The sequence below is a fragment of the Nannobrachium achirus genome (assembly GCF_963921795.1).
Source record: "Nannobrachium achirus genome assembly, chromosome: 11".
NCBI lineage: Eukaryota > Metazoa > Chordata > Actinopteri > Myctophiformes > Myctophidae > Nannobrachium > Nannobrachium achirus.
The window spans coordinates 40,733,969-40,806,057 of record NC_137820.1 but is presented as its reverse complement, the minus strand read 5'-3'; the positions used below and the strand labels follow the sequence as shown (position 1 = coordinate 40,806,057).

At 43.1% G+C, this 72,089-nt stretch overlaps 2 protein-coding genes across 2 annotated transcripts; both read left to right on the top strand.

Moving 5' to 3' along the window:
* The first annotated feature begins 29,913 nt into the window (after positions 1 to 29,913).
* Positions 29,914 to 37,661, top strand: ftsj1 (FtsJ RNA 2'-O-methyltransferase 1). The gene is made up of 11 exons (XM_080736509.1): positions 29,914 to 29,960; positions 31,283 to 31,462; positions 31,902 to 31,971; positions 32,133 to 32,265; positions 32,921 to 32,999; positions 33,218 to 33,270; positions 33,380 to 33,433; positions 34,170 to 34,272; positions 35,067 to 35,150; positions 35,291 to 35,394; positions 36,510 to 37,661. Exons 2-11 carry the CDS (start codon positions 31,342 to 31,344, stop codon positions 36,702 to 36,704), a joined length of 996 nt encoding a protein of 331 aa, XP_080592635.1. The 5' UTR covers positions 29,914 to 29,960; positions 31,283 to 31,341; the 3' UTR covers positions 36,705 to 37,661.
* A 2,750-nt stretch (positions 37,662 to 40,411) lies between these two features.
* LOC308294339 (bromodomain-containing protein 1-like) lies at positions 40,412 to 61,275 on the top strand. The gene is made up of 14 exons (XM_080737068.1): positions 40,412 to 40,678; positions 41,973 to 42,328; positions 42,719 to 43,823; positions 44,371 to 44,533; positions 45,251 to 45,409; positions 47,391 to 47,519; positions 48,465 to 48,777; positions 49,784 to 50,101; positions 50,776 to 51,387; positions 51,565 to 51,688; positions 52,367 to 52,497; positions 56,653 to 56,768; positions 57,218 to 57,384; positions 59,293 to 61,275. The coding sequence occupies exons 2-14, from the start codon at positions 41,995 to 41,997 to the stop codon at positions 59,459 to 59,461; spliced, it is 3,840 nt and encodes a 1,279-aa protein (XP_080593194.1). The 5' UTR covers positions 40,412 to 40,678; positions 41,973 to 41,994; the 3' UTR covers positions 59,462 to 61,275.
* The last annotated feature ends 10,814 nt before the right edge of the window (positions 61,276 to 72,089 follow it).

The following is a 72,089-nucleotide window of genomic DNA, read 5'->3' as shown; positions in this document are numbered from 1 at the left end:
CGACTCTGTTATGGACCTGCATGTTCACATGTTTGCTGTCAGCGGTGGAACGAAACTAAGTACACTAGTCCTGTGCCCGGGGGTGTGCACCGTATATGAGTGCACATAGTATATCGTCACTGTCGGTTTCAAATTTGTACGTTTTTCCACGAAGTAAAGCCCTGCTTCATCAGACAAGGCTGTCGCACAAAGTAGTGAAAACAGCCGATCTACAAGCACACAACACCTCGCGGTGCGAGGCGTTGTGTGCTTGTAGATCGGATGAGGGATTGAATGTCCCTGAGGAGTCTCAGAAGTAATGTTGGAGAACCCAGACCATTGCCCATACATTATATGGAGATCTCATCTCTGTCTGGCTCTCTGTTATGCCCATATACTGTATGTTGTTCTGTGTCCAGGCCAGTCTGTGATGTCATCTCCAAATTTGGGCATATATTGTAGTGATATCAGTGTTAAATAAATTAATTAAGTTAAATAAATATGGAATATGGATAAAATCCATAACCAAAATAAGAAGAGACGAGCCAAAGGACGTATATCTTAGATTGCTGTATTTGAAGAGAGTCAGACAAGGAAGACAGACAGTGAGCGTACCATAGTGGTAGCTTGCTAATTCTCTCTCTCCATTCAGTATATAAAGAGTACAGTTATGACAGTAAGAATCGTGGGACTCATTCATTCGTTCCCAGATCATAACAGACAGTGACACGTAGTGTTGGTAATTTTCCACTAGTGACATACAGTATAAACCAAAACATGATTATATCATGGCAACCAAAGTTACTATGACCTGTAATCTATAAGCCTGAGCTTACAGTATCCGACCAAAATATGGTCTCCTATACTGTAAGTTCAGTTCATAATATATCCTTATATGGTCATATGAGCCTCAAACACAAATCATAGAATTATGTATCATAATTCTACCCTATCAGTCAGTCAGTCATGTCAGTCATCTCCACTGTTTAATGTCATCAGTGATGTCAGCATGCACACCCGTTTATATGCCTATATAATATATGGTGTTCCGTGATGCGAGTCAGTGATGTCAGTCTGTGATGTCAGGCATTGTTTCAGCATGCGGCTGTTACCATGGCGGTGACACTGTTTAGTATCAGTGATGTCAGCATGCGGACAGATTGCGGACGGCGGACAGACATTCCGTAAATTAATAGTTAGATGTACTGTACTTATAAGTACAATTTTGAGGTATTTAGTTTACTTGAATATATGTCCATTTTTCAATACTTTATGCTTGTACTCCACTTCAGAAGCAAATATTATACATTTTACACCACCACAATAATTTGAAAGCTTTAGTTACAAGTTACTTTGCAGATTTAGATCATTAAAATAATATACATTAACCAACTAAAGTCTAAGATCCACAAGCTCACGGCAAGCCTGTAGAGTAGTACTGAGCATGATGTTAATGCTGTAAAACAAGTCTACAAAGCTATCTATGAGAAGAGTTTAAAATGCAATACAATTTTATACAATATGTGGTGCTTCATCTCTTTCCCAGCTTGGAGGTCCTTGGCCTGAAAGGCTATGAAGACCATGCTGTCTTTAACCAATAAGTCCAATTATTCAGAGCTGTAATACTGAAATAATAAGAAACCAGGAAGTCTGGACTATTATTAGCATAATATATCATCGTTGTCGGGTGGAAACCTTTTGTCCAAAACCGTTTGTTTTGTATTTATCATTTTAAAAATGATTTAAACTAGTGAAAACAGCCCATCTACAAGCACACAGTGTGCAACACCTTTGTGCAACAGCCTTGTATGGTAAAGCAGGGCTTTGAGATACGAGGTTTCTGCCCAACAGTGACGATGCGGAATCTTCTTGGCTGTATTTATTGAACAAGCATGCCCTTCAGATTGCTATAGCCATGCTGTGCCCCAGTGGCAGATGACTGATTAAATGTGATTAGTTCTCTCATGTGTTGTGCCAGTGGCCAGAACAGTGCGTGCCCGCCCGGGGAAAGTCGCCAACTCGCCATGAAGGAACAAGAAGGAATTGGAACTTTTTTCTCCTTGAGTGACTTACACCAGTTGTTGTTGTCATTGTTGTTGTTGTTCCAGGGGTATTTGACAAGCACATTTTGTAACAGCCTGCCTCATTCCTCATTCATTGGGAGCCCATGGCTCTGACAGGTAGATACTTACAACTGTCATAGCACAATGGTGTGAAGACACTTTATTACGGCACGGTTCGCCACGGAAAATCGCCATCAGAGCTGCAAAGGCCACAGATAGAATGCAAGAGAAGAGGTGGGAAGGGGTGTGTCGTTGTAAAGTGAATCTTTTCACTGCGTTGAAAATTCGCTGATGCACCATGCACTCTACAATGTGTTCCCAATTGGCCAGATCATATTCTATGTCTTTCCCCTAGCTCAGAGGTCTTCAACAAGGGGTCCGGGACACCTAGGGGTCCTCAGAGTTACTACAGGGGGTCCTCCAAATCTTTGTGTGATAGAAACTTGTTTTTCCCCCTTTTTATATTAACCACGTGAACCCTAGCATCCATATTCTGAGAACTTTAGCCAAAAATAGCAAATCTACAAGCTCACAACGCCCCACAGCGCTTTGGAGGGGGAAAAAAAGTACAGTGGAAAGTCAAGTTTATTAAGTATTGACAGCTCAAGTTGTTATATATCTGAAACCCCACATTAACATGAATCCAAAATGCACTGATGATCGTGCTGTCAAACAATGAAACTATATGGAATATATGATAAGGTTGTGGGGGTCCCTGCTTCATCTCTCTCCACTAAGGGGTCCCTTGGCCGGAAAACATTGAAGACCCCTGCCCTAGCTGCTCCGTGTTTGCATGTCTCTTTTCTGTCTAGATCTGTCTATCTGGATAAAGCATTAAAAAAATGCCAAAAATAAGAAAAAAGAATACCTGCTTTACTGTAATTTTTCAGGATCCAAATTCAAAACAGAAGCAGCAGATCTACTGTAAATGCCTGATGAAGGTCTGAGCGACCGAAACGTGGCATCAATAAAGGTTATGGAAGTGAAGACTCCTTTATTCTACTATTCAATCTCACCCCATCCTCCCCCCTGTCAGATACAAATCAAAATACCAAGAAGGAAGCAGCTGCTGCACCTTGTATTGAGCTGACAACAAACACTTCATTAAGATATAGGACAATGTTTCGACCCCCTACCCTTCAGGGATGATGGGTGGGCTTGGGGGTCTTCTCTGTTCCACAGTGTCAAACCCCTCTCTCACTCACAGGTGTTGTTGGGGTCCAAAAAAAAGAAGAAGAAAACGTTACGATTCTTTGGGCCATTGGGGATATAGCTATAAGATCCCTATCAAGTTAACAATTTGTATTGTGTGGAGTTAAATATTAAGAGTCCGGTGCGATATGCTGTAACTCTAAACCTCCCCCCCCCCCCCCCCCCCCCCCCCCCGCATATATACAATCTATAACCAAACCCATTGCTCATCAATCCAATTACTGTCTTCTGTGAAAAAGAGAATTCCATCTGAACAGCTATATGCCTTTTACGGCACCTAGATTTAAATGCACTCACATTTAAATGGGTCAGGACTGTGTGTGTGTGTGTGTGTGTGTGTGTGTGTGTGTGTGTGTGTGTGTGTGTGTGTGTGTGTGTGTGTGTGTGTGTGTGTGTGTGTGTGTGGAATGTATAGTATGTATGTTAATGTTTGCTGGAGGCACCTCCATGGTCTTAAGTCATTTACATATATAGATATATAGCTAAGACAAAAGGAAAGAAAGCCCTTCCAGGCACAGACACAATGCAAACACGATCTTCTAGAAGCAGGTGCCGATACCGTAAACGTAACATATGGGTGGCAATTAGCACATTCATGCAGGTTGGGGTTGACTCAAAGTGCAAAGTTGAGTGGAAAAGGTTAATGAGATTTTAGGATTTGGAATGATCCTGCTTTAATGTCACATCTGCTGCAGCTTTACTGTAAAGAGCCATGTAGAATTATACATTATAATGTTACAATGTTCTTCACCTTTTGCCTTATGATAATGTGCTCTGACATTTTTTTGTGCATATTTTAAGAGTCAAGAAGCCATGGCACATGCATGCCTGCTGGTATCTTCTGCTTTTGGGTACAGCTTGGTCATTTTTGGTGCAAACATATCATCTCTTATCGTGAGCATAACTATTGTCTGATCCCTTCCTGTCTATTAGGGCAGTGGTTCTCAACCAAATTATTTTGGGGGGTCCCCAGATGATTAACTTAATGTGCAACATTGTTTTCTCACTCAACAGTAAACACACCAACATGACGTTTAAGTGTTTAGAGGGTATCTGCACATTTCTATAGTGACAATTTCAAGACTTTGTAATACCTCTAAAATGCCAAATTACACATTGGCTAAATTGTCAAATATTAGGGGCAGAAATTGTGAAAATAGTCGATCGTTGCGAGGCATTGTGAGCAAGCATGTAGATCTGCTATTTTCACAATTGAACCGTGTTATACAAAATGCATGAAGAAAGCCGTCCTGGCCGCTACACGTGGGTTATGATCCCACGTTTCAACTAGCCTACTTCTATTATGAACCAGCCAGTTCAATAAAGGCTTTTTAAACTTTGTTCATCAGAAGAGTAGCAGTTGGGCTGATGCACTTCTCCACTTTTTAATCCATTTCTGTCAACTATCGCGTTAATTAAGTAATCAATCGATCAATTTATTGGACAACCACAACCACCAATGAATAAGGGTCTCCGACCCCTCTTTTGTCATCAATTACAGTAGGCTACTGATTGATCCAGAATTCCTTGACAAAGGAGGTTTTGTAACGAGTACTCTGTCTGATATAGTTTGACTTAAGAAGGGCTTATAGTAGTTAATTGACCACTTCACCCATTTTCAACCTTATCTTCAAATAATTGGTCGTCACTAATGCTCAATATAAGATGGCACCATTTCTGTCTCACTGTGTGTCTCAGAGGAGGGCTGTGGACACTTCAGAAACCTGTCTAGTGGCTACCAGTGCTCGGTAGGCAGGTTTGGTCATTTCGAACATGATTTACAACTTTTTTCATTTATTTTTGAGCGGCGGTCACACCGTCTCCTTAGCGTGACTGTGTGTGTAGGTTACTGTGCATCTATGCGTGTGTGTCTGTATGTAGCCTGAGCATCAACTGCAATACTGATGGGTGACCAGTGGCGGCGGCCACACACACACACACACACACACACACACACACACACACACACACCCCACCACACCCCCCACACACACCCCCACAGGCCCACACCACTCACACCCACCACCGCTCATACTTCAAACAAACATGGGTTTGATTTTTAATTAATGCAAGAGCAATGACTTCTATTATATCATCTTTCCAGGAAGAGAAAGGCAGTAGTATCTCTATTAGATTGCCATTATAGGCCTAGCCTGGGTGCCAGTGGATTTGTTTTGTCACTTGAGAAGCAAAGTGACAAAACCAAATCTACAGAACATAGTGTAGCAGGCTGGCAGCCAGGCTAATTATAGGCAGGTTTCTGAACTTCTGAGTCTGACAGAAATTGTGCCATATAATAGTATTAGTGAGGACCTATTATAAAGGCTTAAAATGGATGCAGTGCTCCCTTAGAATCAAGACGGTTTTATTTGTCACTAACTTATGCAAGTACAAGTTGTATTTGTCAGCAAGTAAAGTAATAGTAATGCATAAGGACCGCAGGTCTACACTAGAAACGGAGGGGGAGAGAGATTTCTTCCGCTTGGTCTGTTTGATATCCGTTCTTTCTGCCTGTCCGTAATTGTCCGTATGATTATGGTCCGTACACGGACCGTTACGTACACCTCCCAACTGAACGTACTGGATTTGTCCGTAGCAAGAAGTACCCGCAGCCACCGTTTATCAACCGTTGGGGCAGTAGTGAGGAAAATAACTGTTTCCTCTGCAAAAAGAGTGAAAAGATGTCGCTCTTATACCTCTATGATTATATGGAAAGCTCTGTGGCTTGAACGCCATTCTCATCAAGAGCCCATAGTAAAGTGAAACGGCAGTGATCCTTGATGGACATGGAAAGCTAGTCTAGCCTAATATGCTGAAAGAGACCCCATCTAAGTGTCCTTTTTATGTAGACATTGTCCTTTTTAATAAGACGGAAAATATTAAATCCTGTTGATTAATCACCAGATTCGAGAGATGGAGGCTACTCGAGGTGAGCGTGGTTCATTCAGCCAAAATCCGTTTCACTTGCGTTTTTATCAGTAGGCTATATCCTTTGACTGGCTGGCGATATAACATTAACTGACACAAAGTATTTATAAAGACATGTGGATGACAGAGCTATTAGAGTGAAAACTAACTATACACGGCCCTTTAAAGTAAGCATTGCCGAGCCATGAGGCCGCCCAAAGGGCCTATCTCCTGGATCCTCCTGGATCCTCAGCGTGAGGCAGCTTGATGTACAAGTAGTCTACACCCACCTGGACATGACGCTAGTATGTCACAGGGACCACCAACCCAACTTGTGATGCTCAGTGCCAAGCAGGGAGGCATTGGTCCCATTTTCATACTGTTTGGTATGACCCGGTCAGCACGTTTCAAGCTTGCGGATCTGCTACTTTTCATGCTTTTGTGTGACGCCGTAGGACGATCAAGTAGAGTGTTCAACAAAGTTAATATGGAGATTCTGAGTTTCTGTGATCCTAGTTTACTGTGGCTCTACACTGTCTCTCTGCGGTCTTTCTTTAGAACATCCTCTCTCTACAATAGAGCCATCAGAGAGAACACTCTGTCTCATATGCGGGGTTTGTGTTAATGTTCGACACATATAATGTCATAATATCAGAATGCATATAGCGATCACTTTGTGAGTTGAGTTCACACTCGAGAGTTACATTTGTTACAGATTCCAGTTAATTTAAAAATGGAATGCTTTCTTCTAGGCGGGGATGCATTCCTACATTGACAATAGGCTTCATACAGTACAGCCTGTACACGGATGAAGCAGTGTCCCTTGCCTTGTAGGCTACACACTGTGAGAGTGAGTCAGTGACAACCAGGGGCGTCACAAGGGGTAGGAAAGTGGGACTGAGTTATTGGGGCCCAAGGTGGAGGCCAGGGGCCCTAATAACTTTATCTATTGAAAAATAGCAGATATACAAGCTCACAGCGCGGCACCGAGTGCCGCGCTGCGAGCTTGTAGATCTGCTATTTTTGAAAAGTTGTGAAAATCTTTGAATATATGTATTTTTTAGCAAACATTTCTAACTCAAATTTTGCTTCTGGGGGTCCCTGGAACTAATTATTTTGAGATCGGGGTCCGTGGCCAAATACATATCATCTTGGGGGTCCTTGACATGGGTTTCTTGCACACATTTTCACGATTTTTCAAAAATAGCAGATCTACAAGCTCACAGCGCGGCACTCGGTGCCGCGCTGTGAGCTTGTATATCTGCTATTTTTCAATAGTTAACATGACAACATGCCCCTGCAGGGCAACCACAGTATAGCACTTGTCAGACTTTATTTCCTTCCATCTTTCCAGATAAACCTTTATTTTGCCACGCTACTCCTCCCACAGTTTTGGTGTCAAATTGACCGCCTTCATCGGGACACATATGGGTGCATTTTGCATTTTAACATTAATTGATTCATTAATTGATATATATACATTTATTTGTGAATTAATTTTCTCCATTGAATAAAACCTTTCCCAAATATGGAGATGACTGACATCATAGATGCCTGACGTCATAGACCACATGAGACTGACACAATATGTCCATATATGGGCATTCCAAGATATGGGCTTAATATTGATGACATCAGGGATCTCCATATATGGGCATAAAAGGGACAAGGACTGACACAGAGATCTCCATAATATGGCCATTAATTTATTAGTGAATGAATTTTCGCCATTTTGACTTGAATGGGGAAAATTAAAATGGTAAGACGGAATTCATTTGCAAGTGTGACTCGTGTCACGGAAAACACATTTGCAATTTCCAGTTGCATCTTTATTTTATTGTTTTAATTTCCTGAAAACATATGTGTTGCCCAATAGGGCCTATATGCAAGAGAATACATTTTCTTTTTGAAAAGATCCCCAATCAAAGATGAATATGTAATTGAAGCAATGGAGATTGTGCACCTACGGTATAAAGTCAAATCTGGATGTTAACACTTCATTGTGTCAAAAAGTGAGGTGAGGAATTAACTGCTGTAAATGTTTTCATAGTTACTCCCATTATGTACACAGGGACAAAATGTCCTCTTGGGTTAAATGTCTTAGAGACATACAGTAGGCTATATTGCAAGGCGGGCCACAGCAGATGAACCGGTGAGCGGTGGCCTTCTGAAGTTCTGATTACCAGAAAGCTTCTTTACCCGCCCCTCAAAAAGGAAAGAAGAATTTTCTCATTGTCTGCTGAATGTTTGACAACTGATGCAGCCTGAAGGGCAGATTTCAAGAGAATGAATGTCTGACGTCAAACAAACCACTAGTGGCTGGCATTCCATAATTATACTCAACAAGAGGCAATGAAAACTAGATCATCATTGTGATCCAGTTATGTCAAAAAACCCCAAGATAATTATTTCTGTAGAAAATATATAGCCTGGTCTGAGCACATTTTGTTTGCTGTAAGAATCTGATCTCATTGAGCATTGAACCTTGACCTTTGGTTGCTGTAAGCAGTCAGTGAGTCAGTCCCAGGCAGAAATACGGTAACGAATCCCTTTTTATTCCCTATTAAAAGGATGATTGCTGTAACTGGAAGTGAGCTGCAGAAAGACTGACAACAACCCTCCTCCATGTAATTGATTCTCCTCATCAATACGATTACGGGATGAAAGCGAGATGATGATGATGATGGTGGTGCTGCTGCTGATCTGTGCTCCCCTAAGCTCATCAGCGCACGGGGGAGTGTGTGTCTGTGTGTGTGTGTGTGTGTGTATGTGTGCATGCGTGCGCGCGTGTGTGTGAGTCACCCTGTCTCAGTATGTGGTTCATCCACTGACAACGCTACTCATGGTGTTCGTGGAATGCACCTGCCCAAAGGGCTCCATTTGTAAATAGAAAAAGAAAAATGAAAACAGAGTTGAGAGGGGGGGGGGGGGGGGGGGGAGCTTGTAGATCTGCTACTTTTGCTGTTTTTGAATTTGAATCCTGAATGGCAACAGTTTTGGACATGATGTGAGGTTTCCACCCGCCAGAGACGATATGCACATTTCCCTGTACGGTCAGGTACGCACACACGGTCAGGTATGCATGCTTGTAGATCTGCTATTTTCACTAGTTTTGTGCAATAATCTCGTATGATGAAGCAGGGCTTTACTTTACAATAAAACCTACAAATTAAAAACTTGGAGATACAAGGTTTCTGTCCGACAGTGAAGATATATATTTTTATTATATTATGTTTCTTCCCATACTCAATATATTTAATGTTTAGGAGACTGCACTTATGTTTTTGTTTTATTGTTCCAAAAACGTTTCACTCACTGCTTGTTCTTACTTAGTGTAGCGTGCAGTACAGTGGCCTTGTGGTTCGATCCCCCGATAAATGCCTCCCTGCTTGGCACTCAGCATCAAGGATGGATCGGGGGGTAAGTCCCTGTGACACACTAGCGCCATGTTTGACCAGGGGATGTCCTTGAGAACAAATGACCACGGTAACTATATCTGCATGGTCGTCATAACTAGGTCAAGGACCACGGGGATAATAAGATGGAGTCTGAAGAGACATACCAGTGGTGGAAAAAAAAGTACTCACATTTTTTATTTAAGTAAAAGTATCAATACTGCAATATAGAAATACTCTGTTACTAGTAAAAGTCTGGAATTCAAAATGTACTTGAATAAAAGTATGAAAATATTGGCATCAAAAAGTACTTAAAGTAAAAAATGTTTGAAAATAGCAGATATACAAGCTCATAACGCATTGCGATGCAACGCGTTGTGAGCTTGTAGATCGCCCTATTTTCAATTAGCCTTTGCATAAAATAGGTCTTAAGTGGTTAATGTATTTTATAATATTATAATTTGTATCTGCAAAGTAACTTGTAGCTAAAGTTTTCAAACAAATGTTGTGGAGTAAAAGTACAATATTTGGATCCGAGATGTAGCTTTAGCTTATATTGGAAATACTCAAGGAAAGTACTAATACCTCAAAATATTACTTAGGTACAGTAGTACTAGAGTATACTTTTTGGGGGGTTTGTTTCTAAAGTGTAGTTGCTTATTTGGGCTAGATTCCTAAATGTTATTTATACCAGTGGTTCATTTCTTTCATGTCAAGGACCCCCAGATTAGGCTACTTGTCCACGGAACCCCATCTGAAAATACTTTGTGCCAGGGAACTCCCTATACAAGATTTGTCTTTCAAACATATCACAAATATTTAGATCTGTTACAATTTTCAAATACCGGATGTAAAGTGGTCAAACGTGGCCTAGTGGGCGTCATTTTGGGCTTTGTTCTCATAGACCATGGCTGTTTGTTTCTCTTGCTAAATCTGGCATATATTGCTCCTCAGTGGGCAGCATTAAGCATGTAGAAATACCCTGTTACAAGTTAGTAAAAGCAAAGGGTCTACCAACATCATACACCCTGGCCCAGGTGACCCAGCCGGGGAAAGTCCTGTTCTGGCGAAGCCCGAACTGGCGAAGTGGGGATTTGTCTCCTACCGTAGCGATCTGGCGAATCGATTGTCCACGACACTGCAAGCGGCGCGAAGGCCAGCGGACCTTGGTCCTGCTCTTCGCCCCCGAGCGCCGCAGGCGCGAGTGGCCGCGAAGAGCGGGCCAGGGCCGCGCGGCCGGCGGAGCGCCGCGCGAGTTACGAAGCCGTGGTGAATGCAATCATTCTATTTATGCCCAGGCCGTAAGGCCTGGGCAAGCGCACGATAAACGCCCTGTCCAGAAGACGTTCGCCAGATCGCTACGGTATCGGACATTTCCCCACTTCGCCAGTTCGGGCTTCGCCTAAAAGGTACGTGCCCCCCAGCCGGGGTGATCAAGTCCCGACTTATGTCCCAGTAGCTATCCACGATCAGTCCTATTAGGGGAATACGGTCACTCAATCCACTGCACCGGAACTACTCTGCCAGGACTGGGGGATGAACCACTCTGGCGAGTGGAAGAACTATAGGTTCTATGGGTTGACTGACTCCAGATCCTCTCCTGCTCTCACCAGGTCCAGGACCTGATATGCGTTGCACCAGACTCCCGATCCAAACATTTCATTCTGCTGCTGCAGGTGGTTGGGCTGCAAGGGGCTGTAGAGGTTAATGTACGATTTGTAAAAAGAAAAAGAAGAAAGAAACCAAATCCATGTTTTCAAATAATTGTGGTGGATTAACAGTATAATAGGACTATTTGCCTCTGAGATGGAGGCCAGTAGTAAAGTAAAAATACCTCAAATGTGCAGTAGACCTACTTGAGTAAATGTTCTCAGTTACTTTACACCACTGGTTGAGGCAGACGCACGTTTTTGTTGTTATCATAATTGCCATCGTCATCCTTCTTCTGGGAAAGGAAGAGAGAGAGAGAGAGAGAGAGAGAGAGAGAGAGAGAGAGAGAGAGAAAGAGAGAGTGCTGTGTCACTGTGCGTGCAGACAGAGAGCAAAGTGCTTGGTCATTGTTGTGAGTGCATGATGCGTCCCCCTCCAGTCTAGTCCTGTCCAATCCTGTCCTGCACGTGTGCGTCACTGCTGTCACACACCGCTTCCTGTGTGTCACATGGTGCCACACACACACACACACGCACACGCACGCACGCACATACGCACACATACACTGCACCTTGACTCCTGCCGATCAGAGGCATCATCACATCGAGGCAGGGGCGCAGGAGGCATTTTAAAAGTGAAGGGGACATATCTGGGAGGTATGTGCGCGCGCATAGCGCGCACGAAATTTTTTGGGGTATCCCCCCCACTTTTGGTGATATCCCCCCCACTTTTGCCCCGAGGAGGGGGGGACATATCCCCTCCACTTGAGCTGAATTACACAGTTGTTTTACGCAGATTTCAAGGCAGGCAGGCCACTGCCTGCCTGCTTGTCACTATCGCGTCGCATTAATTAAACTCATTCAGAACAGCTGAGCTGAGCTGCCGACTGCACTGCACTGGTGGGACTGTGCCTCTAGAGGGCAGTAATACGCCTTGAAATGAGAACTACTCAGTGTGTACAGTATAATCGATCATATTTGCGGCTTTTTCTTGGACCTGAACACTGGGGGCAGGGGCGTCACTAGCAATACTGGGCCTCTAGGCCAGAAATCTGTATGGGCCCCCCCATGCAAGCGGAGAACCGGCCAACCGGGAACACTTTGTTACTGTTTGAATGACATGTCTCACAATGATACGGTAGCTGTGATCGCCTCAGCAATCATGTTCACCTTATTTGTCAAATTGTAACACCATTTACCATTTTTTCTCACTCTTTTAGTTTTACTATTGTAGCCTAAGCAGGCTATAAACAAAAATGTGGTGTCTGGTGTAACAATTTAACAATGCTAGCTCTTGAAACAAAGTCCAGGAATTCTAGCTTGATCTAACCATGATCACTAAACATAATCATCCATTACATGCACACTCAGATACAGCTACTGTATTATTAATGCAGTATAATAAAAAGTGCAGACCACCATCATCACCAGCAAGTGAATGAGACACCAGAACTCTGACTTGAGCCCAGCCTCCCATGCAAGCCAATATAAAACAGTATAACAATAAAACACTACATTGTATTTTTAGTAGCAGCTTAAATATGTGCAGGTGTTGTGCAGAATATACAATCACTAATCAATAGCAGCAGTGCTCAAGCAAATGCACATGAGGAGTGAAGCATATAGCTATACATAGGAAATAGAATAGGAGGAAAAATAAGCAGTGTAGGACTATTCAGATTGGGTGAAGTATGAAAATGATTAGCCTACATGCAAAAATGAGTCTGCATGCAATCAGAACTTTGGCTGAGAATGGCATAACATGACATTCTTGTGTGTACTGTGTGTATGCACATACATTGTTTTAACAGCAAAGTCAGTCAGTGCGTTTAATCTACAGCAAGATCCTGTGAACATTTTGGGAGTTCACAAAACAATAATACTGTGACTGACTGAAACAAAAATATTGTGACGCCTAGATTGTTAATTTTGTATGACATAATCATATGACTACTAGATAGATGATGGGATATTATACAATTATTGTTATTACTAGGGACATCCAGCAGTTTAGTTTCTAGTATCTCCATCTATCTCTCTGGAAGAGGTTGCACATGAACTCTGCAGCGGCCGCACTGAGGCGCTCAAACACAAACACTCTAACATTAATCCTCACACTACTTGACACTATTACCATACTTTAGATAACTATTCATTGTTGCAACAAACCAAACCATTTTTCACTTTTCACAATTTGGGAACCTACATACATTCATAATGTGATGTGATTGTGATCAACTGATCATGTCACTAGTTTGGGAGTGCTTCCTTCCAGAACTTAGCAAACAGGTGTTTCGTTCGAAACACTTGCGTTTGTGCTTAAAACGTTATCCATGCTTATTGCTTAATGGTGTTGGATAAAGAAGGAAGAAGGAAGAGGGGAGAAGATTTTCTGTTGCATGCTTACCCACAGACATCAGCTGCTTCCTTGAGTGTAAACAGTCAAGCTCTCCTCTCAGTTTACAGTAATGAAACATGCTGCTCTATGTTACATTACGTCTTTTTTTCTCTCTCTCCCTGTCTCTGTTCAATGCGTGTTGTGTGTGGAAGAAGCCGGGGGAGGGTGGAGCGAACAGAACCTGAAAGTTGATCTTATGTTTGCAGTCTTTTTTTTTTTTTTCTCTCCCTGTCTCTGTTCAATGCATGCTGTTGTGTGCTGAAGAAGCTGCTTTACAGTCAGGACCGGGGGAGGGTGGGGCGAACAGAACCTGAGAGTTGATATTATGTTTGCAGGACCAATGAAAAGACTTTTCCATTTACTTCAGATGATCATAATTATCCTTTATAGCACACCTAAGTTTCACAACCATAACATGATGCAAGCGGACACACAAACCGCAAAGCTACTATAGGTCTCAAAACAACGTGAAAGCAGGAGAAACCATTTTAGCTTTATAAGGGGTGAGTATATAATATAGGTACCCTCAATTATTTAAATTGTATCGCTCATTGGTTTTATTCCAGCAGTAATTTTAAGTTTTTAGACACAATAAGGGTAATAATAATAATTATTATTATTGGGGGAAAAAGAGTTTTAACTCATACAGTGCCAGGCGACTTTTAGAGCAACTTTCTCACTATGGGCCTCCCTGCCAAGCGACTTTGGGCGACTTTTACTTAGAAAAAAAACAAAAAAAAAATTTTTTTTCAAAAAAATTCTTTTTTCAAAAAAATTTTTTGGACCCCAAAAAATGTAGTAGGCATGATAGAAATCGCGAAATTGCATGTTTAACCCCCATAGCAACCCCATCTATCAAACATGGCAGCCATCTTTGTTTACATTTTAGGAAAACATAATGGCTATTATCTCAAGAATGCCTGAACGGAATTCCAATCTTTTTTTTTTGTTTGAAAGCTGTGAACAGCCTGCACAAACATGGTGCATGATCTGTGCATGGGTGTGCATGATCTGTGCACTACAAATTACATGGAAGTCTATGGAGAGGGCTGGCACTAATGCCACTCGAGGGCATTTTTAATTGGCAGTAAGTGAGTTAATCCAGACTTTTTGACTGGGGGGGATATCCCCTCCACCCAAAAAAAGTGGAGGTGTTAATCCCCCCCGTCCCCTCCTATCTCCTGCGCGCATGCATCGAGGTTATCTGTGTGTGTGTGTGTGTGTGTGTGTGTGTGTGTGTGTGTGTGTGTGTGTGTGTGTGCGCGCGCGCGCGCGCGTGTGTGTGTGTGTGTGTGTGTGTGTGTGTGTGTGTGTGTGTGTGTGTGTGTGTGTGTGTGTGATGTTCCCATGGGTGACTCTGTTATTGACATGTTTCACATGTTTGCCTAACCCTAACCCATGGTGGAAAGTAACACATTTACTCAAGTAATGTACTTATGCCTAAGTACAATTTTGAGGTATTTTAGTTTACTTGAGCATTTCCATTTTTCAATACTAGGCTATATACTCCACTTACATCTTAGAGGCAGATATTGTACCTTTTCACCTTGTAAAGTTTTCAAATAATTCAAGTGTAGTAAAAGTGTAATATTTGTCTCTGAGATGTAGTGGGAAAGTGAAGTGTGGAATACAAAAAAGAAAAGAAAAAAGAAAACACTTGAGGACAGTACTAAGTTACTGGCCACCATTGTGCAGCCACCAGTACAACACAGACCCGTGTGTGTGCATGGGTGTCTCTGTCATTGTGTCTCATTGAGTCGTGCGTGTGAACACACACAACAAGACGTTCCCATGGGGGAGTGTTATTGACCATATTCACATGTTTGCTGCTGTGTGAACATGGTCTACTGCAACGTGGTCCTATTACAGCTCACAGGCCTTGTGGTTAGAGCAGGGTGTCTGGGATGATGGGATCCCTAGGCCTAGGGCTTTAAATGTGATAAGAACTTTTTTTTTTTTACATTAGCCCCTTGAACGCTATAGCACAGAGCTACACAATGATGATAGGAGCTGTCAAAACAAATGTGCAATATATAGTGGGGGTCCCTGCTTCATCTCTCTCTCTCTCCCTCTCTGGTAAGGGGTCCTTGCCTAAGAAATGTTCAAGACCTGTGGGTTAGGGTTCAGTTCCCCCTCCAGGTCATAGTAAAGACTATAAAAATTGTACCATCTAAAGAAAATACAACTAAATTGTATGTGTTTATTGTTTTCTTTTTTCTTTTTCTGTTTTTCCCTCTCACTTTATTTATAGGACCACAATGAAAAGAAGCCTCTGGGCTTTCTTGTGACATCCTGTTGACCAAAATGGTTATATTTTGTTTTGTAGGCGACATAAGCTTGCTGTCAGTAAGTCAATCAATCAATCAATCAATCAATCAAACAAATATAAATGCCTCCCTACTTGGCATAATGCAGGGACAACCAGAAAGCCATTGGTGGCAGCCCGTATAATGCTTTATAGGTAGTTAGAACTTTATAATAAATTCTGCAATAAACGCCAGTGAAGTGAAGACAGCACCGGAGTTATTATGTGTGATCTGCGACGGGTGTTTGTAATGCGTCTGGTGGCTGCATTTTGGATTAGTAGTAATCTAGGAATAGAGGAGCGACTCAGGCTGGTGAAAAGTCCATTACAACAACCGTCTAGACGAGATGAAACGAATGCGTGAGCGGAAAGCAAGCATGGATTTGATTTGAACAATGTTTTGTCAAATGACAGAACATACAGTACTATATATATACATGCACTGCCACTGCCATGCACTGCAATGGTATAATGGGCACTTAATGGTATGGTTGTCTGGCCTTCTCTTGCAGAGAGACGCAACACACATTGGTCGTCATTTTCTTTATTTATTTTAAAGACTCATTGAGAAACATCCTTTCTGTCTGGGATGTTGTCCTGGAACAAAATGGGAGCTGTACAAGAACTAATGACTTTTACATAAGTCCCTAAGGCACACACACTGAGTTTGGCAAATAGGCCTACTCTTTTTCTTTTAATGCCCCCCAACTCCTGGAATGCCCTTCAACACATTTCAAGTTTGTTTCTATGCACAGTTCAAATCCATGATCATGCTCCATTGTTCATCTGTTTGTAATTGCTTTTTGTTTCGTTTTTTTTTTTTACTGTAAATGAGGGTTACCTGACTTACCTCAGTGTCTTTCAGGCATAATTAATTAAAGGTTTGAATGGACAAATGAATGAACAAATGAACACACACACACACACACACACACACACACACACACACACACACACACACACACACACACACACACACACACACACACCAAACACACACACACACACACACACACACACACACACACACACACACACACACACACACACACACACACACACACACATTCATATTCACACACCAACGGTGGAGAAAACCATGCAAGGCACCAACCTGCTCATCGGGAGCAATTATGGGTTCAGCGTCTTGCTCAAGGACACTTTGAACACGTAGCCAGGAGTAGCCGGGTACGGCGCCTGATGTGATACAGTCAGACATTAAGGCTAAAAGGATAACACAAAAATGGTCCTGGGTTTCCCCCAGGACTATGCATTGGATTCATCAACATAGCATAAAAACCTAGCACAACAAATACAGACACTATAAGGAGAAAAGGGAAAAACCCAGGGTTCAGGCCAATTTTGAAAGAGACCAGTGATGTACATCCTTCAATGGATGGTGTCAGGGCATTCCACATTCTGGTGGCATAGCAGAAAAATGAGAACATGTTTGTTCTTAATTTGGGTGCTACCAAATCATAGTCACTCCCTCTAGTGTTGTGGGTGTCACTCACTATGGAGAAGTCCAGGTATGAGGGGTATTGAGGGCACTGTCGCTTTGACCATCTTGTTTACCGATCCTGTTGATATTTGCTTAACCCTGTCTTCTACACAGAGCCATCCCAACCTTGCAAAGTGTGTTGACGGGTCATCAACATGACACACCAGGACAGGGTGTCCTGTCCGTTGCATCAAACAGGTGGTCACGTCCCTACTCGTCACCTCTTTGACGTAACGGGACATCTGCTCCTAACCACTGTTCCTCACTGAGCCAGCTGCTGAGGAAAACAATTTAGCTTTTGGGTTCAAACGGAGGCTATAGCTCGGTGCCCAGGTGGTCTGAAAGGAAAAGCCTAATCACTCTGTTGATTTACGGTATGTTTTTTGGAACTGCTCGGAAAGTCTGACACACGTGTCGGTGGCGGCCGTATAGCAGGCCCCTATTGATGTGTTTGACAGTAAATCCCTGCTCAGGTTTCTGTATCCAAGTGCAGCCAAAACATGGGCTCCTCATCAATGGAAACATGTCTCTACCGGCAACAAAGGCCGTCATCAGCTCTCTACTGTATCTTCACAACCACACTCACATCTCAACAGCCTTATTTATCCACTGGTTATCAAACCTTTTCATGTCAAGGATAGCCAAATTCATATGAATTTGGTTGAAGTTGAAGTCTCCAATCGGAAAATGCTCCCCCCCCCCCCCTTTTCTATTTGCCAGGGTCCACCATACGAGATTTGTGTTTTTAAAATGTTTCAAACATATAAAAAAAAGAATGTTTGATAGGTTTTTCTTTTAAAACAGCAGATATGGGGGGCACGGTGGCGCAGTGGTTAGCACTTTGCCTCAAAGCTAGAAGGTCCTGGGTTCGATTCCCGCTGGGGGACGCTGTGGGCGCTGGGGGTGTGATCCTCCCTCTGTGTCATCAGTGCCCACACCCTAGGTGGGGTTGGCGATAGGGCCTTTCTGTGTGGAGTTTGCATGTTCTCCCTGTGTATCCTAGGGTAGATTCCCTCACAAAAACATGCAGTAGTCCTGGTTTCTATACTCCCTAGCCAGCCAGTTGCCCCCCAATCCCAACAAAGCCATCTGATTGGTTGAAATAGCTATCTACCTGTGATTATATTCAGCATTATGGAACGGTCCCATCAATCAAAGAAATCATCTGCTGGTCGCAAACAAAGCTGCCAGGCAGCCTGTCCTAGCAATATGCTAGCGGTACACTATGCTAGCTGTCAGTTTTCATGTGGAGTTGAGGGACATAGTAGCTAAATGTGGCATTACAAAATTACACATTTCTATTGAATATCTTAATTACAATGAAATTATTTTTTTTTCTTTTTTTACGGGCAACAGTTGTATAATCGCAATATTACACTCGAGGGTCTGCCTTGTCGTCAATATCATCACTTCTGCACTGCCAACGGGCTCGTTCCTGAGGCAACGCAGGCGTGATGATATTGCCGATAACGCACACCCTCTCATGTAATATTGCTTAATTGTGATGTCAAGTGAAGCATGACCCAAAGCTTCACTTTTCTGTACTGCAGCCGCCCAACCCGGGTAACATTACTCAACAAAGTTTACAAAACACAGGTTCACTTAGCTGGGAAAAAAATATCGGACTGAATAGTGTATTGCCTGTAGCAACCACACAAACTAGAATATCCTACAGTATGTTTGTAGCCTATACAGTGTAGACAAACATGGTAAGATATAGGGTAAGGTTAAGTGGGGCGGCTATCTATAGATTGATATATTGATAGATCGATCAAGAATTGTGATTTTAGTGCCCAAAATATACAGCAATATTCCATTATGCTATGGAAGGCAAAGAAAGCATGTCATTGTGATGGTACTGTTCTATTGTTCTCTAAATTAAACATAAAGGAAATCTTTTTTTCTTTCTCCATACATTCATCATCACGTGTCCTGTGATTTTGTTCATGCATTCAATAAACCACGTAAGCGCGGGTGTTCGGTGCATGGGTGCAGGAAGATTACATAACAATCCTTTTGGTTCAAGAAGCCCTTTTATTTTTATTCACTTCCCCCTTTTTTGGCAGTGGTGATTCGATTCCTGTGCCAAAGTGTGCAGTGAATGAGCACCCACCCGCCCGCCCGCGTGGGCGGGTGCTCAGTGTGGGGGTTCCGGAAGGTGCCACGCAGCGACACCCACTGAATCGTGAGTCAAATCCGCAAGCCTGCAGAACAAAAGATCAGAGGAAAGATGAAAACCTCATCGAAAAGGATCCTTAATATTCCTTAAAAGTACAGGGACAAGGGAGCAACAATGAGCAACACTATGTGCTCTATGCAAAGCAGCCATATTGGAAAGGAAGTGGGCCTTGTTGCAGGTGTTACTGATGATACTAATGAACAGGGGCATCACAAAGGCGGAAAAGTGGGACTGAGTTACTAGGGCCCAAGGTTATTATTTTATACTTTAGCTATTGAAAAATAGCAGATATACAAGCTCACAGCGCGGTACCGAGTGCAGCGGTGCGAGCTTGTAGATCTGCTATTTTTGAAAAGTCGTGAAAATGTGCGCAAATCTTTGTATATGTGTATTTTTTAAGCAAACATTTGTAACTCAAATTTTGCATCTGGGGGGTCCCTGGAACTAAATATTTTGAGATGGGGGTACGTGGCCAAATACATATCATTTTGGGCGTCCTTCACATGAAAAGGTTTGAGCACCACTTAGCCTACATAGAAACTTATGGATTTTTCAAAAAACCTTAGAAGGATTTTAAATATTCAAAGACTTGCACAACTTTTCACAATTAAATTATCATATTTGAACTGAGGATCCCCCACCCTGAAAAGCACATGGAATTGTAGAGTTGAGGCATTACATTTAGTTTGACTCAGTTTCTGCAGATAAATATTGTGAAAATAGCTCGTAGATCAGCTATTTTCAAAATGTTTGACTCTTTCTTAAATTGTTTGACAATTTGGCCTGTGTTTGACCTGTTTGTATACCATAGTAGCCTATGGTTTGTTGATTACTTTTGATTCAGTAATAGTCTTTTTTCCATTACATTTCTTCTTTTAAGGTATTAAAAAAGTCTTAAATTGCCACTTTAACAGTGTCATCTGGGGATGACAACCAATGGTGTGGAGCTTGGTCAAGGGGGTCAAAGAGAAGGTTAGTGTTTGAAGAGCGGATACTCCGGATAGGCTTCGAGTGGAGGGTTTGGGTAGAGGAACTGCCAGGGATGCACTGATGGGTCAGAAGGGCACAAGTAAGAGCACATGCAGGTCTCCATCCAGAGTTAGTAAGAAGACTCGATACTCTCATTCATTTCACAGCAGCTCCAGTGGCGCAATCGGTTAGCGCGCGGTACTTATAAGATAGTAGCCTGCTGAGCAATGCCGAGGTTGTGAGTTCGAGCCTCACCTGGAGCAGTAATCATGAATTTTAGCTGTGTATTTTGATTTGAAATATTTCTGTGTAGTTGCTTTGTTGCACTCACTGATTTTGTTCCGTTCAGTTGTTTGAGTGTTGAATGTTTAAAGGCATATAACGTCACACTGTGTTTAACATTACAGAACTATAAACCCCATCTGATAAATAAAGTTACATATTATGAATCACATAATCTTAGGTTAAACGTTTAACTGTAGGGATTGGCCTTGTGGTCTGACTGTCTGCCCCAGAAGTATTGATGTATTACCTTGCTTATTGTAAATCGCACTGGATGAAGAGTCTGCTAAATGCGTATTGTAAATCCAATCCACAGGGAATGTTAGTTTCCTCCGGGGGTCAGGTTGTGCTCGCACTCCCTGTTCCTTCCAACTATTCACACCACGTCACTGCCTTAAGAATATAACTGATAAATTTGTAACAGAAAGAATTCAGCTGAGTAGTGCCAACATTTCAGCCTCTGAGCGTTAAAAATAGGCCATTACGCGGGGAGATGTAACCACTTGAACGCTAGCATCCCTATTCTAGGGATGTTTGCAGAAAAAAAAGCAGATATGGCTATTTTCGACAAAGATATATTTATGACGCGTTGGGAGCTTGTAGATTGGCTATTTTCAGCGAGAGGGAAAAAGAGCAGATCAGAGCCATATTTCGCGTTTACTAAGTATTGAGGTTTTAATTAGTTAAATGTTTGACAATATAGCCTTCACAGTATATTCAACATATATAGGCCTATGGAATCATATAAAATATAATGTGTAAAAGAAATCACGAATTGACACATTGAAGATAGTACTGTCAGTGTCTATGAAGCTATTTATGAGAAGGTTTAAGTACAATTTTGAGGTACTTTCTTCAGTATTTACAAATTTGCCTCTGAGATGTATTGGAGTAGAAGTAATAGTAGGCTACTGACAATTGGAAATACTCTAGTAAAGTAAAACATACCTCAACATTGTTCATAAGTACAATACTTGAGTAAATGTACTGTACTTTGTTACTTTCCACCACTGGTCATGCCTCGTTCCTTCTCCTTTCTTCTGTATCCAAGAACAGAACAAAATAGCAACCACAAAACTGGAAACATGGAGATGGTTTTATAGTGAACTCTCTTTTGAATGTGATGACACAATGAGTGCCATGGTCCAATTAAAACATTAATTGGACCACGGCAAACCAGCAGGAAAGTCCCCATCTTTTGCTGGTGACATCTACTGTTTTTGAGCGGTGGTCACAACGCTCCTATACGTGGCCGTGTGTGTGGGTATGTCTGTCTGTCTCCGTGTCTGTCTGTCTGTCTGTAGCCTGTCAGTACCTTTTTTGACCACACATGTTAAGGGAGGGGTGCTGTTGTTCAGGCCAGACCAGACACACACACACACACACACACACACACACACACACACACACACACACACACACACACACACACACACACACACACACACACACACACAGGATGGATACCAGTGGCGGCCTGAGTGACATGCATTTTATTATTAATATTTTGTTTAATATTGTTTTAATATTTTTTATTATATATATATACAGGTGTATATATATATATTTGTTTTGCTGTTGCGCAGCCTCCACGACCACCGCTCAGTTCACACGGGTGTGATTTTTACAGACACATGGCTTTACAAGTGAAGCGTTTGTACCGAACTCGAACTACTCTTACAATTACCAACAGTGATGGAATAAGTATTTGTTTTTTCATACTTTCAAGTAGAAGTATAAACACTAGGGGCACAGTGGTGCAGTGGTTAGCACTTCGCCTCACAGCTAGAAGGTCCTGGGTTCGATTCCCGCCGGGGGAAGCTGTGGGCGCTGGGGGCGTGTTCCTCCACCCGTGTCATCAGCGCCCACACCCTATAGGTGGGGTTGGCGATAGGGCCTTTCTGTGGTGAGTTTGCATGTTCTCCCCGTATCTCCTTGGGCATAGGCCCTCACACAATAACATGCAGTAGTCCTGGTTTCTATACTACCTCCCCCTAGCCAGCCGGGTGCTCCCCAATGTCCCCTGGCGCAGCAGGGGGAGAGCGGAAACCAGGACTACAGGTTAGGTAGTCACCGGGTGAGAAAAATAGGTTGCAAAAATCGTGGGATAAAAAATATATATATATATATAAAAAAAAAAAAAAGTATCAATACAACAATGTAGAAATAAATACACTGTTAGGTCACGGCACACTTTTATTCTACCTATGAAGGTGAGTTCTGGAAATGCATTTCAATGGGAATGGAGCGGTTTGCTGCCATTTGCGGATTTCTGCAAAAAACAAAAAGAAAACGCTCCATTCCCATTGAAATGCATTGGCAGAATCCGCCCTCATAGGTAGAAAAAAAGTGAGGTGTTTTACCGACCGTGCCCGTGCCCACCGCACTTTTATTCTTCCTATGAGGGCGGATTTTAACCTGACTCTGCCAGATGGTGGCGTATTGCGCTCCCAATCCAGCCTCCATCTGGAACCGCTCAGAGATTGGTGCTACACAGGGGGGCAGTTGTCTGGATTTAAAATGAATCAAACACAGAACTGAAAGTTCCTATGATTGGCCGCTAGCTGCGCTGTTCTGGTACCATGAAGCAACATGTTGTCCATAGGATTCCATTCATTTCAACCAAACTTTTACATTTGATTTTCTTACCTTAATAAACATCGTCATAAACACTTTGTTTCCTGTCGCTAGTTTAAAGCCTTGTTTAAATCACCATGATATGCGTTTTGTGAAAATATGGTCCAATTCATGTTATAATTGATGTTAAGCAGGGTATGCTGTAGGAGGGGCGTGTGGTCATAGGCTTGTGATGGCTCTTCTTTGTGTGCTTTATTTTCGGCAAACTCAACACCACATTCTCCCAAGCATCCCTGCGGTTGCACGTGACCGTTGGCTGCCAATAGCATTCGAGATGGTACTATTTCTACCAATGAATGTTGATTTCTACAACGATGGCGGCACCCATACAAGGGCCAAAAAAGCGTCATTTTTGCAGCGTATAACCAATGGCTTTCCACTGTCCATATTCTTTACAGTCTATGGTGCTACACCGAACAGCGCCCGGTTCGAAACAGTAAGCAGCAGCTATGGGCGGGATCTGAGCGAGACTGGGTGTGGTGCAATCGCCATCCAATCACCTGCCAAATAGCTTGAAAAAAGGGACGGCCTTCTTCAGCGTTTGGCGGTTCCAGATGCGTGAATCAAAACACCATCCCAGTTCCAAAAATGGACCAAGGATGGAGTGCTTGTTTTTTGGTGGAGATGACGGAGGCACGCCGTCTCAGGCGACCATGAGCCACGTGAGACACCGCCGAGCGAGCGGTAGCGAGCGTTGCGATGGTCGCATGAGCCTACTCAGCGCTTTTACCGAGTTATGTGCCGTTATGGACAGAGTAGTAAAGTCCCCCCGACTTTCAGCACCTCCGCGCGGTCCAGGCGAACACAATGGAGTGCTCCCTACCTCCGGTACAGCCAATCACAAGCTTCCACTGCTGGAAGTGGGATGGTGTTTAGATACACACGTTCCAGATTGAGGCTGGATTGGGAACTCAATACGCCACCATCTGGCAGAGTCATGTTAGGCGGATCTGGCATTTCAATGGGAATGGAGAGCGGTTTGCAGCCATTTGTGGATTTCTTCCCATTGAAATGCATTGGCAGAAGCCGCCCAGGTAGTGCGATGTGGGCACGGTCACAGGCAGGATAGTCTAAATGTATAAATAAATACATAATTAGAGTATGTTTTGTAGCTATCAAAATCTACAAAGCAACTAGTAACCATAGTTTTCATACAATTGTAGTGGAGTAATTCAAGTTCAATATTTGAAGCCTAGTGGATGAGAAGTAAAAGTAGGCCTAGGCCTACTCAAAATTGCGCATTAAGTACAGTAATTGAGTAGCCTACATGTACATGTATGTTACTTTCTACCACTGATATTAGCCTACCAACCAACCACCGGTGTGTGGACTTTGTTTACCACATATCCTAATCTAGGAGTTTACTATTAAGGGACCATGTGAGCACATGTGCACCTGCTGATCAAAGAGAGCACAACATCCACTAAACAAACAGAGATCTAAGGGACAGAACGAAATTTATGGAGGGGGGTCACTGGAGGAAATGTATATGCCCTGATATAAAATGCTATGACCCTCCCTCTGTATGTGGGAAAAAATCAGTGGCCCTCCCCAACCAAAAAAAGAAAAGAAGATGGCCCTCCCCTAAAACATAACATTTTATACATGAGTAAAATGATCCCTAAAAACATAAACTTATTCATAAACGCAACTGCAGTAATAATAGCACTATATACGAGAACATGAATAAAGCAAATTCACCTCCCCCTATGAGACTCGAACCGGCGGCCCCACGGGACGAATGGATCGTTAGCACAGTGACTAATGCACTGAGCTATCTTCACAGATAACATTTTAGTGAATAAAAGTGAACTCTAGAACTTAAGCTACCACTTCTATATCATATGATGTTACAGGACTTAGGAGAAGGCTATGAATGTTTAATCTGTAAACTCACCGCTTCATCTATCTGTCTGGGAAATTTTATACGCAAATGTGAAAGTGAAGAAAAATGCTTTCCATTGGAACACTGCCATCCTTTAAGATGATCCACTGCCGGCCGAACTTAACCCTATATATTAAAACAGGGATGCCATATGTTTCATCAATGAGACTATCCCTAAAAGATTCCCGTTGTGGTGGAGAAAGAAAAAAAGACGAAAAAACCTCGAAGCCAAAATCAAAATCCAAACAGCCACACACACGCAATTCCAGTAGGACTTGCCTAACCCCTCTGATCTTCTTGTTGTCCGTGCTCTTCTCTAATTTAGTTTCGAGTCTGACAAGACTCTCCTCAGCAGAGAGGGTCTGCAGCGAAGCTCTTAAATTGTGATCCAAGTAACTTTTAGTACGCACATTTGTTCTCTTGATGTTGTAAGACGCCATGTTTGTTGTGTTCTGAACTTTTCCCTCTGACTAAAAGTATTGTCGCTGCCAGGAAGAGCGTCAGTGATTGGCCAGAAACTGCACACGCCTACTGGCTGGATAGGCCAAGCTAAATGATTGACACATAGAAGGAACAATGGGAAAGGCTCAATAGCCCAGCTGTTGGGAAAAACCAAGATAAGCAACGGAGGGGTGTCAATGACTATTGTTGTACTATTATTCAGGAAAGCTGTAAAGAAAATATGCATATAAAATCCGGGCTCATTTTAAAAATAAAAATTGGATGACCCTCCCTTGGACTCAAAGTAAAATTTGATGACCCTCCCTCAAACTAAAACTAAAAAGACATGACCCTCCCCTATTTTCCTCCAGTGACCCCCCTCCATAAATTTCCCTAGGTCCCTAAGGTCTTTGAAGTCCTGAGAACCTGCAGGTCAACATCACCTTTGTTTTATGTTTCAGACAACTGAGTCTGGGAAAGGCTTTTTTTTGTCTCATTTTGGAAGACCTAGTAAATAACTGTATCCTAAAAGAAGTCTAAAGAAAAATGATTGCAGCATTAGCCTAGTGCAGCAAAGTGACCCAGTGATAGAGTCCACTAGTGCACCCTAGTGGCCAATTCTGGTATTTTAAAACTACAAACAGTTCCAAAATCCAAATGGTCCCTTATAAGCCCTTTGCACACAGGCGCGTTTAACTGCACGGATAAAACGGACAATATCATTTTTGAAAAGAAAACAATGATTCTCTATGACCTCATGCACACCGGCTCCGAATTAGCCGTGCGACGAGTGGCTGCCGCCGTGCGTTTTTTTCTCGATCGAAACCAGTTCGATTCGTGCGTCTTGTTGCATGCGGTAAAAAACTCATCACTCCTTTTATGACTCCTTTTTGGATCGGCAGCGCCGATTCCGCACAGCCTTGCACACCAAATCCAATGCGTTTATTCATGCCGCAAACGAAAAAAACGCAACTGTCCTGTGTGCACACAGGCGCGTTTATCCGTGCGGATAAAACGGACAATTTCACTTTTTAAAAAGAAAACAATGATTCTCTACGACCTCATGCACACCGGATCCGAATTGGCCATGCGACGAGTGGCTGCGGCCGTGCGTTTTTTTCTCGAAGCCCTTTGCACACAGGACAGTTGCGTTTTTTTCGTTTGCGGCATGAATAAAACGCATTGGATTTGGTGTGCAAGGCTGTGCGGAATCGGCGCTGCGGATCCAAAAAGGAGTCATAAAAGGAGTGATGAGTTTTTTACCGCATGCGACAAGACGCACGAATCGAACTGGGTTCGATCGAGAAAAAAACGCACGGCGGCAGCCACTCGTCGCACGGCTAATTCGGAGCCGGTGTGCATGAGGTCATAGAGAATCATTGTTTTCTTTTCAAAAAATTATATTGTCCGTTTTATCCGTGCGGTTAAACGCGCCTGTGTGCAAAGGGCTTCATAATAAGAAGATCGAACCCAGTTCGATTCGTGCGTCTTGTCGCATGCGGTAAAAAACTCATCACTCCTTTTATGACTCCTTTTTGTACCGCAGCACCGATTCCGCACAGCCTTGCACACCAAATCCAATGCGTTTTATTCATGCCGCAAACGAAAAAAACGCAACTGTCCTGTGTGCACACAGGCGCGTTTATCCGTGCGGATAAAACGGACAATTTCACTTTTTAAAAAGAAAACAATGATTCTCTACGACCTCATGCACACCGGATCCGAATTGGCCATGCGACGAGTGGCTGCGGCCGTGCGTTTTTTTCTCGAAGCCCTTTGCACACAGGACAGTTGCGTTTTTTTCGTTTGCGGCATGAATAAAACGCATTGGATTTGGTGTGCAAGGCTGTGCGGAATCGGCGCTGCGGATCCAAAAAGGAGTCATAAAAGGAGTGATGAGTTTTTTACCGCATGCGACAAGACGCACGAATCGAACTGGGTTCGATCGAGAAAAAAACGCACGGCGGCAGCCACTCGTCGCACGGCTAATTCGGAGCCGGTGTGCATGAGGTCATAGAGAATCATTGTTTTCTTTTCAAAAAATTATATTGTCCGTTTTATCCGTGCGGTTAAACGCGCCTGTGTGCAAAGGGCTTCATAATAAGAAGATCGAACCCAGTTCGATTCGTGCGTCTTGTCGCATGCGGTAAAAAACTCATCACTCCTTTTATGACTCCTTTTTGTACCGCAGCACCGATTCCGCACAGCCTTGCACACCAAATCCAATGCGTTTTATTCATGCCGCAAACGAAAAAAACGCAACTGTCCTGTGTGCAAAGGGCTTAAAGCCCTTTGCACACAGGCGCGTTTAACCGCACGGATAAAACGGACAATATAATTTTTTGAAAAGAAAACAATGATTCTCTATGACCTCATGCACACCGGCTCCGAATTAACCCCCGGCTCCACCGAGCGCGTCGAGCGTCGCGTCAACGTCAACGCAGGGAACGCTCCCGTTTTAATCAATGAAGGGTGCTCCACTGCCGACGTCAACGTCCGCGTCGGACGCTCAAATTCGCCCCGGTTAATTTTTTGACGGCGTCCGACGCCGGCACGACGCCGTCATTTTGGTGGAGCCCTAGCCTTAGCCGTGCGACGAGCTGCCGCCGTGCGTTTTTTTCTCGATCGAACCCAGTTCGATTCGTGCGTCTTGTCGCATGCGGTAAAAAACTCATCACTCCTTTTATGACTCCTTTTTGGATCCGCAGCGCCGATTCCGCACAGCCTTGCACACCAAATCCAATGCGTTTTATTCATGCAGCAAACGAAAAAAACGCAACTGTCCTGTGTGCAAAGGGCTTAAAGGTGGTTGCACACTGCTGCGTTTTTCGGGCCGAATATCGGAGTGAATTTCGGAGCACGCAAATAAAAAATTAACCTCACGTTATGTCAGTCACGTTTGCACACTGCCGCCCGTTTCGCGCACCACTCGGTCCCTTGCTCTCTCTATCTCTCTCTCTCTCCTTGCCCTGAAAAACGCATTTCGCAACGAAAAACGCAGCAGTGTACAACCAGCTTTACTCTGAGAGTTTAGGCTTCCATGGAACCACATGGACCCTTGGTTCCGTTTGTACACTCTCAGCTTATGGGGTCCTCGAAATATTAAACAATTTGAGAAACACTGTTTTTTAAAGACTCTGTTCCAAATAGGTCTCCATAGCAATACGCCAATGTATTCATTGGTGTCTGTGTGTGATTCAATAGAGCCAAGCATACAGCATTCCTGAAAAGATTTGTTTGGCAAAATGTTCTTGCAGAAGGAAGGAAGGAATGTCAACAAAGGATTAAAAGAATGCACTTGGCATTGGTCTGACAGCTTCCACTTGGTCTTTAATTGACCTCCTTTCAATACACACACACACACACACACACACACACACACACACACACACACACAGCAGAGCCAGATGTGGGAGCAGTTAGCACCTCTCAAAGTTAATTTTGTAAGACACTTTATGTATATATACTTAAATATTATTCGCCCCCTCTATTGATGCACCTTCTCTTTATTGGTACTGTACTGCTCTTTTTTTCCTCTTATCTATCTTTTTTTCTTACTTCTCTGTAACTTTGTAAATACTGTATACTGCTATGCTACAACTGGACAACTGAATTTCCCCCGTGGGATAATAAAGGTATCTATCTATCTATCTATCTATCTATCTATCTATCTATCTATCTATCTATCTATCTATCTATCTATCTAAATGTTGTAGATTCAGAGAAGCTGTTCAAAAAAGCCATATAAAAACAGCCTACTTTATTAATAAAAATGTGTATGACCCTCCAAATTAGATGACCTTCCCTTGGACTAAAATTAGAAACCATCAGCCTTATAGAAAAAAAGACTTTGGTGCCACCGTGTGGTCATTGATAAAAAATACATTTTTTCAGTATTAATATTATTGTTTTAAATCCGCACCTCAAGTGTAAAGCAAATAGTTTATCTTGTAAAACGTAGCCCTTTGTTGCCATCCACCCCACTAATACATTAATTAATCAATTCGTGTTATTACTTATTTATATTTCTGCACATAATTTGTAGCCTAGTAAGAATTTGCACAGGCACTCCAGAGACAGTTTCTGGGTCCTTCCACTATCAACAACACGTGAACATTTTTCGGAGTCTCTGCTTCAGTGTTTTTCTGCAGTTGTATTGTGAGTAGATTTAAAATGTAATGCGATAAGTGTAATTTATTTACTGTTGTTGTTGGTATATATTTGGTTGTATGTTGGCTGTAGCTTTCTAAGGTAACGGTCGTCAGTCCAGAATAGCGTTTTAGCTTGGGGAAAATGCAGAAGGCCATTTTACCATAATGTGCTATTGCGGTGGTTTTCGACCTTTTCCTTTATTTATTCGGTATTTGAGCCAGATGAGATCTATGCCCTCAGATCCTACTGGGAATATTTTGTTATCGTTGGATACGATTTTGTCCACGATTCCAAACAGGCAATCAGAAATTCAGAACAGCTGATCAAAGTAACAATTCTTCTACATTCTCTAATTGTGTAGACTTCTTTAACTAATGCAGATGTTTGCCCATATTTTAACTCTTGAGACTAGTGTAAAATGAAAACTAATGGGGTCCATTTGGTTTAATTTTTCACTATCAAGAGTTACCAACTCTCCATCATTTAGCAGGGGACCACTCAAGGACCACTGGTTGAAAACCACTGTGTCAATGGATTTCTGCTCCTAAAATCAGCTTTATTGTGTTGTTTATGGATGCTGTAGCCTAAATATTATTGTATTGCTATTTGCTAATGGATTTTGTGGTTCTACACTGCTAGTCCTAAAATGTTAAAACATCAACAAGATGTTGATGTTTACCACTTGGAGAGATCAAGCTACTGTAAGTGATTGTTGTACAACGACAAGAGCATAGTGTCAATGCATTAGTAGTCATTATCCCACCCCTGTCTTCTCTATTAGGATGAATTGAGTACAAAGGACCCCAATGTAAACAAGCCATAGTGCTATCTTGTGTTTCAATTCTATTAGTAGACCGAATTGTACTGTCATGTCTTTTGCTATGCAAACTGCTAATAAAGTATTCAATTAATCAGTCAGGACAAACAAGTGAAATTGGAAGTAAGAGATGAAATATATTGATTGAATTGATTGAAGACTTTATTAGAAGTTTGCATAGGAAAGGTACAGTTTCATGACAGTGCAGTTCACTGGTACAAGGACAACTAAAAGAAGATTCTAGTAAGCTTTTTACGGCTTGTTTCCCTCAATGAGCGCAGACAAAAAGAGCTGGAGAGTCAAGACCCCTACTAAACAAACACTCAGAATAACGTTTTAACAAAACGCTTTGTTTTAACCAAAACATATTACTTACATGTGGCAAAAAGTAGCAGAGCTCATGCAATGCTTTGTGAGCTTGTAGATCTGTTATTTTTTAAACAATTTGACAATACGCTAGGGTGAAAGTGGTTAAATGTGTGTATTACTTTTTTTTTTTTTTGTAAACCAGACCCCCAGGAATCTGTGGCATCATCCAGGGCGAGACTGTTGCTGTCATAGCAGGTGAACATGGGCCGGTCCTCTAAAGACAAGCGGGACATCTACTACCGTCTGGCCAAGGAGGAGGGCTGGAGGGCCAGGAGTGCCTTCAAACTGCTGCAGCTGGACGAGGAGTTTGGCCTGTTCAAAGGTACAGCCCAAGTTATTATTATTATTATTTTTTTATATAGTATCGGTCATTGGTGCTGAACCTTTAGCATGGGTTGTCAAATATTTTCATGTCACGTACCCCTAAATTGATAAATATTTGGCAGTGGATCGCCGTCTGAAAAGGCTACCAGGGACCCCCATAAGAGAAGATTTGTGTTAATTCTTTAAAATCAAATAAGTTTCCAAATTCTTCCTGATTTTTCTCAAATTTCCCAAATTAGCCGATCTACAAGCTCATAATGCAGTAGTTTAAGAGTTTAATGATAAAATATTATCACATTTCTCTAGGGAATGCCTTTAAGGACCCCTGGAGGTCCCCCACTGACCTATTTGTACCCTGATCTTGTAAACAAGGCTTTAGTTGTGTGCAGTAGCAGTGCAGTGACATTCTGCGTATCATTGTTTTCTCCCTGGCTCAGGAGTGAAGAGAGCTGTGGACCTCTGTGCCGCCCCAGGCAGCTGGAGTCAGGTTCTAAGCCGCAAGCTCAGGTGGGTCTGCTACTCGGCTGCTCTCGTGAAGAGACGTTGCCATTGAGATCAGTAGTTGAAAACCTGGACAAACCAGGACCATTTCAGACAAACCGGGAGGTCACTGTAGTGTAATATGCCATGTCTTTGAATAGTCTATCATTTGTCTTCTGTGATTAAAGGGTAAAGGATGAAAAAAGAGATGAGAAGAAGACCGAGGAAACAAAGAGTGAGGAGGTAAAGATCGTGGCAGTTGACCTGCAAGCCATGGCTCCTCTGCCAGGGGTGACGCAGATCCAGGGGGACATCACCAAGGTAAATGGAATGGAAGGAGCCGTGTCCTCAGAGAGAACGCCTTTTGAGCTAGCAGTGCCAGTCTGCCATGTATTTCTATAGTCTTCCCAGCGCTAACCATCGCACTTCAGCTCTCCCGATGCCCAGTTTTTTTTACGCAGCGCCCTGGACGCTTCAAGCTGGAATCCGTTAAACTTTTGGAACGGAGCGCTGCGGTCAACTGATCCTCATGATTGTATTTGACAACCTGATAATCTAACAACCCGCCGTTGTATCATTACTACAACCATGAGAAGTCCATGTTTACGTTATGTCAGCTGTCTCGTTGACGTTTGAGCAGTGACTGAGCACCTAAATGGTTGATAGGTTTGAACTGAACAGTTTGGGCATCACGCTGTGTGCGAGCGCTATGGACATTCATATCCAAAGCTCTCCTCAGGTCAAAGGGCGTTCTCTATGGACATGGCCCTTTTCCTTTGGACTTTCAATAGACTTTCTAAGTTGGACACATAGCAGTTCTTCGCACTTTCGTACTTGTGGCTGTAATGGTGTTATGGACTTGGAGCCAGATCTTCTAATCATTGGGGAGGGACGTTGCTAAATCATTCTGTGCGTCTCATTGCAGTGTGCCTGCAATGTGCCAAAAGCTGTCTCTCATCCATAAATTTGCTTTCAGATCTCGACGGCTCAAGAGATTATCAGACATTTTGAGGGACAGCCGGCAGATCTTGTTGTATGTGACGGAGCACCAGATGGTACGTTTGTAGAATAAGGGTGTCATCCATATAAGCATTCATCCACACGCTTGTAGATCCGCTAGGGTTCAAGTTAATGTAAAAAACATAAAATGACTAAGTTCCTAGTCACAAATATTTGGTGTCCCACAGTAGTAACTCCGAGGACCCTCTGTTGAAGATCCATGGTCTAATTAAAGCATTCTCCTTATTGATTATTTACTGTTCCGTATCCATAGTGACTGGTCTCCATGACGTTGATGAGTACATCCAAGCTCAACTTCTATTGGCTGTGAGTACTGCTTGTTGTGGAGTGGATTGAGATGGATTCATTCACCTCAACGCTAATGGCCTCTAATAGGTTGTAAAGTTTGTTTAAACATGTTCTTTTTTTATCTAAGGCTCTAAACATCACTACACATGTCCTGAAGCCTGGAGGAACATTTGTCGCCAAGGTATGTCCAATACACTGCATATCATCTCTGTCGGGTAGAAACCTCATATGTCCAAAACTGTTACTTTTCAGTATTCAAATTCAAACACAGCAAAAGCAGCAGATCTATGAATATTCCTCATTTACAACAGAACTCTATGGGAGTGTCATAACTATTTTCTCTCAGTGGCCCTGTGGCCAATATGAGAAGGTTGACTGCTAGTTGTAGTATTAAACTCATACTCTAGGTGGAGCTAGTATGACATCCACCACTTCAGTTCCACTACATGCAGCAGAGCTGCTGGTCAAAATATTCTCCTTGTAATATAATTCAGTTTTAAGCCACAATTGCCCCCACTCTGCTGTTTATTAGAATCTTGCCACCTTTTAGCTTGTGATCTGTTGTGTTTGTGGATGCATTGCGACACAACAAAGCCAACATAAACACAGCACTGATCATTATTAATGGCCAATAGCCTACAGGAAAGCAACGTTTTTACATGATATTCTATTTCCATGATATCATGGTAAACCAGAGGGGGCCTACGCGTACCACAGGTTGAGTACCACTGCTACACGATTGACTGCAGATGGCCAGTGTAGTCCAGTTGTAACAACAATTTTCTAACAAGAAATAATGGTTATCCACGTGAGCTCACATGTTCTTTGGCTGTAGATGTTAAATGAACTTTCTGTACCTCTTGTTGTTGAAATAATGTTTCTAAAGCTACGCTTCCTTCATCCTTGTCCTTGTGCAGATTTTCAGGGGCAAGGACGTGACCCTTCTGTACTCCCAGCTGAAGATCTTCTTCAGCGGCGTGACGTGTGCCAAACCACGGAGCAGCAGGAACTCCAGCATAGGTGAGCCAGGCTTGGATGGGACCGAGGCGTGTCGCTGTGAAAAAGAGCGTCTCTCTGCTTTCTTGGCCTTCTGAAAGTAGATTCCGAGATAAAGCGTTTCTTTGCATCAGCATAGAACCGGAGTCTATGGAGAATAGACACTCCATGATGCTGGCGGCCGAGTTGCATGATGGGATATGTAGTGTTTTCGCTCACCAGCCCGCTACCGCGGCCCTAGTTCTGGTCCATCGCGTCACCTCCAGTGACGCTCTGACAGAACCGTCGGTAAATGAATAGCGTCTATTCATTTGCCGACGGGTCTGTCAGAGCGTCACTGGAGGTGACGCGATGGACCAGAGCTACCGCGGCCCCTGTTTACCTGGTAACCATGGCAACCCTTAACTTGTCTGTGGACGAGATAACGCTGCCCTGGCACAGCGCCCCTCCGCCCCCTTAACTCGTTCCTGAACGTCACGTGTTAGGCACAGGAATTGTTAAGCCATTAAGTCCTGAGGCCAATTCTACAAAATGCCTTCTAAATCAGTAGTTCTCACACAAGATTCACATCATAGACCAAAAAGGTCTTACCATCACTGTTTCTGTGTTCTGCACGAATGCAGAATGCACTGTGGAATGCAGTGGTTATGCGTTCAGCAGAGCCACTTCCTGGCCTGCTGCTCACCAAGGGGAATATAGATGAAGGAAACACCCCCCCCCCCCCCACCCCCCCCCCCCCCCCACTCCTCCACTAGACTGTATGTGAAAAGGTTGTTATTATAACATTCCATTTGACTTGTCTTGTGTCCCTTCTGCAGAGGCCTTTGTAGTGTGTCAGAACTACTCTCCCCCTGAGGGCTATGTTCCCAACATGTCCAACCCACTTCTGGATCACTCCTATGGTAATCATTAACCATAAAACGTTAATAATTCATTCATAATTCATTGGAAATCACTGTCTTGACTGTGTGCTCACCCTGGAGAATATGGTTATTAGTTTTCATATTTTGTACTCCTTTGGTTTTCTTCTTTGTTTTCAAAGATGTGGATTTTAACCAGCTGGAGGGACCCAACAGGGTCATTGTTCCCTTCCTTGCCTGTGGTGATCTCAGTGCTTTTGACTCGGACAGAACCTACCCTCTTCAGGTAAAGATGGTGGATTTGACGATGAATACCTGTATGCGCGCGCGCACACACACACACACACACACACACACACACACACACACACACACACATACCCTTTTTATTATTTGGAGCCGTATAGGAGCTCTTGATCTACCAGTCAGTCTTGGTTTCCTACTCTCACCTAACTGTATAGTCATGAATTATAGGCCACGACATAAAGCAGGGGTCTTCAACAGGGGGTCCGGGACCCCTAGGGGGTCCTCAGAGTTACTACAGGGGGTCCTCCAAATCTTTGAGTGATAGAAACTTGTTTCTCCTCTTTTACAGTATATTAACCACTTGAACCCATAATCTTAGAACTTTAGCCAAAAATAGCAGATCTACAACGCTTGTAAATCGGCTATTTTCGGCAAAGAGGTTTAGTGTAGAGGTGAAAAAGAGCAGACTAAGCACAGAGTGAGAGGTCGAGTTTATTTTGTATTTACGGTTCAAGTGGTTAAATATCTGAAAACACAAATTGACATGAATCAAAAATTCATGATGATTGTGCTGTCAAACAAAACTATCTGTTGTGGGGGTCCCTGCTTCATCTCTCTCTCGACTAAGGGGTCCTTGGCCGGAAAACGTGGAAGACCCCTGACTCGTAAAGAAAGACACTGTTTACACATTGACCGCCATTGACGGCGATCAACGTCAATTCATATCCAACGCTTAAGTGCCAAGGACGGCGATCTCCGTCTTTTCCCTTTTGTCAGTGATCACGGAAGTATGAATGAATGGGCACCATATGAAGCGTCCGCGGTTGCTATGCAACGTTTGGAACTGGAAATTACGTCATCTGGAAATGTTTTGCTCCATCCACTCCTAGCTATTAGATTTCTAAAAAATCTGTTTATCAAGGAATCCTTTCCCAGATTGCCTTTTTGTAAAATCAAGCTTTTTTTGGGCCAATTGTTGGATGGGAGGAGTAAGGCGAAGGCTCGGTAGGATACTAGCAGCGACAACACAGAATGTGTGTGGGGAGGAATTCATTGACATAGCGACTAAATTGGGGGGAAATATTAGTAAAAAGCTAAAACAAAAACAAACATTCGAATTGATGTTTGACAATTGACTGTATTTTCTCTTCTTAGCTGGATGCCAGTAAGGAGTACCGGTACACGCCCCCCACACAGCCGCCCATCCGACCACCTTATCAACAAGCTTGTCATCTTCGCAAGAACAACCTGTTGGCCAGTGAAGACGGCCCTTCACTCCCACTGGACGAGGCTCTGTCTTCTGTCCAGCTGTCCAGTCAGAGGGACTGCACAGAAGACACCAAACCCTGACATTTCCGCATAGCCTGGACTGATTATACCTAACAAATTACAACACGTCACATCGACATGTTGTGAGCTTGTAGCTTTGGTATTTTAGCTCCATAACACGACGTGTATAAAGTAGGTATAGGCCTTTAGGTTATTTTGAGAATTTTCTCCCATTACGACATTCCCAGTATAGGGAAACCAGGTGGTTAATTGCATTGACAGAAAGATTGAGAGGATCGCTGTATCATCATCAGAAACTGATTGGAATTGCTTCTGGAAAACTTCCAATGCCAGCGTGCCACAAATGAGGGTTTATGATCACCTATTGGTTGCTTTTTATCGTTTTATCTTTATTCTTCTGTAACAGAAAATGTGCAGTTTTGTCAGGTCAAACAGCAATGTTCTCAAAACTTTTACGTCATAAATTATTCGGGATTTGAGCATGGGTCTCCAACATGAGACAAGTCAGACAACACATTTCTACCACTTAGCCAAGAGGCAATCCTCAATTGAATTCCTGCGGTGGTTGACTGCCGTTTAAACCACTGACTTGTCCAGTGACAGAGCTGCTTGTGTTTTGTACATCTCACCACTTGGGGCTTACATAGCCTTCTCAAGGATCAGAGTGGCTTGCGTGCAGTCATGGAAGTGGGCCAGTTTCGGCAGGTGGGACTGCAAACTGTGATCGTTGGAGACTTATGAGGATATTTTTCTTTCTTCTGCACCATACTGAGAAATTGGGGCATTGGGTTTGCCTCTTGACTGAGTTTATTGTTATTAGCTTCAGGCAGTAATATAGTACCAGTCAAACCACAGGTTTATTAGAATGCTGCCAACCATATTAGCAAAGGAATGCATTCCCCTCGTGATAAACTTTGGAATGTGTGATGACAAAGCCTGGGGTATGTTTAGCCCTTTAAATATATTTGTCCCTATTCATAATCTTTTATCTACACTGTCAGTGCTCACCTCTGTTCTCAGTGGAAAAATAAAACTTGTTTTCCTTATCTGTAGACACAGTATCATGAATTCATGATCATTGTGAAGATGGAAGCTGAATGGCCTCAATAGTGAAGGTTGTTGAAATTATAGAGATGTTAATGACATGCTTTCTCTTCTTAATTAAGTCTTATTCATGGACTTTATTCATGGGGAAACTGTGCCCCCTGGTGTGTTTTTGTAGCTTTGTGAAAAGCATGACTAAAAATCTAAAGAAGACCCCTGAAAACCACCTGGAGTTTTCTTTTTAAAAGTTTGAAATTGCTATGATCCTAAGGAGAGGAATAAATAATTCTGTCGATTATCACTTTGGAATATCAAAGCATACGTTTCCTGAATCTCGTCAAGAACGTGAAAACTATAATTAAAATATTGACGATTACATTTGAGTTACTAGTTACTTTGTAGATTTTGATTCTTATCAGGGCTTGACATTAACTTTTTGAGGTACGTATCCTCTGGACAAGTACATTTACCATTCACTTGTCCAGGCACAAAAGTCACTTGTCCGGATATAGGCCTACATTTGCTATTTCAGTCATTTATTTTTCTGTTGTTTTTTAATTATTTATTTTACTATAACAACCCCTTGGCCCAGTACACTCCACAGTCCATAGTCTGCATACAGCACATAGGAGTGTCACAGAAAAAGTGAAACCATGAGCCACTTGTCCAACGAACAAGTACATTTTTAATGAACTCCATAAAGATGTAGGTCTGTTTTTTGTCCCAGACAAGACTGCTTATTACAAAACATAGCTGATCTACAAGCCCAATGCATAGCATTGACTGCATTGTAAATATTTGAGTAAATTCGATAACTTGAAATGGGACATTCTGCACAGTGAATACTGAGTAGCTAATTTGTTACTTAATGCACATTTTGATGCAAATATACTTTTGTACTTTAACTCAAGTACATTTTGAATTCCAGACTTCTACTTATAACAGAGTATGTAAGTCTATATGTGGTATAAAACATGAGTACTTTTTCCAGCACTGTGTTTCATGAATCTCCCCTAATCAAGAATACCATAGAACAGGGGTCTTCAACAGGGGGTCCTCAGAGTTACTACAGGGGGTCCTCCAAATCTTTGTGTGATAGGCCTAGAAACTTTTTTTCTCCTGTTTTATGTTAACCACTTGAACCCTGAGAACTTTAGCCAAAAAAATAGCAGATCTACAGCGAGGCGTTGTGAGCTTGTAGATCTGCTATTTTCAGCAAAGTGCTCTGGTGTAGAGGGGAAAAAGAGCAGGCTAAGTACAGAGTGAAAGGTCAAGTTTATTAAGCATTGACGGTTCAAGTGGTTAAATATCTGGAAACACATTAACATGAATCCAAAATACACACTAATGATCGTGCTGTCAAACAATGAAACTATATGGAAAGTGGAAACTATGAAGAAGGTTTTGGGCTTTGGGGGTCCCTGCTTCATCTCTCTCAGGGGTCCTTGTTGAATGGAAGATCCCTGCCATAGAAGAAATACTACTAGTAAGACACCCAAGGGTGGAATGCGACCTCAGGGTGACATGCAACCTCGCCCTAAAGGGCGAGGTCGCGTCAATTCTTGACAATCTGGCCAACCACAGCGTTTCTCTGACGATTCTAGTTGTTGTCATTCTGGGGGGAGTTTGTTCATGTTTTTGTGAGGGTATCAACCCTAGGAGCTCAGCACACTCACAGAATCATGGCACACTCACAGAATCAATGTTATGCCCATACATGGAGTTCCCTGACTATGTTATGTCAAAACATGCCCATATGTGGACATTACCAAATATGGGCATTTCCAGATATGTCCTTAATATTGATAACATTGGGACAGGGATCTCCATATATGGGCATGAAACATATGTTAATTAGTAAAGCCAAGCTTAGGTTTGATGCCTTGGGATTTCTATATTTGGACATAAGTGTGTACCCAATAGGTCATCATCTGGAAAGGTAGGGTGTAAATCAGAGTAAAGCAGGCTTTTGAGCTAGTTAGGGCCAGAGATTGATGACATCAGAAATCCCCATATATGGGCATAAAGGGATTTTGCTTTTGGGAATGCCCATCTATGGCATTTTTATTTTATTTTATCCTTTATTAATACAAATACATGTATGTATCCATATACATATGGAGTTCAATATTGATGTTTTTGGAGAAGGTATGTTGTAAATGTATGCTAGTTAGTAAGGGGCCTCGGGTTAGATACTCTTTGTATGGCCTCTGGAGGTCCTTGGCGTCGGTTAGTAGTATGCCCAGCACATAAGATGTGGGACGTCACAAAGCCTGCGGCCATGTATCATTTTCCATCAGGCCTGTTGGTTTTCACGCTCCAGTGCGGCGTTCATGCGCTGCAAGTCAATGGCAGACTTGGCAGTCAGACAGACAGCCATTGACTCCGGCCTAACAATGGCTACTTTCTATGACGGTAGTCCCATATGACATGATGGACTGGACTATCTCCATATATAGTGTTATCCACATTTCGTGTAGCTGCCCTGTACAGGAAGTGATGTCACAACTCGCTGACATCACACTGACATCACAGAGGCTTCGGAAGGACGGTCACGAGGCTTCGGACACTCAAGCGACACGATTCTTCAGAGTATATGCGACCTTCGGTCGCAATCATGACACTTCCTGGTTTTACGTGATGACGTCACGACGCAAGCGAAGCCGCTGCACAACCGCATTGTTGTTGGTGGGTGAAAAGAGAAGCTAGGTCGGTGGGACTACCGCTGATCTCAGGCCATTCTAAAACACCCTTTATTACTTAGTCCCTGTTATCCGACACACACACATTTATGCCGACGGGATCCTCGACGTTGGATTATCGTCTAGACTCGATCGGCGTCGAGAAACGCAACGATTTCGTGCCCCGCTTTGGACGATCGTGAACTGTGAATGTGGATCTGTCTCGCTGCTCTGCAGGGCCAACGTCGGTCGCCATTGCTTCGCAAGCTTCTTTTTTTTTTACAAAGTCGATTTATAGAACACACAAAGGTAAGATCGCTTTGTTTCTTTGCTCTGCGGTGCTGGTGGACCCCCCGTCGCGGCTCGGGGCCGCGGGAGCGGGAGATCGCGACGCGGCTGTCAGAGAAAAACACTCGTTTTTGTCCAACGGGAGTCGCTGGATTCTTGTTTTGTTGATCGCCATATTTCCCTTCCTCCTCTCCTGTTAGCCAGTAGCCGGGGCTAGCAGCGGTTAAGCTAGCTTAGCTTTTAGTGTGTGCTGGACGGAGTGTCCTCTCGCGTGGACAGAGAGTGTGCCCTGTTGACTTTCAATGGCTCGGCCCTGGCCACGCGAGACTTCGACCCCCTTAACGTGCCTTTTAAGCCCCGGTGGTGGTGTTGCGTCCTCGGACGGCCGTGTCGCGCGTAGCAGATCTACAAGCTCGGAGCGCTAAGGTTCTATGACACGTTGTGAGCTTGTAGATCTGCTATTGTCGCCCCCCCCCCCACACATACACACTACACCATCCTACGGTAGAGTTCTAAATGAAGCATTAGCTTCCTGAGAGAGAGAGAGGCCTTTAATTCTGCTTTACTGACCCACTCTCTTCAAAAACACTGCGTTAGCGGCCGTTAGTCACATTATGTGTCATATTTATGTATCAGAATTGCCCAAGAAGATGTTTTTATTGATTTCGATAGGTTAATTGTCTTCTGTAAATCGATTTTAGTCATTGTTTCTGCTTTTGAAGACCCTCCTGGGGCTGCTGTTTTAGACGAGCCGGTTGTCTGTCGGTTTGTTAACGGTTTATTAACTGTTTGTTTTGGTTCCACCCCTTGTTATGTTGCTGTGCTGCATCTGCTGTCTGCAAGTTGTTGCCACCACCACATATACATGTATTGTCATTTAAACAATGGTATACCGGTATTTATCAGATGTTGCACCTGCCTTTTCTACACATGCATTAGCATATTAATAATTTGTATGTATTTTAGTTTGTTATTAAAGCATCTTACTGTTCAAGCTGAAGGCAGTTCTAAATTACATTTCTGTCTTAAATACTAGACAAGTATTGTCTGCTTTTTGCTTTGGTCTAGAGAGGAAACCTAACCCAATTAATCAGATATAGCAGCACATTGGTTTAAACTCATTAGTGTTGCTTGGCACGGGCAGCAGTCAAGGCTGGTCTTGCAGAAAGCTGGTCCATATACAGACTCAAGTCACAGTTACGGTTTAACTTGGGCCAAGACAAAAATAGCATTCAATGGCACTCATTTTACTTGTGGTTGTTGCTCAAAGACATGATCAGCAAAGAAATAATAATTTCCCCCCTCACATTTCCAGGGTGCCACTATAGGCCTTCAGGATGAAGAAAAAAGGTCGACATAACAACAACCACGTCGCCATGCCAAAGCGCCAGCGGGACTCGTCGCCCATCAAGCCTTCGCCCAACCGGGAGACGCTGACCTACGCCCAGGCCCAGCGCATCGTGGAGCTGGAGGTGGACGGCCGCGTGCACCGGCTCAGCATCTACGACAAGCTGGACGTCATCAAGGACGACGACCCCACCGCCCAGGAGATTCTGGAGTGCAACAGCAACAAGGAGAACAACGAGAAGCCCCAGCAGGTCCTGGTGCGCTCCGTGCGCCTCAAGAACAGCCAGCAGAAGAGGAACGCGGCGCTGACGGCCGCACTCGGCGGTACCGGTACGGGCACCGGCGGCACCGCCCAGCAACAAGGAAGCGGTAAGGCCCTGTCACAATTATTCTAATAGTCTAATAGCAATTATTTGAGGTAATCGCAATAATCTTTTGCATAATCGCAGTCATTGTATCCATGTTGAATTCTTTTTAATAGTTTACAAAAATAGTGTAAATTGCAGATCTTCAAGATTCTACATGTAGTTGTGCTATTTATTTTAAAACAAATTTCTTAAGTATACATACAATTAAGTTATCTGTCATATCTGCTCTGTAGAATGTTTTATTACGAAGCCTGAAAAGGCAGAAACACAATTTGTATTCAAATGTTCCACTGTTCAATAGCAAAAACACAACTAATCGCCAACCTGAATGGTGTGATCACGACAGCCCCAGGAAGCGGCGTGGGGGGAAAAAAGCTGCTGGAGCCCAAGTTCCGCACGGTGGAGCACAACCTGCCGGCGGTGCCGCGGAGGCCGTCGGCGTACTACAAGTACAGGGAGCAGACGGAGGAGGAGCTGGACGAGGAGGTAGAGTACGACATGGACGAGGAGGACTACGCCTGGCTGGAGCTCATCAACGAGAAGCGGAAGAGCGAGGGCGTCAGCCAGGTGTCCTACAACCTGTTCGAGTTCCTCATGGACCGCTTCGAGAAGGAGTCGCACGCCGCCACGCAGGGCCAGAGCGACCTGCAGCTGGTCGTGGACGAGGACGCCGTCTGCTGCGTCTGCATGGATGGCGACGGCGCCGACAGCAACGTCATCCTCTTCTGCGACTCGTGCAACATCGCCGTGCACCAGGAGTGCTACGGTGTGCCCTACATCCCTGAGGGCCAGTGGCTGTGCCGCCACTGCCTGCAGTGCCCGTCGCGGCCCGCCGACTGCGTCTTCTGCCCGAACCGGGGCGGCGCCCTGAAGAAGACGGATGACGACCGCTGGGGGCATGTGGCGTGCGCCCTGTGGGTACCCGAGGTGGGCTTCTCCGACACGGTCTTCATCGAGCCCATTGACGGCGTGCGCAACATCCCGCCCGCCCGCTGGAAACTCACGTGTTGCCTCTGCAAGGAGAAAGGGGCGGGCGCCTGCATCCAGTGCCACAAACAGAACTGCTACGCGGCCTTCCACGTCAGCTGCGCCCAAAAGGCTGGACTCTATATGAAGATGGAGCCGGTGAAAGAGGAGTTATCGACAGAGTCGGGCTCCCCCCCCACTTTCACAGTAAAAAAGACTGCGTACTGCTGCGCCCACACACCCGAAGGCTGCGACAGGAGACCCCTCACCGTCTACGAGGACGCCCACTCGGACGCCAACTCAGACGCCAACTCCGACGCCAACTCCGACGCCCACTCGAAACCGACTCCCCGCCTCACGCGAGGGGGGAAGAGAGGCAGTGATAGGTCAAAAGCATGGCAGAAGAAGCGGTGTAAACGAGAAGAGCCGGAACCGGAACCCGAGGCTCCTGCCAGCAACTCTGGACCCAGCATAACGGCCTCAAGGTAGGGCTAGGGACTGTCACATCAAGCATTATGAATTCATGGATTCATTTTCTCTGTCGCCACGACTGATTTCAGCCATTTGGATTCCATAGAAGCCAGCAGCATGTCTTCTATAGAAGCGTGTTGTGCAGCGAAAATAGCCTAGCCGAAAAAGCCTAAACAATCGCAATAGTTAGTTATATTTTATATAAAAGTATCTGTGTTTTATTCACCTGGTTGTTAGAACAGCAGGAATAATATTCTTAAAACATTATATATGTACATATTGTGTTAAATGTTTAGGAAGCATCTATATGGCGATTGGCAATTATGTCGTGAGATATTATTTAGCTTTAATCCATGTAAATTAAGTCTCTACTTATCGCCTCCAGTCTGAACATTGTTGTTATCAGTATCTCTCTCTGCCTCTCTCTCTGTTTTTATCCTCTCTCTTTCTATATTTGCCCTATCACTTTTTCCTCTCATACATTCTCTCCCACCTTCACTTCACACCTTCTGACCGGTTTCTTCTTGCCCCCTCGGTTGCTCTGCCTCTCTCCCTGCCCAGTTTGGATACGATCCTCAATCAGGTGTCTGTCCAGAGGAAGAGGCCGTTCGTTGAGCGCGTCCTGAGCTACTGGGTGCTCAAGAGGCAGTCGAGAAACAACGTGCCACTAATCAGACGACTCCAGGCCAGCAACCCCCAGCCTCAGAAAACAGAGCAGCAGCCGGTTAGTCCTGTCAGGAAACCTAACACTTCCACATTGCACACACACAACTATGCTTTGCTCATCACCACAGTTTTTTTTTTTTTACAAATGCACAGCAAAGTAAACTGTGTTGGAACATTTTGTGAACAGAGCCCCCTTTCCACTGCAGCTTTATCACAACACTACACGACACCACACCGCACCACATAAAAATATCTTCATTTTCCATTACACAAAAAATTTTGGTAAGAAAAAAATTGACCCTTTTAACTGTGATTATAATACAATATAAATTTGTATTAGAACTATCCTAATTATAATACACTATAATGGATTATAACTGTGATTATGATACACTATAAATTATTATAATGTATTACTATGATAATTATAAAACACTATCATACTATAATATAATAGTGATTATAACACACTAGAATCTATTATCATGTATTACAACTATATCCTGGTGGTCTAAATGAAAAGTCAGTGATTGATCAGTCATTATGAAGTGTTTGGCCCTGTTTGGCCTAGCTCAGACCTACTCTAGATTGGATATGTTTTAGTACCACATTTAGTACCACTTTCACACCACTCTACCCAGGTCCTTGTAGTGGAAAACCTGGGTGTGGGTCGTGTGCTGTTGGGCCATGTCAGTGGAAAAGGGTCTTTTGTCTTTTGTGGGCTCTGCATTAGGTTTTGAAATGTATTTCTTTTCCACGTTATTTCTTTTTTAAGGCTCCACAGCAGGAATGCCAGCAGGAATGCCGGGCGGAGAGTAATCAAGAAGCACTGAAGGAGCAACTGAAAGAGTGGCACCGTCTCCGCCACGACCTGGAGCGAGCCCGCCTGCTGCTAGAGCTCATCAGGAAGAGGGAGAAGCTAAAAAGAGAAGAGGTGCAGTCCCACCGCCATCATCATCCCCATCCCGGCCTTGATATTCAGGGTTCCCACGGTCACGAAATTCCTGGAAATATTTTGAAATTAGAAAAATATTTTTCCAGTACTGGAAAAGTTTTGGGATTGATCAAGGGTCCTGGAAGGTCCTGGAAAAATAGCTATGCATTGTCTTAGGTTATTGATTTTGTTAATACCTCTGAAATGACATTCGCAGTCATCGTTGGCCAAATTGTCTCATATTAGAGGCAGAAATTGTGAAAATAGCAGATATACATGCTCACAACGCCTCGTGTTGTGAGCATGTAGATCGGCTATTTTCACAATAAAACCCTGTTATACAAAATTCCTCTACTCTTAGTGCTCGTCAGGGTGCCGGGGTCCCCAGTTGAAATATGATTATTTGCGCATAGGAGTAAGCGACTCGTTATTGAGCTGAATTATTGTTATATAGTCCTGGAAATCGGGTTAAATATTCTGGAAAATTCTTGGAAAATAATATTTGGAAATTAATTGGTAAAGATGTGTGGGAACCCTGCGAGCCAGACTGTCTGCTTCCATCATAGAGTCTGGAGCAAAGGAAAAATAATGTGCATTCCGCGCCTCCTCCCCGCTTCCGTTGCGTCTTCAGTCGTGCAAATTTGTCCTGATATATAAATACAAATTTGCAACGCATATACAGCTGGCTGCCTATCAGAAATGGAAATTCTAAAATAAAACTCTAAGACATTTTAAAGAACAACTTTGTTTTTGTTTTACAACAAGGGGTCATATTTTAGATTGTAATTAGAGAAAAGAAAAGATGAGTTAAGATTTTGATTTCAGTGAGAGTGTACAAGTGGCTATGTCTTTTTAGACACAATAAGCCAGCGATTTCTTTATTACTATTTACAGTAACACTACTAGCCCCCATAAGTCACATCTTCCCATGAAAGATTGCAGGGCATCTTGCGAATGGACTTATTATATATTTAGCCACTTGTACGCACCCACTGAAATCAAAATCATTAAAATCGATAAAACCATAGAAAGCAGTAAATGAAAACATTTTGACACTATCTTTTCTTTTCTCTAACTACAATCTAAAATATGAACCCTTAAAAAAACTAAGTTGTCCTTTAAAATGTATTTTCGTGAACGGACATGACAAACCGATGACAGCTTCCGTTCCATGTAGTTCCAGACTATATATAGCTTTCAGGAGGTGTAGATCCAGACCAAATAACATGCAGTGATTGTGGAATAGTGGAATGTGCAGCCATCCGTGTCTGCCCCCTAGTGAGTTGACTTAAACCACTTAAACCCATATAGCTTGTCATATGGCACATAGCAAAAATACCTGATCTACAAGCTTAGTGCGTCATGAGCCAATCCAACAAGCTTGTCTTTGTTTTTCTGTTTGAAACCTTTTGAATCTTTTTGCCTATAATACAAATAGGAATGAAAGTGATCAAATGTAGCTCTAGAAGATTCTGGTAATTTTGCAATTAATTCCAAGCAGAGGGAGCAGCATACAACCTTTTCAAGTTGTCAGTCAATGATTACTTTATTGAGTTTCAAATATTTCCCCCTCTGGTGGTGGTTGGAACATTCTGGTTCAATGCACAGAAAATCACACGTGATACCTGGAAAGTAACCCCAATATGAAAGCATTTACTGATTTGACTTGAATCTGTCAGATGAGTTTGGCATTTAACCACGTAAATCCGATATACTTTGTTGACCGCAGTTTCCCAGGGGCCTGTACTTGGCCCCCTCCTTTTTTCACATCAGGCCAAATCTCTTTGCTGAAAATAGCTACAAGCTCACTACACGTCGGGACGTGAGCTTGTAGATTGTCTATTTCGACCGAATGATTGCCTATTTTCGTTGAACGATGCCTATTTTGGCGTGCCCATAATAAGGGAATGGTAGAATTCAAATGGTTCCCGTTAACTGAAATAACAACCAATCTTTTCTGTTTGTCTTTCTTTGCTTGCAGATGAAGCTCCAGCAGTCAGTATTAGAGGTCCAGCTCACTCCATTCAACATTCTGCTCAGGGCGGTTCTAAACCAACTGCAAGAGAAGGACACCTACAGAATCTTTGCTCAGCCTGTCAGCATCAAAGAGGTTAGTGGTGGTGGTTAACAGCTAACACAACGCCTGCCGCCATAGCCTGTCATTTTATTATGAAGAGCCCCGGAAGCCGCGTGCATGTGCACGTGTGTGTGTAATCTGACGAATACAGGAAGGAGATCATTTTGTTTACAAACGGTCGCAAAACTAAAATCCTAACCGGGGCTGACCATCACGATTGCCGTGAAAAAGAGCGTCTCATTCAGAGATACAGATGTTTTTATGTTACAGCATAGAATAGGAGTCAATGGAGCACAGGCGCTCCGTTTGCTTCTGGGGTGCGTTGCGTCATGATGTATGCACCAGTGTCTTTCACAAGCACCCGCAGCAAGCGTCTGTTTACCTGGTTACCATGGCAACGCTAACACGTATCCAGCTGAGTTAGGCGTGGCGGAATTGTTGAGATATTACTTAATAGGAATGCACTGATATCTGTATCGGGCAGAATGTGTGACAAATAATCGTGACATTCACTGTAGAAGATATTTATCTGTTGTTGGGAAGTATCAATGCGTTTCGACGCATTGTGAGCTTGTAGATCTGCTATTTTCACATGATTTTTCTACATTTTATTTATTGGGAAAACTTGTGAAATGGGACATTGTGCATAATGAGTACTTTCTACTATTTGTAGTACTTAAGTAGGCCTACATTTTGATACCAATACTTTTGTAGCCTACTTTTACTCAAGCATTAAAATTCCAAATTTCTACTCGTGGCAGAGTATTTCCACATTACAGTATTGATACTTTTAATTAAGTAAAGAATTTGAGTACTTTTTCCACCACTGTTCATTAGAAAGGAATGGCTCCCTACTGCGAACCGGATCCCATCGCTCATTTCAAAGAGCCGTTCAAAAGACTCGATTTGTTCTCGAACGTCCCACCTCTATTCTACAAATGTCCAACATCGGCGTCTCTCCGTTGTCCCTCCTCTCAGGTCCCTGACTACCTGGAGCACGTGAAGCAGCCCATGGACTTCTCCACCATGAGGACGCGCATCGACGAGCACGGCTACAGCAACCTGGAGGAGTTCGAGGCCGACTTCGACCTCATCATCTTCAACTGCATGAAGTACAACGCCAAGGACACCTTCTTCCACCGCGCCGGCCTGCGCATGCAGGACCACGGCGGGGCCATCATCCGGAAGGCGCGGCGCGAGGCCCAGCGCATCGGCTTCGACTTCCCCAGCGGCCTCCACCTCCCCGAGCTCCCCAAGCCCCAAGCCCCCCCGCCCTTCTCCTGGGAAGATGGTAAGCTATTTAGGGATGGGACGATAAGCGATTATTATCGTTGATCGTGATAAAAAAAAAAAACACTCAGGATAATCGTGGAGATTTGATTTATCGTGAAATCGCCCTCCGTTCATGCACTGGGATCAATTCAGCTTTTATTTGCCGAGCTGCGTATCCGGTACCATTTAAACCCTCTATTGGTAAAACATACTTATAATATACTTATATTACTTGATACAGTCTATTTTCCACTCTCTACCAAATCTCTTTGCCAAAAATGTGCCGATCTACAAGCTCACAACGCGATGCGTAGTGAGCTTGTAGATCGGCTATTTTTGGACAAATGTTCTGCCCCAGGATAATGGATGTTGGGGATATTTTGATTATCTTGATGATATTATAAATCGCGATTTCTTTGGTCAAAATAATTGTGATATGAAATTTTCATATTGTCCCATCCCTATAAGCTATGAGGTTAAAGATCTGTAAACGTGCAAATGGATGGCAAAAAAACGAAAAACAATACTCCTTTTATGGATATTAAAGGAGCTATAGTCAACTTTTTCATTGTAGGTGTACATCCTAGTCTACAGACTAGGATGTAAACAAAGTACGGGCCCTGTAAATGTAAACAAAGGGCCAAAATGATTATTTTATCATTATTTTACACTTTTTGTGGTCATTTTTTAATTGAAACACATATATGAAGCTTATTTTTTTATAAAATATTTTCGAAACATTATTTTTATTTTAGCATCCGTTTTTCAAGAAAAAGTTGACTATAGCTCCTTTAACGATTGCAAAAATGTCCATCCCAGTTCATAGAATAAAGCATCCGGCCTCCACGGTTAAAAAAACAAACAAACATGTCACTCACAGAATTTAACCACTTTAACCATCATTTTATGCTTTCACTTTTAAAAATAGCAGATATACAAGCTTGCTGCAGGGAACCGAGTGCTGCGCTGCGATCTTAAAGTTTGAGTTATTGCATGGGTCCCTAACGCCGTCTTTCCCATGGCAGTGGACAAGCTGCTGAACCCGGCCAACCGGCAGCACATGTCCCTGGAGGAGCAGCTGCGAGAGCTGCTGGAGAAGCTGGACCTTAGCACGGCCATGAAGCACAGCCCCTCGCGCAGCAAGCGCCTCAAGCTGCTCAAGAAGATCATCATGGAGGTGCGCAGCGAGATCAGCCTGAGGATGAGGAGGCAGCGCCACCTGCTGGCGGCCGCCGAAACCCAGCCCCCGAAACCGGAACCGGAGGCCAGCCTTTTGCTGGCAGAACCAGAGGAGAAACCACTGCCCCGAAAGAACGCCACTGATCACTGCTCACCTGAGGAAGGTAAGTAAATGGCCAATAACCAGTGGTTACTTTAAGTACTGTACTTAAAGGAGTAGTTCACCCCCAAAATGACTTTTTTCTCTATTGATTACTCGCGCCATAGAGCCTTGAGTTCAATAATATTGTTTTTGTATTTGTCGCATACCTAACTGTGATGTAGTTGGCTAGGATTAATCCATTTAGGCCTAGATTTATTGAATGCTTTAACTATTGAAAAATAGCAGATATACAAGCTTGCAGCGTGGCACCCAGTGCTGCGCTGCGTGCTTGTTGATCTGCATTTTTTTTTTTTATCGTGAACATTTGACAAATCGCATAATTACTTGTCCATACGTGTTTTTTTCAGTCGTGGGATATTACTTAGCTTTAATCCACGAGTTAAGTCTAAAACAGAATAATTATGACAAACTTTGGAAAACATTTTTGCTATGTTGTTATGCAAGGGTCATAAAACCTTTTTTGCTTTCAATTCTTATCAGCTGCAGAGGTTAGTGAATGGCTCACAGACATTTTGTTACCAGGCCGACATGGTGTAATGGCACCAGGAAACAAAGTGGCCCAGTTAATCAATAAACATAATGGGAGTATGAATGGCTGTTGCCTTGTGGGGTTTGTTAGTTTGCTGCCGTCTTTGCTTACCCTCCTTCCTCCTCTGTGTCTCTTAATTTTCCCAGAAGAAAAAGTATCGCCTCCTCCGCCTAAGCTAGAGCCATTGAACTTGCCACCGCACGTGGAAGAACCGGCCGGCAGCTCGGAAACGCCACCGCGCGCGGAAGAACCAGTCGGCAACTGGGAACCACCGCCACCCGCACTCAAGCCCGTTCGGTCCCGGGCGGAAAGGAATCACAAGACTGACGTCGGCGGCGACAGCGAGCCCAAGACTGCTACTACTACCTCAGCTCCCCGGGAAAGCACTCCCAACGGGCATATTCCTCCACACTCGCTGCTCTCCTCCGCCGACACCGGCCTCGGCGTCGTGGCCACCTCCGTGCTCGCTGAAGCCCCTGGCGCCCCGTCCCCCTCCCCGTCCCCCTCCCGCAACCGACGGACCAACATCCTCTTCCGCAAGTCCAAGAGCGTCAGCCCGCAGAAGCCCCGCAAGGTGGCGGAGACGACGACGTCGCTGCCGGGCTCCCCGACGTCGCCCCTGGGCGCCAAGACCTTCCTCTCTGTGGTGATTCCCAGACTGGAGACCCTCCTCCTGCCCAGGAAGAGAACCCGGAGCACCAGCGGAGACCACGAGGAGGAGGACGAGGAGGAGACCCCCATCAAACGCCTTGACACAGGTATGTCGCCCAGAGGTCAACTGGATAGATTTGACGATACTAATCACCACCTACCAAGGCCCTTAACCCCATTTAGGCCTATAATTTTTGAATGCTTTAACTATTGAAAAACGTTTTAGGTTTTAGTTTTTTTTTATTACATTTTGTGTTTATTTTTTCGTTCTGTGATTTCTCCAGGAATAGCAAACGGTTTTGTGGTTAAGGACAGCCGGCCGACCTCCAGCAGGCCGCTAGAACCGCGGCGACGCTGCGCTTCCGAGTCCAGCCTCTCCTCTAGCGGGAGCGTGCAGAGTAGCACAAGGTATGTGTCGCCATTGTTGCATAATCGCCTTATAGCCATTATTTGAGATTATTACTTTACGGTCATAATCATTTCCACGCTGAAAATTTTACAACAAAAAAAAGGAGCGAAAATAGCTGATCTAGAAGCTTGTCGCGATGTGATGCTCTATAAAGCTTGTAGATCGGCTATTCCTGCTACTGGTATATTTATTTATTGTGACCGTCAGGTCGCAGTTACTATCAAAACCTCCACCGGCTGTCAGTCTGTCTGTCTGTCAGTCTGTCACACGTTACACTTTTGCCCTACTCATATCTCCGCCACCGTTGCCCCGATCCATGCCAAACTTTGCACATACACTCCTTGGTTGCCAAACCACAACCTCCTCCTCCTTATAGTATAGTAAGTGAATGAGACCCAAAGTTACCCTAGCTGTCAAAGATTCTCCTAGGGATTTTGAATTTCTAACTTTGTTAGATATATTACTAGACACCTTTACGAACACATTGGTGAAGAAATCGTTTTGGTAAGGAATTTATTCCCAGCTTTGACAGGTATTCTGATAATATTCTCTGACTCTTAGGACTTGTCCATTTTTGTTGTGCTTTAATCCATGAATACTACATGTTGGGTTTGTGGTGAGAGAGCTGGCTTATGACGGCTGAGTGTCCCATTCGTTCCCCCTCCATATCCCTCCAGCACTGTTGTCATGCCTAAAAGTGGCAAGGGGAGGCCGGCTGTGACGCGCCGTAGCACTGTGGACGATAAGAGCACTCTGGTCACTTGTTCTGAGAACGGGGAGGTCACCAAAGCAGCTAAGATCGCATCAGGTGAGCCATTATTAATGTTGGTTGACTTTTTTTTTATGAATCCAGACTCGAACATGTCCAAACTCAAGAGGCAAAGTTATTCAGTGCGGAATCTTTCCTGTTAACTCCATTAACAATGCTTACTCGGCATGCTTGATACCCAAATGGCCCCACTTTCTCATAAATGTTTTGTTTTGGTGAGGCTAACCCATTCAGAACGGGTACACATTATTGTGTATCATTATTTTATGCTTTAACCAGTGAAAAAATAGCAGATATACAAGCTCACAGCGCGGCACCGAGTGCCGCGCTACGAGCTTGTAGATCTGCTATTTTTGAGAAATCTTGAAAACTAGAATTTTGACCCGATTCTATAAGTGTCTTTTGAATCCTTCTCAGTTGGTCTGTTCTTGAGAGACTACTGTCAGTGGTTCTCAATCCTTTTCATGTGAAGGACCCCCAAAATTATATATATTTGGCCACGGACCCCCATCTCAAAATATTTCGTTCCCAGGGACCACCCAGAAGCAGAATTTGAGTTACAAACGTTCGCTTTGAAAATACATATATTCAAAGATTTGCACACATTTTCATGACTTTTTCAAAAATAGCAGATCTACAAGCTCGCAGCGCGGCACTCTGTGAGCTTGTATATCTGCTATTTTTCACTGGTTAAAGCATTCAATGATTCTTGAATATAAAGGAGGCGATCTACAAATGCTGCCTACATACAAGCATGGACTTGGTTGTTCTGTCTTTCATCTCCTGCTCTGTCAACTACAGCATGTAAAACCTGCCATGTTAACCACTCCCCATGGGCTCTATGCTTGGTCATTATTCCTATAGTGGAATACAGGTCAATGGCTTTCATTTGCAGCATGTAGGGCTATCACGATATGACATTTAACAGGACGATTAATTATCACTCAAATAATTGGCGATTAACGATTTAATTGTGTTTTTGTCGTTGATAATTACATTTCTGTTTGGCTTTTAGGCTTTGAAATTGCACATGGCAGATATGACACATAACCTAAATACACAAATAAATTACTGACATATTTGACAACTTACTACTTAAATTCTTTTTTCAACATTCACGATTATGACGATTATGACAAAATAATTGCGATAATGTCAAATAATCACGATTAGACGATTATGTAATAATTGTGAGCCCTAGCAGCATGTTACCTTTTTCTGAATAAAAGAATGTGTCGGTTTAACATTGTAATATTCACTGTCTTTGTGGATGTAATCATGACACAGTAGTTTGAGAAATGTATTCTCGAGTGAATCATAGTTAACTTTTTCTCTGCCATTTTAAACATAGCTGTAGTAAGCAGCTGCCAAATTGTCCTTACCTTTTAACGTGGGCACGCGCACGCATCGTGCACAATCTGTGCGCGACTCATCTAGTAGACGTGTAGACTCGGTGACAAGCTTTCGAATACAAAAAACCCCATTGAAAAAGACATATCCGTTGCCACGCTGTATCTCTGCTTATCAGCCAGTGTTTACATGAAAAAGCATTGAAAAAAGCCAACTGTGCGCTATGGTAACACGTGGACACGTTCGCGCACAAAACGCACGATATGTGCGGGGATCATAATCCAGGCGTGTAGAGACTGGATCAAAGTTTCCAAACGCAAAAATCCGATTGAAAAACGAGCGTTCCATCGCCCAGTAGCTTCCACTTCTGTTACACAGTAAACCAATGGAGGCGGGACTATGGCCCAGGCTCAGACTGGATACGGAAAGCTGGATCCGGTCCAGACCGGAAATGACCGGATACAGTTAGGGGGGCGGGCCTAAAGAGCCAGAATCAGCGAAAATCTGCGCTAATACTTTTAATCCTTTCATAATGATTAAAGCTAATTAAACTTTGCGGGCTCTACGGGCATGGCAGCGCGGTACAGCGGGAAATCTACGGTCTCTACGGGGATCGCGAGGTATGAGTTAAGGGGAGACAATGCTCATTTTCGTGCAAATCAGTCTAAAAGCGCCACATTTTGCACAGATGTAGCCCAGGGCTTGCTCTAATGATTTAGCTAGCTAGGGCGCCTGAGCCGACGACCTTCGGGGTCGCCACAGCGGCCAAATCAAGTTCCCATCGACTTTCTATACAGGAGGAAAATACCCAGAAATAAAATCTGCTTTAAGTAGGATGTGAGGTGTCTAACTATGGGTTTGTCATGATTCTGAATCCATTGCAAGCATTTGTTTTGCACAAAAAACTTTCCTTGGGCTAGAAATGGCCTGCTGTGGCGACCCCGAAGGTCGTCGGCTCGGGCGCCCTAGCTAAATCATTAGAGCAAGCCCTGGGCTACATCTGTGCAAAATTTGGCGCTTTTAGATTGATTTGCACGAAATGAGCATTGTCTCCCCTTAAGGCCCCGCACTACCACATAAAAGGATTTCTTAAGGGTGATTTATATACCGGTGTTGTCTCTGCCGGGTGTCCAAAACTGTTACTTTTCGGGATTCAAATGACAAAATGGCAAAAGCAACAGATCTACAAGGTGAAAACGTGTTGCTTCACACTGCGTTTCGAGCTTGTAGATCCGTTACGTTTTATACTTTGTGTGACATGATCAAGTGGGACATTCATTTACAAAAAAAAACCCAAAAAAACCCACAAAGTTCAAATGTGGAGATAAGAGGTTTCTGCCCGACAGCAATGATATTTAACTGCGCTCCATTATCATGCATGTAAAATAGGCGATCTACAAGCTCAAAACGCATGGCTAAGCTTGGATATTTAATATTTGTCTGGTGCATGACACGGCTCACAACCAAGTTAGAAATCGCCCCTTGGTTTATGGGGATTCTGGGCCCTTCTTTGACACCCGTTTTGCCTCGGTTGCTTTGTCTTAACATGCTGTTCGGTCAAGCTCAAGACCTCATAACCCATCAGTTAGTCATCTTTCACCCAGCGTTATTAACAGCAGAGCTTATGTATTATGTTTCACTTCATAAAATACTTCTGGGGTCATTTGTTTTAACATCTACTCTGGGTTTTGTGTGCACTGCCAAACAGTTTTTATTTGCTTGATTTAATACATATTTGGAGTTCATTTTATCAGACATCTTACACACAAAAGCCTGAGTTAAAACAACCCCAAAAGTGAAATATCACAAGAACTGAAACGAACGGCATAATTATGTGTGACCATACTTTGTTTTAGGCCTATCTATATGTGTTGTGTGAGAGTTGATGTTGATGTTCTCCTTCCCCCATCCTGTATGCATGGCTTTGTCAGGGGTTGACACTATGGTCTCAGAGGCACTTGGCCGTCGGGCAAGTACTGTTCAAGTTGTACTAGCCCAAAGGTCATGCCCACTTGTCCCAAAAAGTACATCAAATTTATGTTCAATTAAATCGATAACTGCAGAGTGGCAGCAGTCTCTTTTGAAAATCTGAAAAACTGCTACTTGAATACCGTAATCAATAATGTTTCAATTAAGAGGTTGCTTCTCCATTCATGGGTTTCATTTGTAATCTTACACCGGCCATGTTGAGGACCAACACGGGTGTTCTGATTGCTGTAGAACAGGGGTCTTCAACAGAGGGTACAGGACCCCTAGGGGGTCCTCAGAGTTACTACAGGGGGTCCTCCAAATCTTTGTGTGATAGAAACCTTTTTTTCTCCTTTTTTATATTAGCCGCTTGAACCCTAGCATCCATATTTGGAAACAAATCTTTGCCAAAAATAGCAGATCTACAAGCTCACAACGCCTCGCAGCTTTGGTGTAGAGGGGAAAAAGAGCATACTAGAGTGAAAGGTCAGGTTTATTTAAGTATTGACGGTTCGAGTGGTTAAATATCTGAAAACACAAATTGACATAATTCCAAAATACAATGATGATTGTGCAAAAGATGAAACCATATGGAATCTATTAAACGTTTGTGGGGGTCCCTGCTTCATCTCTCAACTAAGGGGTCCTTAACATGGCCATGTAGGACTACAAATGAAACCTATGAATTAAAACGCCCTGAAAGCAAACTCCACTTGCCCGAACGTTCTATTTACTTGCTACGGGCATTCGGGGCAACCGTTAGTGTCAACTTCCGCTTTGTGGTTGTCTCGTCTCGTTTATACTCTGTATTTTGTTTTCAGTGGAAAATCCCCCCTTCCTCCATAACTTGCTTGTCATTATTCCTGCTTCCCTTAGAAGTTGGCAACGGAAATATATGGAAGCCCGCTAGCACCTCCTCAACAACAGTTGTTCTGGAACCTCTTAAACTAGTTTGGGCAAAGTGTAGTGGATATCCCTCCTACCCCGCCTTGGTGAGTGAGAAGCGCGCGCACGTGTCCTCAGTACCTGAGAGACACTGCCGGCCATCTCTCTTTTCTCTCTCATTCACACCATCCATGCATTTCCTCTCATCGTTAAGTGGTGTAGCTCGTGTTTTGTGCCAAACGACATCCATGCCAGGTTGCTAGCGTAGCAAAAAAAAGTCGGCTTGAGAGTGTGTGTGTGTGTGTGTGTGTGTGTATGGAGAGCTGTCCTGGGATGGCTTTAGTGGCTTTCCGCGGGTGGCTCGTTTTGGCTGCATGCGTGTGTTTGTGGCGTTTTTATGTAATGTACGATCGACTGTTAAGCTTCTCCCGTCTCCACTGGTGAGAGCTTTAGCGGCTACAGACAACCAGTAAAAACCTCCCCAGCTTGTTGATTCTCCTTGTCGGGCCTTGGGCCTAATGTGTGACTCAGTGCCCGTTCTTCTTGCTTCTCACAGATCATGGATCCCAACACGTCACAGAAGAGGGCGGCGCGTCGTCATCAACACAGCGGAGTCCCGCTCCCTCCGCCTCCTCCGGACGTTCTCAGGGCAGGAGAGCAGATGCAGTACAGGTCCGACGAGAAGCTCTTCCTCGTCCACTTCTTCGACAACAAGCGCAGCTGGTAAAGTTTTTTTCCTGAAAATATCAGTGAAATGCTCAGAAATCCCGGCTATTGAGCCGACAAGCCATTTCTGGTCAGCTGTGAAAGTGTTAATGTGCAAATGAATCATATTTCAACGGCTTCAGGTATACTCTTATTCTGAAGAGACCGGCCACCGGAAGTCTTATCGCTGCTGGCTTATTGCTGCTAGTGCAACATAGCCCTGGGATACGGGGGTCAGAGACTGCAACACAAACCAGTGTTGATTTCGTCGACTAAAACTATGACGAAAAATGTTTGTCGATTGCGTTTTTTTCACTGACGATTAAATAAAAACTAAGCTGTGACGATTAAAACTAAGACTAAATACAATGACAATTTCGTCAACAAATTAAAAACTAGACTAAAATGTTATAGGGACTAGTGGAGAATAGTCTGTGACGCGTTGTGAGCTTGTAGATCAGCTATTTTCAGCACGCAACACCTGAGAGCAACATCATTATGCCATCAAGGCCTGCCAAAATATATTTCAGTTGACTAAATCAACTATAGATTTAGTCGACTGAAATCAGAATAAAACTATAACTTTTCAGGTGACTAAATTATGATTAAAACTAAATTACATTTTATTCAAAAGACTATGACTAAAACGAAATAAAAACTTGCTGTCAAAAACAACAGCGACACAAACCCCGTGACCGCACACACTCTTCCAGATGAATGCCACGCTGTCTTAAACGTTTCGTCTCCATCTTGCGTCTCTCTGTGGCTGTGCAGGGCTCTACTGGGGACTGGGCTGCTGGTGAGGTTGCTACGTAGTAGCAGCACTTGCTGCCACCAGTGTTAATGTTGTTGACTGACTGGCGACGCAGCGCACCAAACACGGTGCAGTCTTTCACATTAATGCCACGCTGCATTAAATGTTTCCACAAACCAAACGTGGAACCTTGCTTAGCGCCAATTAACTTTCCACATGTATTACACAATTCCCATTTCATTGGGTTAACTGCTATAACGAAGCCACACTTTAGAGTGCTTTCCACGGCCCATATTCTGTAGCTGCTACAAGGACAAGCTGAACCATAACAGATAGGCTGTAACAAAAACAATAGCTATCAGGCCTAGTGGAGACATCGTGGCTCCTACAGGCTGTTTTTATTTTTGTGGCACCAGAAAACCACACCCACTGCTATGCCCCATAAGTGATGGTATAATCAGGGTTCCCACGGTCATGAAATTCCAGGAAATATTTTGAAATTATAAAAATATTTTTCCAGTACTGGAAAAGTTTGAGAATTGATCAAGGGTCCTGGAAGGTCCTGGAAAAATAGCTATGCATTGTCTTTGGTTAATGATTTTGTTAATACCTCTGAAATGACAAATTAAACATTGGCCAAATTGTCAAATATTAGAGGCAGAAATTGTGAAAATAGACGATCTACATGCTCACAACGCCTCGCAACGCGAGGCGTTGTGAGCATGTAGATCTGCTCACAACCCTCACAACACTATAATGGATTATAACTGGGATTTTAATACAATATAACATATTAATGTATTATTATAACTATAATACACTATAATAGATTATAATAGTGGTTATAACACAATATAATCTATTATCATGTATTACAACTACAGTATATCCTGGAGGTCTAAATGAAAAGTCAGTGAGCGATCAGTCATTATGAATTGTTTGGCCCTGTTTGGCCTAGCTCAGACCTACTCTGGATTAGATACTTTTTAGTACCATGTTTAGTACCACTTTCACACCACTCTACCCAGGTCCTTGTTGTGGAAAACCTGGCACAAGTGGGCAGTGTGGAGTGGTGTGGTGTTGGGCCACAGCAGTGGAAAACGGACTTTAATTACATGCTAATTATAAGTCGTCTCTTTGTTTTTTGTTTTTTTTCTTCCCCCCACCTTCAGGCAATGGCTTCCTAGATCCAAGATGGTTCCTTTTGGCCTCCACAAGACTATAGACAGAATCAAGTTGACAGAGGGCCGCTCCGCTGCTGTTCGCAAAGCCGTGCGGACGGCCTTCAACCGAGCCATGAGCCACCGGAGCCAGAACCAGAACCAGGCCCAGGGACGATAGCCTAGCCTAGCCTAGCAGTGGAACCCAAGATGCTGGACTGAATCTTCATTATCTTCATCATCATCATCTCCATCTTAAACCTCCTGAGGAAAACGCCTTCCGGTGTCGCAGTGTGGCGGAGAATAGCTGACCGAAACGTACAAAGCTCACAACTCACTAGTGTTGGGATCCTTTTAGGATTTTAATGATTCCGGTTCCTTAATTATTTGCCTCTTACTGGACCGATTCCTATACCGATAAATAAAAAAATTGATATAATTTTGGTCAATTCAATTGTGCGTACAGTGTTGCGTATCGTATCATATCATTGCTGTCGGGTTAGAAACCTCATGTCTCAAAACCTTTACTTACTTTTGTACATTTACGGCCTACTTGATCACACTACAGCGTCACACAAAAGTATCTAAAGTAGCAGTTCTACAAGCTACATGTAGATCTGCTACTTTTGCTGTTTTGGAATTTGCATCCTGAAAAGAGATTTGGACGATTATTATTGTTGTGGTTCTTGAGAGTGTAAAAATGGAACCAATTTGGTTCGTTGTGAGCTTGTAGGTCCGCTACTCTCTGCCCGAACTCGGCACGCGACAGAGAATATATTGGGCTTGAACACAGCTTGTTTACTTGATAAAACTACAGCAGTAAACCATTCAGAGTATTTCAGCCTTGCGCACACACACACACACACACACACACACACACACACACACAGTATGGGGCTTTCACAACCTCTACGCTCAAAAACCTACACACTCAAACTCGCTGTTGTCGTGGTGTTTACCGTTTTACCTGTGAGCCGAACAATAGGGCTGGGCAATAACCGACTTTGATGCTGCTCATTTTAGGTCATTCGAATAATCAAAGAAGCAGGGTTTTGTTTTAATTAATGTTTTAATTTCTCGTATATCAACTAATCAAAAGATTTCAATCGATTTTTCAGAAATCAACTAAATCGATTGGTCTGATTAACCACTTAATTATACTCTGTTGTACGAGGGCGGTGATAGTGAAAATGGCCGATCTACAAGCTTGCAACGCGTCAACATACGAGATGTTGAGAGCTTATAGATTGTCTGTTTTCACTCTTTTTAATATTCGTTCATTAACCGGAGTCGAGGCAAAACTTTTAAATAATCATGATATTCATTGTCTTTATCGTCCCAGCCCTGTGAAACCGGGTCCTTTCACTTCCTCTTTAGGGACAAACTCTGCTCATAAACTCCTTCTCTTTTCTTCATTCAACACCGTTTTTTTTCCCTCAAGAACATAAATAATGTAGCTTGCAACATGTCATCAAAGTTTGGTCTCTGAGCTATGCAAATGAACTCGAAAAACTAGGATTGCGGGTGCAAAACAAAAAAGAAGATAAATCTATACTTGGATGTGCGTGGACTTAACCCCCGACTTTGGGTGGAAAGGGGGTGTGGGGGGTACTGGTTTATAGAATGTACCGGAGTTTGACCTCTGAACCTCTCCTTAAAAATGTGCTGCAAGACTGCTGCGACCTCACTGCCACCACCATGACACTCATCATGCAGCCCAGTGAAATCCTCAGCGTTAGTTGATCCATTTTGTTAACTCTCCTCAGAGAACATCTTTTGAGCAGAGGCACGCTGTGTGGATCCCTTGTCCATAGATGCCGTAGATACTTTATCAATCTCTAGATATCCGTAGCTGTTTTATTGACAACCCACAACGTTCCAACCGATCCTCTCCAAAAGGTGTTCTCTGTGGACACGTCAGCTTAAAGCGCAAGGACACTTTGGCAGATGATTTTGTGTACTCCGCTGTTTCTCAAACTTTAACATTTCGAGGTCTCCCCCTAACTCTGTCAGTGTACAAACGGAACCATTTGGTTCCGTTTGTACACTGACAGAGTTACAGACTTGTATGGGTCAATTTAGACCACTGACAGAGTTACAGACTTGTATGGGTCAATTTAGACCCCCCTAAAGGAACCCACAGAGTCCCTGGAATCCACTTTGAGAAACACTGGTGTACCCAACCATGTCATGATGAAACTAAGCAACGAACCGTTCACCAGTCTCGCTAATGATTCAATTCTTATGAACGAATCACTCATGAACGACAAACCCCTGCCAAAGTGTCCCAATTGGTTTCCTTCTTTAACTTGAGTGTTCACAGATTAGTGTACACTCTGTGGATAATGCCGCAGTATATGGGTCATTTATACTCACGTATGTACACACTTCACCACAGTGTTACGGGTCCATTTGATTACAGTGGTGTACACTGGGTGAAACTATTAAAAATGACTCTTATTACTGTTGGTTTGCATTTGTAACTCTCTGAATTAACTTTAAACACTCTAGGATTTTTCGAGTGCAGTCATCAGCCATCCCCACTCCTCACCCCCTGTGTCACATCGTCTCTGTCGGGTGGAAACCTCATATGTCCAAAACTTCCCAGGATTAAAATTCAAAAGTAGCAGATGTACAAACTCAAAGCTTGTCGCTTTCGTGTCGTGTTTCGAGCTTGTGGATCTGCTGCTTTTGATACTTTTGTCAGACGCTGTAGGATGATCAAGAAGGCTGTTAAAATTACGACAAAAAAACCCAGAAAGTCAGAAAATGTAGTGTTTTCCGCCCGACTAGAGACGATAGCAGCAGCAACCGGGTTGTTATTTATTTTTCTAACCCTGTATAGAACCGGTGCAAGGCCCCTGACACTAATTTATTCAGTCTGTTTATCAGTTTATTATCATTGGTACAGCAGTGTTCGCTCCTCTGGTTCTTTCTACTGTTAAAAAGAGGACGTGATTCACGGCTGGTTCGCTATGGTGCAAGATTATTTGCTGGTGCTATCTTTCTTCCACCCCACGCGCGTCCGTGGTCTCCGCCTTTTACACAAGCGAGACTTGGAACAGTGGAGTAAAGGAAAGAAAAAGAATTAATAACATACTGTATCGATCGTGATTCTGTTTTTATTTCAGCTCTTATGTATTTTTTGTTTTGTTAAAGTTTTTCTTTTTCATAAGTTATTTGAGTTCTCGAAGCTTCTCTTTGGCATTAACGTGTTGTGTGTGTGTGAGTGTGCGTGCGTGCGTGTGTTTTTCTTTTTTTATATACGTGTTTTTACTGGACTTTTTTTTCCTGTTTTTTTTCTCGTTTGTAAATATTTATATAAAAAAGAAAAAAATCTATATAATTGTATACTTCAGATGCTCTTAATGTTTAAAATGCCTAAAGTGCATCGTTCATGCCCAAAAACCAAAAAAAAAGAAGAAAAAAAGATAGTGCTGCCCGGATATTTTTTAAGTTCAAGTTCTCTTTTTGTTTTATTTTTGGCCTTTGTGTGTGTGTGTTGTGTGTGTTAGTGAGTGTGTGTGTGTGTGTGTGTGTGTTCAGTTAACCTGTAAAATGTGTTCTTGCATATCGTCGCTGTCGGGTGGAAACCTAGTAAGTCCAAAAACGGTTCCTTTTTCTTTTGTATTTAAACTATTTAAAATGGTGAAAATGGCTGATCTATAAGCTCTCAAACGAGGCTTTGTGAGCTTGTAGATCTGCTGTTTTCACCACTTTAGTGTGACACTTGTATGATGGAAGCGAGGCATTCATTTACAACAAAGGTTAACTACAAGGTTTCTGGTCCTGCGACAGCAACGATATAAGGTTTTGATTGTGTTACAGGGACACTATATAAACGCGACTTTAGGAGGAATGTGCCTGTAATAATTTATTGTAAAGGAGAAATGTTTATGCATTTACTTTATAGAGTATTGTAAGAAGATAACTACTGGTAAAGTAGAAGGCAGATATAGAGAGAACCCATTTTTGTTTTGGTTGGTAAACACATTTGTTCCTTTTTTTTTTTAAATCATTGGCATCATATCTTTACAGGTGGGGTGATAGTATCTGACATTTTATTTTGTTAGGAGAATCTGGGGTAGCAATGGGTAGATTTCTTTCTCTTTTTTTGGGTTTGTTTCCCCCCTTTTTTCACCTTTCTGGATGCTCTGTAAATAGAATTGGTACTAGACTCTGGGAAAACCACAATATAGCCAATGGGAGTGGATATGCTGGAAAAGTCCAGTATTTTTTTTATTTATATTAAAAACACTGAAAAATAAAATAAAAATATTATACGATATCGAGTTGTAGATCGTTTTTTGTTTTGTTTGTTTCTATAAATCCAATAATACGTGATGACATGATGTAACTACTAGGTATAGGAACGCGTCTGGCGTATGCCCAAGGCTGTCCCTGTTCCGGTCTGGTTCCGGTCTCCCCCAAGCCCCCTGTGATTGGCTGAACCGGACGTAGGGAGCGCTCAGTGGTAGTCACTTGGACCGCGCGAGGTGCACCAAAACCCAATTATCATTGCGTTTATCGTGCGCTTGCCCAGGCCGTAAATATAACGATTGCATTCACCACGGCTTCGTAACTCGCGCGGCCGGCCCAGGCCCGCTCTTCGCGGCCACTCGCGCCTGCGGCGCTCGGGGGCGAAGAGCAGGACCAAGGTCCGCTGGCCTTCGCGCCGCTTGCAATGTCGTGGACAATAACTTAATGTCGTGGACAATGACTGTGACATCTAACAATAAAACGAGCGCTCCCTTCATAGACACGCTTGGTAATCTGCTGGACGCTATAGGAACCGGGGCCAACATTGTGGAACCGGAATCTGTTCCATCACATTTGGAATCTTTTCCGGAACAGGGGTTTTATCACTGTCCGAGCTAGTATGTGGTTATGTCATCTACTGAAAATTATCATTGATACTGTAAATCACGTGGTTTTCGATAAAAAAAACAGGGGCGGGCATATCACAGATTGGTATTTTGCTCTGAAAATCGTCTCTCGCACTGGCATAAACGGACCAGGAAATGAGGAAGTGACCTCAACATAATTTGTCTTTTTATTGTATATCTGAGCATATAAAACCTATTTCCCCGTTCAGATATCTTAGTTATGTCAACATCAATGTGAACTAGTTTGTTTATGCTTATTCATGATTATAAAAAACGCTAGGATTTATCGCTCTGCGGTGTTGAAGCCGTCATAATGATTCTCAACGGGTTGTGAGCTGCCTTCCTTGCAGACACCCCTGCCCTGCTGGCCTGTTCCATGCTCATTGTTCAAGCCGGCTCTGACTCTGAGGCACAGCTATAACTTCATGGAGAACCAGGACGATAAATGCCATAAGTTTAAAGAAAAAAAGTTAAGTTAAAAGAAAAGAGTTAATTCAGAATGTCAAAAGGTACTGGTGGACAGTACTTGGTACATTGAGTACTGTAGGCTACTAAAAGCAGCACTATGCAACTTTATTTTAATAGTCCGGTCTGTATGATAGAGTATATTAATACAATATAACATACATTTCCCTGCTCTTCTATCGAGACGTTTAGATTGTGTCTAATATATAAGGTCATGTCTCACCTAGCCCATTTAGACCTGGAACACCTATACGTTAACACTTTCAAGCCGGGAACATCTGTGTGTAATTCCTGCAAACAATAAAAACAAGGCATTTTTTTCAGAAAAGCTTTTATCTGCCTGAAGTCAAATGGGCTAGCTGGACACAAGACCTGACAAGATCTTTAGGGTACTAGGGTTCAAGGTGGTTAATATAAAAAAGGAGAAAAAAAGATTTTGTCACAAAGATTTGGAGGACCCCGGACCCCCTGTTGAAGACCCTTGCTGTATATAGTGTATTATACTATAATTTCTTTTTCATATTAGTGATCAGTGTGATGGCCCTTTATGGTTAAAATGAATATTTTAATGAGGAATTGCTGCGGAATTGCTGCAGTCTAACGTGTTTGTGTATGAGAGAGAGCAGGTGATTTCATTAAAAAATACAAAGTTTATTTGATCATGTTTGTCAGGTACAAACCTCTTATATACAATGTACAATTAGATATCTGGTAGGCTACAACATGAATATCCGGTACAACATGCATGCATATAGATAGATATCTGGTAAAACATGAATATCGGTACAACATGCTTATATACAATGTACAATTCGATATCTGATAAAACATGCATGTCTGGTACAACGTGCATGCATACAATAGATATCTGGTGGCAACACATGATCAGGTACAACATGCATATATAATTTACAATTAGATATCTGGTACAACATGAATATCTGGGACATGTGATGTGCCCTCTGGTTCAGGTAATCAAAGGCCAATTTATGCTTTAATACAATTTGTCTCTAGACTCCAGCAGTGCAGACTCTTGACTAAACGTCCGCACTCGGGCCTATGGGGTGTGATAGCACCCATAGGCCTATGGGTGTGATAGCACCCATAGGCCTACAAGGGTCTTTCAGCACACAGGCCTATAAGGGTGTTATGAGAACATGGGCCAGATTAAAAGGAATAATAGGCTCTGTGCATAACCTTAATCCTCAGGGTCTCCAGATGGTGTACATAGACTACCCATTTACTGTTCATTGTCCCAGATCTTATTTTGATTGGCTCGGCAGATTTGAACTGGAAACGTCATACCCGTTTCTGAAAATGTAGTTTTCAAGTTTAAATTTGAACAGGTCATCGGTCCAACGGGAAGAACCAACATGTCATCTGCTACAGGGATTCTAAACTCAAACTTTCTTACTAAATTAAGGGACTCTTAATACAAAAGCCTGTCATAGCCAATGTTTTGGAGAAGCTCCCTTTTGAACTAGAAACGGGTTCCAATCAAAACTGGAAAGGCAAAATGCCACTCCCAGTGTGAAGTGAGCGTTGCCTTTTGAGTTAATTTGAAACGTCCGGCGAAGCTTGGCCAATGCAAAGCGAAAGTGGGACTGACATACAGATTTAGGAGCAGTTAGCACCAGTCAAAAAGAAAGGGGTTACGCCACCTTCTGGAAACCCCCGGAACTACACTTACAGAGCCTATTGGACACCTCAATCAGGCTGGACTGTGTGTGTATGCGTTTCTGTAGCACTGCAGTATAACTCCATGCTGAGGCTTTACAGACTGATCTTCTGTGTGGCATTCTTCACATCAGCAGCATCTCTAAAAACATCTAAACATACATCTAAAACACAGTCTAAATGATTAAAATACCCTGTCCATGTTGGTCACCAGCTGGACAGCATCTGACCAAGAGCCGTCACCAGCACCAGTGTCAGGTGGAGGGGGACGGATTTGGCCGTGACACACGGGCCAGCGTTGCAGAAGTCCTGGTCGTCACAGCAACTGTAGTGTTGGCTGTAGACGACTCCTGGTGTAGAAGTGAAATTGTATTCAAACAAGTGTTAAATAGCTCTTTATTCTGACTTTTCTGTATTGTATGTGTCTAACATTACTCTAATAGACCGCCAGGTGTGGTTATAATATGCAAATACATCTTCCCTGTGAATCTTCCTGAAAGCTTTTTACTTCCTGAAAGCCTCTTGAGTCAAAAGCCCCAATTGAAATACACTGATATAATGACATAATATCATCCCCTCCCCTTTTTACCATTTAACAACTCGGTGGGTGTGGCTAACTTCAGCTGGGTCACCACTCACCTGACAACCAGGCATACTTAATGAGCAGGTGGGTGTGGCCAATTTAACACTTTCTGTACACTTTTGAAAAAATCTTCCTCCAAGTATAATCATAATACGTGATGATTATGATGTAGGAGGGGGGGGGGGAAATCACAGCACCCCATTTTTAACAAAAATCAAATGCTTTAAATTAAAATAAATATCACATAGAGTACCTTTAAAGCGCACACTGTCGACCTGACTGCATTGGTCTTGTCTCATGCAACCCAGCGAAGACAGGGCGCTGTAGTTGCCGTAGCGACCATCACCGCGGTAACACACTTGGGAGGAGGGGCAGGTGACCTGGATGAGCTGGTACTTCTTGTCCATGAGTTCAGTGAAAAAGGTCGGTCTGTAGTACATTTCAAACTGCTCGTTCTCCAGCAGGGGGCAGTAAAAACACTTCATTTTCTCATCAGCCTGCAGCTGCAGCGACGTTGTCAGGACGCTCAGCCACAGGAGCTGGAACACTGCCGCCGCCCTGCTGGACACATGGCAACAGTACAGTTAAGGTAATCTCTCAAGAAAGATCAAACAGCAGAATCTGTCAGCACCACTGCCTTATGTTAAGGATGAGGCCGCACAACTCTTCGCACAATGCAAAAATGTAAATAGTCGAAACGTTGGTTTCCTGTACTTGAATACATTTTTGCATCGTGGCTAAGAGTCATGGTCAAGATTATTAGCATGGTCACAGGAACTAGTTAACAAAGCACAAGTACAAGTCTCCCACCTCCATATTTATGGACAACAGACTACTACCATATTGCACCATGGTCCATAGGAAACACCCTCCCAGATGGAGATGGGCCTGTCAACTCAACTGTTACGAACTGTGCTGCGTGATCCTTTTCAACATTACCTGCTTTGGTCAACACCTCATCAACACAGGCATGCGCTCCCCCCTTTGGGTTTGCCTTAAATCATGTAAAGTTAGTAATAAACACAGAAGTGGTGGACTAAGATAAGGGAGGAGGAGCCAAACAGAGTTCCCACTTTTATTTATTTTTACCAAATAGACTTTATTCACACCGCAGCCATCTTTGATCACATGACCAGATCGGGTGGCAAGCAGCCAATCAGAAGCTTCTGCGGGTGGGTCTTGCCTTACCCAAAATGCTGTTTTGAGCTTCTGATTGGCTGCTTGCTACCCAACGTGGTCATGTGATCAAAGATGGCCACTGTGTGGTTCCCAGGTTGCAGTTATGGTGACAAGTGGTGAACATTGGGGTTAAAAGCCACTCTCCATGAATATAATATATAAATCACATTTAAAAAATGTCCACTCAGACTGTCACATAATATGTAATATGTTTAACCAGGAGACCATTCCAAAGACATAACTCTCAAGGTCACACTGAGCACTATAACTAACAATATGGTTTTAAAAATATTTATAGTGCTCCATTTTAGGGTCCATTTAACATTAATTTTGTCTAGGCCTACAGTCAGAATTACATATCTGTAACAATCCATTTAAAACCCGCTTAAAAGACCCCAGAGAGTCCTCAGTCCCACTTTGAGAACCACTGGTTTAGAGTTGCTGATTATTATTTACAAACATGCATATTGCAAAGTTTAATATCTGTGCATGGCTATATGAAAAAAAGAAAAAAAAAACGCCCGACCTCGTCACTCTGTCCATCTCCAACACAAATAAGACCAAGCAGCACTTTAAAAAGGCTTCCTTCTTGTGGTTCACTTGGCAGTTTGACTATGTTTGGTTCACCTCAACCTTTATAACCTCTCCAGTGACCACACCCTTCTTCCAATCCTGGCACACCTGGAACTGACGAGGAAGCAGGACACTCAGGAATCATGTATTGATTGCTCATTCATTCCACTGCATTCTTCAGTTAGTTTTATTACAGAGCTGGTGACACGGGGAGATCCCTGAAATACATGAAAATATTCAAATACAAACAAAAGTTAAAAACTACCAAATGATAGGCAGGGTTTCTTACTGTCCACACTCAGCCCTCCTCTGAGACACAGATCTTGAGTGAGTAGACACAGAAATGGTGCCATCTTGTTAGGAGGACTTGGAGGACCATTAAGACATGTTGACTATGGGTGCTCTTTTAACAAAACAACACCAACATCTGCATTCTCTGGGGTTCCATGGTCTGATGATGAAGAAGACGACAACGACGACAGTGATGATGATGATGATGATCTCCACATAGATGTTTTGAAATGTAGCTGCATGGTTCCACCCACAGATTTGGGTTCCACCCATAGGTTCCACCGGAAGAATATCCTGTAGGCCTACTCATTCGCCTACTAACTGGAAACAGGTGAGTCTCTAAAGTAGTTTGATCTGGTTAATTGATAGGCTACAATCAAATATAGTCTACTGTCTGTCTGAAACTGCAACAGGAAAATAGGTTTCTGAATTAGCCCTATTCACGGCCCGCACACCCAGCATCCCCCTGGTGCTGAAGTCACGTTTCCCCCTGGTGCTGAAGTCACGTTTTGAAGGGTAAACCCTGCTAAAAGCCCATAGAGTTAACACAGAAATCACAAATTTAATGCAATTTCCGAATAGTAAAGTATAAAATACGGCTAGCATGATCAAGAACACAAGATAGTAAAAGGCACAAAGCATTAAAATTTACTTTACAGTTCGAAATAATGATTTGTTGGCATTAAGTTATATTTCTGTTATAGTTTTCCCTTCTAAACTGACGTCAGCACCAGGAAGTTGCTGAGAAATTTGCTGAGTGGGCGGGCCGCTATGGCGGGCCGTGAGTAGGGCTAATTCACCCTTTGTCAAGTCCCGCCCGTGGTCCCGCCCCTCTTCACACCCATTGGTTGCTGTGTCTTGGTGGGACACTCGGTGGGACACTCCATCCACTACCATTTTAATTCAGTTGCTTCGTATTGTTATTCTGTGCGTTCAATTCTAATTTCAAACTTGGTTTCAGTAAAATGGAGCTGCTCAGTGGCAGTATAGTGACTCAGCATGTTTTTAAATGTTTTTATTTCTCCAAAAATTATGTTTTAGCAAATTGAAAATGAAAAAGTCGGAACCAGGGCGGGACGAGGCAGATAGAGCCTGCTGGTTGGTCAGTCAGGGACCAACCAGAAGGCTCCATTGTCTGAACAGGATCAGTGACAGAGCAACAGCGCCACCTGTTGGACTGATGCTTTAATACATCTCAGCTAGTTAAAGGGATATTTCACTTTAAAAAAAGAACTTTTTGTCATTTTACCGTCTATTCAGGCTTTTTGCGAACACCCAGGACAGTTTTTTGAATTTCTTCATTCAGTAGGCCTATTTACATATCTATACTATAATTTTGCGAATGTCTGTCTGAGTGAGTGAGTGAGTGAGTGTCTGTCTGTCTGTCTGTCTGTCTGTCTGTCTGAAACAGCGTTTCTCCTCAGTAGCTGGAGCAATTGATCTGAAATCGCATCACCATTAGCATATGAACACACCTAACATAACTGTGAAGCCTGTTTGTCACTTTCACAAATCATATACTGTATATTAGCATTTTTATGGTATCTATTTAGCCTACAGTACCTTTTGTGACCACACATGTTAAGGGAGGGGCGCTGTTGTTCAGGCCATGCACATGGGGGGGGTGTGTGTGTGTGTGCAGGCGGGCGGGGGGGGGGGGGGGGGGGGGGGGTTCTGGCCCTGTTACAGATGTTGTCCAAAAATCATGCAGATCGGTACACAGTATCTCTGTAGCTGTTAAATGGAACGGGTATTTCTTACATTGATGCTCCTACATATTAGCATGCAAGCACCAGTTAAAGTTACTTTCCATCCCTCATATACTGTGTGCACAGTGCACATCCCATAACCCACACACTGCACATCATTTCGGAGCTCATATCTTTGAACGGGTAAGGACTAGTTTAATATTAATTTTCCCCATTTTGCCCCCTTCCAGGACCTTCCTATACAAACCCATTATAACTTCAAACTAAATTTTTAACCATGATAGATTCAATGAAAACAACTGTCCTTTTTTCTGGTGACTCCTGACACTCTCCAAATACGTGAGCAGGTCGTGTTTTTCGATAATGTTTTTCATTTATTTTGTATAATCTTTCATTGAATTTAATCATTTTCATATCCCCCAAAAAATTATAGAAATCAATGAAAATGTGTATCGATAAAACACGGCCTGCTGCTCACGTATTCGGAGGGCGTCAGGAGTCACCTGAAAGAAGGACTGGTGTTTTCATTGAATCTATCATGGTTAAAATGGAGTTATAATGGGTTTGTATAGGAAGGTCCTGGAAGGGGGAAAATGGGGGGAATTTAATATCTAAATACTGAATGAAGAAATCCAAAAACTGTTCTGGGGGTTCCCAAAAGCCTGATTAGATGATAAAATGACAAAAAGGTTTTTTGATAGTGAAATATTCCTTTAATTGAGTCAAACATGCTTCCGGTTTTGTGCCAGGAACCTCCAGAAGCAAAGATTTGAGTTCAAAACGTGTGATCCCCGGACCCCACTTTGAGAACCAATGACCTACTGACTGTAGATACATGCACCTCTTCCTTGAACATAATTAGATGCAATTGTACCATTTATAGTATTCCACTAGGTGGCGGTGTGGTATCGTGAAGCATTGACTGTACTATCTTATAGTGTTGAACAAAGACATAATACAATGGAAAGGAGGATATTTTTGCAGCTAGTATGCAAGGATTAGCATACACACTATGGAGGAAACTGGACTTACTTTCAGGCAAGCCATACTTGAAAAAAAAAGGAATCTTGGAATTATTGCAATGCTTTCTTTGGGATCTCTGCAAGTGTGTGTGTGTGTGTGTGTGTGTGTGTGTGTGTGTGTGTGTGTGTGTGTGTGTGTGTGTGTGTGTGTGTGTGTGTGTGTGTGTGTGTGTGTGTGTGTGTGTGTGTGTGTGTGTGTGTGTGTGTGTGTGTGTGTGTGTGTGTGTGTGTGTGTGTGTGTGTGTGTGTGTGTGTGTGTGTGTGTGTGACACAGAGAATGATTGTAGGCATATAACCATTGCATACCATTAGGACCAGAAAGAACAAGCCATGTCATGTAAGCAAATAACACTTGAAGACACATATTGTAAGTAATGCCTTGTCTTTTGTATTTCCTTTTTATTAACAAATCTAAAAGGTTCTA

Bases quoted from the DNA above. Each gene is read 5' to 3' on its own strand.
- ftsj1 (XM_080736509.1), top strand. From the start codon at position 31,342: ATGGGCCGGTCCTCTAAAGACAAGCGGGACATCTACTACCGTCTGGCC. The intron at 31,972-32,132 runs GTGGGTCTGCTA...CTGTGATTAAAG, and splicing joins GTTCTAAGCCGCAAGCTCAG to GGTAAAGGATGAAAAAAGAG. The intron at 35,151-35,290 runs GTAATCATTAAC...TTGTTTTCAAAG, and splicing joins ACTTCTGGATCACTCCTATG to ATGTGGATTTTAACCAGCTG.
- LOC308294339 (XM_080737068.1), top strand. From the start codon at position 41,995: ATGAAGAAAAAAGGTCGACATAACAACAACCACGTCGCCATGCCAAAG. The intron at 47,520-48,464 runs GTTAGTGGTGGT...CCCTCCTCTCAG, and splicing joins AGCCTGTCAGCATCAAAGAG to GTCCCTGACTACCTGGAGCA. The intron at 52,498-56,652 runs GTGAGCCATTAT...TGCTTCCCTTAG, and splicing joins AGCAGCTAAGATCGCATCAG to AAGTTGGCAACGGAAATATA.